Genomic DNA, 72,089 nt, shown 5'->3' with positions numbered 1-72,089 from the left:
TTGATCCATTCCTGTCACTGGCACTAGGCCCAGCCACACAAGTGGCACAGCACTTTTATCAACACAAATAGGGAAATGCTGCGTAGTAGGAACTTTGTGGCTTCCTGTGGATTCTGGAAGTTTCCATCACTGAAATGTTAGGAAAATGTGTGATTTCAGGCAAAGTTTGAGGTTTGCAGGGCATTGTGGATATAGAAAACACTCAGAGGTCAGGCCATCCTAGATTTCTCTATGTGTCTAGGTATAAAAACTGTACAGGTTTGATAGGTTTCCCTAGGTGTGGGCTGTGTTAGGGCCCAAAAACCACAGCTTCCCACTTAGCAAAAAATGGGTCAGCTTTGAGTAGAAGAATTTGATCCAAGTTGTGTTTTGGACCCTTTCTTGTCGCGGGCACTAGGCCTACCCACACATGTAAGGCACCATTTTTATCAGAAGACATAGGGGACTGCTGGGTGGAAGGAGGAAGGAAGTTTGTGGCTCCTTGCAGATTCCAGAACTTTTGTTCACAGAAATGTGAGGAAAATATGTTTTTAGTCAAAGATTGAGGTTTGCAAAGGATTATGGGTAAAACGACCCAGCAAGAGCCACACAAGTCACCCCATCCTGGGCTCCCTTAGTTGTCTAGTGTTCAGAAATGTATCCAGGGCACCCACTTGCTCTTTGCTGGGGGCCACGGGCGGGAACCTCTATGCACCCACAGCCCTGGCTGGCCCTAGCCTCCGGAGGGAGCCAGCATTGATCCCAACAACGAGCAACAACTTATAATGCTTTCCCTCCGGGTGGGAGCAATTGTTTCATCTGTTTCCCTACCTGCTTCACAGCGGACAGGGAAAAAGACGAAAAGTCTGCTTCCAACAGCGGGAGCATTTTTCCTTGCTCTCATTTGGTTGGAGCTTTAAATTGCTCCGAGCAAGTAAGAAGAAACAGCTATGTTCCGTGGATGGGCATCTTGAAACATAGGGAATGGCCCTGGGGGATGGCTTCGGTTGGGGGGTTAGGTGCACGCCCCCACCTTTTTGAAGTCCACAGCAAAGCCCCAGGGGGTGGCGGTCCCCAGGATTGATATAGGCCTTGGGAGGAGTGCCATGTGTGACCCTCTCCTCCACAATATAAAATCTACCCCCCTGGGGTGGGTAGATTTTATATTATGGGACCTGGCCTACCTGGGGGCCAATGAAAAAAAAAGAACGGGAGACTGCCTTGTTTTCATAATTTTTATTTTTTTAATATTCTCCATGAATTTGTGGCAATTTTATTTTTAAAAATTGGCCTGGTGATTTGATTGCCACCACATCAACCAGGATGTGGTGGCAGATATCTTAGGACTCAGCAAAAATAAGACATAGTGAGCTGGATAAGGATATCCTGACACCGTAGGCCTGGTGGTTTAAGTCACAATAGGACCCTGCCTTGGGCTGAACATGTTTGTTTTTTTATTTTGCCACAGATTCGCAGATCTGTGAATCGATAGCAAAGAAAAGTGTGCCCCCCATCACAGTCCCCCTCCCGAGGCTCAAATATATATATATATATATATATAGTGGGGCTATGGCAACTAATCCATGGGGTGAGCTTAGAATGTGATGGGCTGTGAGTTATATGCACGAATTGTGCCCAGGACCTGTCCAGCAGAGAATAACACATACTGCGATCAGAGATAAATCTAAACATTAATACAGGGGTCAGATTGTGCTTCACTTAGTAGGGAAAATTATATACATGTCAACTTGTACATTAAGCCATATCCAGAGAAAAAGAGAAGTCAAAATCAATAGGATAATGAAGGGGTGAAGAAAGAGATTGGGCAAAAAAAAGGAGAAGCAGGGAAGATAATTTGTTATTTATCAATGCTACGTAGATGGAACCATCACCAGCACAAACCCACGATCACCATTATATCCACCACAACTACCAAGATGACCATTACCATCAATACGACACACATGACCAACATGAGCAAGACCTCTAACATGATCAACATTGCAGATACAACAACCATCTTGCCAAGACCACACCACTGTCACTATAAATGTCACCACCTCCACCATAACAACCAAAACGACCACAAACACTAATATGACGTCAATGAACAGCACTATCACACCCAATATGAAGGATACCACAGCTACCTTCACCACCATGAACATTACCATCAATATGAACACCAGCACCCCTAACGGATCTGAATGAAGTTTGTTGTCACAATGTGGGGTCTTCATAGCCTTTTAATTTGGAAAGTAGGAGAACCATGACATTACTTTTGCCATACCTTTCCTGAACTGTAACAAAGGAGATGGAAGATGATTGGTTTACCCTTTCTTAACCCTGTGCGTGACAGCATTTGCAGAGTTGTGCAATGTGTCCACTAAAACACACAGTCCCCAGCCACCGCATCTGTTGCACAGCTGATTACTTTTGTGCGCAGGTTTTACACTTCTCCTATTGAATTTGACTCATCTCTTAAAATGTGTCTTACTCAGTAGGGATTTCTCAAATCAATTAATGCATTTCAATTATACTTGGAATTCTCTTTGTTGTCTCAGCCTTTCTGGCTCCTTGGGGCTCTTCTGAGACTTCTTTGTGACTGAGGATTTGTATGTAAATAAATGTAGCTGAATAAATCATCGCCTCCAACAAAGTAATGTATGCATGAATATGCAGATATTCTCTTTAACCTTCATGATTTATTCACCGTGAGAGACGTAGGCACTGTTTATCTTTATCCTTGCGTGACATTCGAGAAGACTGCGCCTCAAAAAGAAAGGGTCTTTTCTGAATTCAGCCTATGAAATAATCAAACGAATCACAAAGATGATAAAAGATGGGCAAAAAATTCAAAATGTATTGTTTGTTCAATGACATTCTGAAGCACCTTCCAGTTCCCTTCCATAGCCTTGCTGCCATAGTAATTTTCTGAGACAACCTGGCCCCAAATGTAGGTTGCACGGCACTGGTGAGGTGCTAACACCACAGCTGTAAACACTGGTACAGTGCGGAAATAGTCCAACACTACAGCGTAATAGATTAATTTGTCAAACCTTCTGGTCCTTGAAGGGGCCTGGCTGGTAACGGTTAACTAAACACCATATTCGACCTTCTATGCTCTTGAGGTGCAGCTGCAGATACTACAAGAGCCCCTAACAACGGGACATACGGCCAGATGTATCAAACTATTTTGCATTTGCAAATGGTGCTAATCACAAAAATCCACAGTTTGCGAATGCAATGTAGCCATGACAAATGTATGAAGCATTCGCAGTGCAATTTTAAAGAATCGCTAAAATAGTGATTCCCTTGAATTGCAACTCACTTTTGCAAATCGCAAATTGCAATTTGCAGATAAGGAATCGCTATTTAAATGTATGAACTATTCGCAAATTGCGAATGGTCCTAAAATGGGGATTTCGCATGTGCAATTTACCACCAACTCAAATCAGTTGGTAATCATGATTCGTACATCTTCAAACATAGTGGAATGTACACACAGCTTCTTACTGGAGTGTTTGGAGAAGGATACCTACTTGGTAATGGAGCAGAGAACAATGCAGCATATCGTACAGGTGAGGTCAAAGATGACAATGACTCAATTTTCACATCTGTAATTGTAGGAGACAGTGCATATGCAGTGTAGTCCTTCATCCTAACACCATACCTCAATCCAGCCAAAACCAAGTGAACAGCGTTACAATGCGGCACATAGGAGAATGCAAAGTGCCATTGAGAGGACCCTTGGCCTGCTGAAGAGTCGTTTCTGGTACCTTCACAAAATTGGGGGGGGGCGGATACAATACAGTCCAGAAACCTGCTGTAAGATTGTGGCCACATGTGCTTTCTTGCACAACATCGCAATAACAAGAGGCATATCACTGGAACCCACAGATACAGAGTCAGATGAGGAAGACGACCCTTTGCCACACCTCACCCAGCAGACCTAGCCAGAGCAGCAGACGGCAGGCAAAGACGTGCTCAGATTGCGTGTAACTCTTTCTGATGTAAGTAATGACAACACTACTTCTTGTTTCTTTTTTGCTACAGGTACCACATTTATGGCCTTAACTTCAGGTCAAATATGTACTATTTGTACTCAAATAAAATGTTATACTATTAACATCATATTAGTAATGTAATGTCACAAAATATGCAAGGCCCCACACATGTCCACATTACTTATTGCGTCCACACACTTCCCTAGAATGCTCAGTGGGCTCAGCGGCATCTCTTGTTGCCATTTCTGAGACAGTACTGTGTCTGGAACTGTGATGCCTAGGTTCCATCACAGGGGCTCTGATACTACAGAGGCTAGAGAGCTCCTCACTATCCCCACCACCCAGCTTGCTATTCACTGCACTCCAGGCTGTCGGCATAGTCTCCAATTCATTGGTAACCTCCACCAATCCCTGTTCAATGTCCCCACTTTAATGTGCCATTTCCACTTGCATGCTCGCTGCACGTCGTGACAGCAAAGCCGTTGCATTAGTGATGGGATTTACAGATCTGCTGAACCCATACAACCTACCCATCAATTTGTGATGGCGCCTACGGTGGGTGACATAGTCCTGCTGCATTACAGTGCAGAGTTCCTTAATTGCATTTGTCATCTCCCTTCGATTGACTGCTGTAACTTTCTGTCCTTCCTGTACTGTTCCATTCACCTGGCACATGTTGTGATTGATAGACACCAACTGCTTGTGCATTGATTTCATGTGCTTACATTGTAGGCGCTGCACCTTTAAAATGAATGCCGCCAGACCACCAAACAGAGATGGGCCTTCACCTTCCACTGAGTTCTGTCTGACATCTGCTATACTTCTCCTGAGGGGAGTATTCTGGTGCTGGTAAAGGGACTGGCATATGTGGGTGCGTCTACCATCATAAGGTGGTGTCTGCACATCTTCTTGCATGTCATCAGAGTCCTGACTAAACTCACGCAGTGGTTTCACTGTTGGCCTGCATCTGGGTGGTTCTGGTGTAATGGACTCTGGCTACTGCCGCCCGCCAGACTTGGAATGACCGCCTGAGTACTGTCCCAGAAGATACAGAGGACTCTGGCCTGAGCGACAGTGAAGATGAGTGATCTGTACTCAGAAGATTAAAAAGATCTAGATTGCCATGTCAGCGGTACTCATCCTTTGAATGAACATACTTTGTCACAAACAACAGTGAAAGGGGAACTTGTGACATAGAGGACAACAGTGAGATTCCAGTTTAGTGTCCGTGAAATTGAACTTGCAACAGAACTGTACTTTGAACTTGCTTTCTCACTGAAGGAACTGATTTGACTCCTATTGATATGATCATTTAAACTGAACATTGACCTCTAATTTCATTATCAACAACTAAATGGAATTTGGTTACAAAAATTATGAAGATCGCATGGAGAAAGAGCATAAAGGTGTCATTTAGAAGAAGACGAAATAGGGTTAGGGAAGACTCACAAAGGTCTTGCAAATAATTGCACAACACAGCCCATGAATTTTGTTTTGCCATTTGCACAAGCAGAAACATCCAGAGAAGACTATGGGGGTCATTACAACCCTGGCGGACGGTATTAAAGCGGCGGTAAGACCGCAAACAGGCCGGCGGTAAACAAATGGGAATTATGACCGTGGCGGAAACCGCCAACAAAGACAGCCACTTTAACACACAGACCGCCACGGCGGTACAAACAGCGCAGCGGTCACCGCCAACAGACAGGTGGGAGACAAAGTACCGCCCACAGTATCAAAACCTACCAATCTGCCACCTTTTCCGGAGCGGATTCACAGTGGATAAAAACACGCGGAAACAGTCAGTTCAAAGGGAAAACGCTCACCTCTACACACTCAACGAGGACACCATGGAGCCGGAACTCCAAATACTTCCTGCACCAGTCTTCCTGCTCCTGTACGACCATCATTAACGCCGGCGCCGAAGACAACAGTGAGTACTGCACCTACGACATAGGGGAGGGGAGGCAAAAGTCAGGGACACACAAACGCAACACCCCCACCCTCACCCACTACAACACACACACCAATGCATATCCAAACATTACAGTAGCAACCCCCAAACCCCCTGGAAGAATGCAAAGACAAAAGGAAATGAGTTCAACCATTGAAATATATCAAAATACAGGAAGCAAATATATACAGATATATATATATATATACAGATTCAACAAAATATACATCACGATTAGTAGTGCAGGTAATGCACCATTCATTGTCCGTGGACCACTGGGCCCAAAATGCATGGGCGAGGCCCACATCAGATACCTGATCAAAATGGAGAGAGCACTGCCGGGGCATCAGATAGAAATACAACAGGCACCTCAGGGGGAAGGGAAGGGGGGCACCTCAGCCGGATGAGTGCACCACTCCAGATCCACGACGGGGCTCCATGCCCATTGATGTATCCTGGGGAGTGCAAAGCCACAGTCTCTCAAGTGGATAACAGTCTCCACTGGTTCTGGAGGGGAACTGGTGCCCAGTGTGCTTCATCCTGTGAAGGACAGAGGTAGTGGATGCATGTCTCCACTGGTTCTGGAGGGGGACTGGTGCCCAGAGTGCATCATCCTGTGAAGGACAGACTGAGTGGATGCATGTCCCCACTGGTTCTGAAGGGGGACTGGTGCCCAGAGTGCATCGCTCTCCCCGTGATGGTCCCAGTTCCGTCACTGGCCCTTGCCCTGTTCAGCGGTGCTTGAGTTTGCAGTGTCTGACCTGTTCAGCGGTGCTTGCCATGGCGGTCTTTGCCCTGTTCAGCGGCCTTTGCCCTGTTCAGCGGTGCTAGAGTTTGCAGTGTCTGACCTGTTCAGCGGTGCTTGCCATGGCGGTCTTTGCCCTGTTCAGCGGTGCTTGCCATGGCGGTCTTTGCCCTGTTCAGCGGTCTTTGCCCTGTTCAGCTGTGCTTGAGTTTGCAGTGTCTGACCTGTTCAGCGGTGCTTGCAATGGCGGTCTTTGCCCTGTTCAGTGGTCTTTGCCCTGTTCAGTGGTCTTTGCCCTGTTCAGCGGTGCTTGCCATGGCGGTCTTTGCCCTGTTCAGCGGTCTTTGCCCTGTTCAGCGGTGCCTGCCATGGCAGTCCTTCATTGCCCAGCTGGGCTGGGGCTGGCGGTCCTTCATTGGTCAGCTGGGCTGTGGCTGGCGGTGGCCTCCTGGCCACTGATGATGGGGCTGCCCTCCTAGGCACTGACTCTGGCGGTGGCCTCCTGGCCACTGATGATGGGACTGCCCTCCTGGGCACTGATTCTGGTGGTTGGCCTCCTGGCCACTGACGATGGGACTGCCCTCCTGGGCACTGACTCTGGCGGTGGCCTCCTGGCCAGGGACGATGGGGCTGCCCTCCTGGGCACTGACTCTGGCGGTGGCCTCCTGGCCACTGACGATGGGACTGCCCTCCTGGGCACTGACTCTGGCGGTGGCCTCCTGGCCAATGACGATGGGGCTGGCGGTGGCCTCCTGGGCAGCGGGGATGATGGCGGTCTTCTCCGCCGTGCTGCTCTTCCCAGACTTTAGCGATTTCTTCTGCCCATTCCCCACCTTGGGAGGAGTCACAGCTGAGTGGACACTCCCCCCGGGACTCTTGTGAGCAGCTTTGCTGGCTGGAGTCTTCCCCACTCCCGCCGGGCACTGTCCAACTTCTGGTGCTTCACAGGGGGGGACTGGCTGTGCTGTGGCTCTGTGTCACACTGGCTGCCCTGGTGCCCGGTGCACTCCACATACCTCTAACAGGCACCACTGGTACCGGAGATTTTTTGGCTGAGGTGCTAGTACGGGACCTATGAATTGGAGGGGGGGTTGGAAAGAGGTCAAGCTTGGTCAGGAAAAGTTTTTTCGGTACACTGGGATGGGTAGCTGGAGAGGGTCTGGGAGTGGAGGAAGAGGAGGTGGTTGTAGGAGGTGTAACTTTTGTGGCTTTGGGTGCAGGTGCATGCGCTGGAGGCTGTCGTGAGGTGGATGTATGTTGGGTGGGTGTGTGCCTGTGTTTGTGTACTTTGGGAGGGGGCGTCACAGACACACTGGGAGAGGACACAGGGGACGTGTAAATGGTAGTGGGGGTGGTGAGTGCAGGTGAGCTGGGTGTGCTGGTGCGGGACCTAGTGGCTGTAGTGGTAGTGCATGCAGGTGAGAGTGTAGACGACACTGGGAGCGAGGAGGGAGACGGCGAGGAGGGGGACACAGTGGAGGCAGTGGATGTTGTTGTGTCTGTATGTGTGTGATGCTTGCTTGAGTGCCTGTGGGATGTGTGGTGCTTATGTTTGCCTGAGCTTCCCTTGTGTGTTGAGGTGTGTGCAGGCTGGTCTGATGGTGTGCTTGGGATAGGCAGGGGTACAAGGGATTGGGTCTGGGTGGAGGAAGTTGGAGGGGGGAGGCTAGAGACGGGGACAATGGCTGCCATCAGTGCTGAGGCCAGAGTTTGCAGGGTTCGATGAAGGGCAGCCTGACCAGAATGAATGCCCTCCAGGAATGCATTTGTGTGTTGCAATTCCCTTTCTACACCCTGGATGGCATTCAAAATGGTAGACTGCCCAACAGTGAGGGACCTGAGGAGGTAAATGGCCTACTCATTGAGGGCATCAGGGCTGACTGGGACAGGGGCTGAGGTGCCTGGGGCGAAGGAGATGCCCACACTCCTGGGTGAGCGGCCACGGGGCACACACTGAGGGGCTGCTGGGAGGGCGGTGCTGGTAGGGGGGGTGGCAGCTGTACCTGTAGATGCGGGGGCACAGAGGGGCCTGACACCGCAAGGGAGCTCCCATCAGAGGAGGAGTCGGTGCCGCTGGTCTCTGCTCCAGTCCCCGCCGTGGAGCTCCCCTCGCCCTCCGTCCCACTTGTTAATACTCACTCGGTAGTGTCGCCCTCCAGGGCCATGTGGGGTGGGATGCAGGTCCCTCCTGCTCCGGTGGCACAGCTCCTCCGCATGATGATGCTAATGCACACAAGAACAGGTAGAGACCACAAAAAGGGGGGGAAAGAAAGTAGAAAGACATGTTTAGTACATGCAATACCGCTACCGTTGGCAGACACTACAGACACAGCAGCCCTCTGCACAACGCCATGCACTTAGAGCTCCCTAATTCCTCTCAGGGACATGGGGTACATGGCCTATGCCCGATTGCTGCACACATGGAAGTCACAGGAGCCTGACTAGGTGTAGATGGGTCTTACTACTCTTGGGGTTGGGGTGCCACTTAGCCTGCCTCACAAAGGGTCCTTGCCTACAAGGCTCGCCCTAGCCTAGGGGAACCCACAGCCCACCTACCACACCCAGACACCTCCAATGCCCGCAGAGTCAGATGGATGTGACTGTACTCACCCCCTTGTGGCTGGCAGGATCTGGAACATCAGGGGGGGGTCATGGTGCGACGGGCACCCCTCCAACATTGGGAGGACATCCTCAGCTGGGCCTCCGCCGTCTTCTTGCTCCAGCGGCGAATGTCCTCCCATCTTTTAAGGGAGTGGGTGCTCCATCTGTGGTGGACCCCCAGGGCCCAGATGTCCTTGGCGATGGCACGCCAAATATCCTTCTTCTGGTGGGCGCTGACCTACAGGAATAGTACAGGGGAAAAGGTACAACATTAATCGTCTGGACCGTCAGTCATTGGCCCACATTCCCACCCTTGCCCTGACGCACATACACTCACCATCTGATCATGCATGCCTCATCCCCCCACCCATCTCCCATCCACACCACTCCAAACAGGCATTGCCCATACAGCATGCTCACCGTGTACTCACCTGTTTGTCTGGAGGACCGCAGAGTAGCGTGTACTGGGGGAGGACCCCATCCACTAGTTTATCCAACTCCTCCGATGTGAAGGCAGGGGCCCTTTCCCCAGACACATGAGCCATCGTTGCTTCCAGACTGAGGTCACAGCAGCACTTGCAGTGTAGGTCCTCTCCTGTTGAAGATCAGGTATCAAGTGAATGAACAGAGAGAAAATGGCGATCACGTCCACGGCGGTGCGTACCGTCACCGCCAGCGTACATCATCATTGGCTCCTGGGACCCATAGGGTCCAGTGTTAACCAATGCAGGATTGCACCGCGGTCTTCGACCGCCTACCGAGACGGTGTACAACGCCAGCGCAGTTCCCTTATATCCCCTTGTCCCACATTACGAGTCAGACAGCCGCCATTTCAGGGGGCCACCTGGCATTATTTTAAAATGTGTCACACACATCAAGTCCTTGCATACACACTAAGACAGGCACATAGCGGATTGACAAATGTGTGCAATAAAGTTGTTGTTTTAGTACCTCAGTGTTGGCTGACCCTCTGCTCGCTGTTCTCATCCATAGAGCATGTCCGCTGGGGCAGGTGATGAGATGGCGGCATCCTCCGGTGTACAGACCACTGGTGGACCTGTCGACAATGGAAGAGCGACATGTAATTGCCACCTACAGACTTGAGCGTGCCACAATCCAGGAACTGCGTGCCCAGTTGGAGCCAGACCTGATGTCAGCTATCGGCCATCCTACAGGAATCCCTCCTCTAGTGCAGGTCCTGTCAGTACTCCATTTCCTGGCAAGTGGGTCTTTTCAAACAACAGTGGCCATAGCATCAGGGATGTCCCAGCCTATGTTCTCAAATGTGTTGTCCAGAGTGTTGTCTGCCCTGCTGAAACACATGCGCAGCTACATCGTTTTTCTTCAGGTGGAGGATTTGCCTACAGTGAAAGGTGACTTCTATGCCCTGGGACATATCCCCAACATCATAGGTGCCATTGATGGGACACATGTGGCCTTGGTACCCCCCCGCAGGAGTGAACAGGTGTACAGAAACCGGAAGAGCTACAATTCAATGAATGTGCAGATGGTGTGTTTGGCCGACCAGTACATCTCCCATGTGAATGCCAAATTTCTTGGCTCAGTGCATGACGCTTACATTCTGAAGAATAGCAGCATCCCTTATGTGATGGGGCAACTCCAGAGGCACCGTGTGTGGCTATTAGGTGAGGACAAGGACCCTATACAGTGTGAATAGTTGTCTGGGTCTGGGGTTGTCCCTAATGATTAGTGTGTGTCTAACAGTTGTCCCTCGACATTTGCAGGTGAATCTGGCTACCCCAACCTGTCATGGCTACTGACCCCAGTGAGGAATACCAGGACAAGGGCAGAGGCACGCTAGAATGAGGCACATGGGCGAACTAGGAGGGTTATAGAGAGGACCTTCGGCCTCCTGAAGGCCAAGTTCCGGTGCCTCCATATGACTGGTGGTTCTCTATACTACTCACCAAAGAAGGTGTGCCAGATCAAAGTGGCCTGCTGTATGCTGCACAACTTGGCTTTGCAGCAACAGATGCCTTTTCTGCAGGGGGGATTGTCCAGAAGGTCTTGTGGCAGCTGTGGAGCCTGTGGACAGTTAAGAAGAAGAGGCAGAAGAAGAAGGACATAGACAACAGAAACACCGTGATCCAGCAATACTTCCAGTGAGACACGGGTAAGAAGACATCAATGCCTCCTACATGTAATAAAATTGTTCTACCTATCATCTGTCTGTCACATTCACCCAGTGTATGGACCCTAATTTGTCACTTTCCCTTTCGATTTCACAGATGTGGGTCCCACTGTGTGACCTTTGCTATGTTACCTCATGGACTAGAGCTATGTGACATAGGTATGTTGACAATACAATGGACATTGCTATTTCCCTCAGTTATTGCAAATACACATTTGTGAAAGCACAGACTGACTCCAGATTGTTTTGTGATTCAAGGGTGTTTATTTAAGTGCTAAATAGTGGAGGGGGTTGTAAAATGGGCAGGGGTGATGGTGGAGGAATGTCCATGGCAGAGTCCAGGTATTTGTCTCACAGGTGCATTGTCCAAAGGGGCATAGGAAGTGGAGCTAGGGCAGTTTAAGGATGGACAGGGTGACAAGGTGGGACAGAAGGATGACATTCAGGGTGGTCTCATTTCTTGGCGGGGGTCTTGGCATTGTTCTCTGTCTTTGTCCTGGATCTCAGGGACCGCTTGCGGGGTGGTTCTCCATCTGCAGGGGTGCTGGTGTCGTGGTCTTGTGGCGGTGCCTCCTGTCCACTAGCGCCGGCGGAGGTGGTGGGCAGTTCATCGTCCAGGCTAGTGTCAGGGGCCCCTTGTTGTGCCACAGTGTCCCTCCTGGTGTTCATGAGGTCCTTCAGCACACCTACAATGGTGGCCAGGCTGGAGTTGATGATCTTGAGTTCCTCCCTGAACCCCAAATACTGTTCCTCCTGCAGCCGCTGGGTCTCCTGAAACTTGGCCAGTACCGTTGCCATTGTCTCCTGGGAATGATGGTACGCTTCCATGATGTTGGAGAGGGCCTCGTGGAGAGTGGGTTCCCTGGGCCTGTCCTCCCCTTGTCACACAGCAGACCTCCCAGTTCCCCGGTTTTCCTGGGCCTCTGTCCCCTGAACGGTGTGCCCACTGCCACTGGCCCCCGGTTCCTGCTGTTCTTGGGGTGGTGGGTTAGCCTGGGTTCCCTGTAGTGGTGGACACACTGCTGCTTGACGTGTCCTGGGGACAGAGGTATGGGCCCGCTGGGTGGGTGCTGTGCTGGTGTTTCCTGAGGGGGGGGAGGCACTGTAGTGGCCTGTGACTGTGTGAGGGGAATCGACTGTCCCAAGATCCCAGATGGGCCAGGCTGGTCATCTAGATCCAGTTGGACAGAGCTGCTGTCATCACTGTGGGCCACTTCTGTGGGGGGAGTGGACATGTCTGGAACCTCCTCTCCGGTGACATTGGGTAGGGGTCCTGCAGGGTTGTAAAGGCATGATTATTGCATTTGTGTGAGCCATGGTGTGCAATGGGTGAGTGACCCTGTACCCCAGTGCTTTCATTCTTGTGTAGGGCCTTGTGTGATAATTTTTTAGGGGTCTGTGTGGGTATCTGTAGTGGACATGCATTGATGATGGGTGTCTATGCTTTGTTGTTGCATGCAGGGCTTGGTGTTGGGATGTGTGGTTTGTGATAGTGGGACATATGTGAGGAGTTGAGTGATGGGGATGAGGGCGAGGGTGGGGGTATGTGATAGCATGCAGGTAGGGTGGGGGATGAAGTAGTGAAAGATTTGACTTACCAGAGTCCATTCCTCCAGCTACTCTTGTGAGGCCCCAGGATGCAGTATAGCCAAGACCTGCTCCTCCCATGTTGTTATTTGTGGGGGAGGAGGTGGGGGTCCGCCGCCAGTCCTCTGAAACGCAATGTGGTGTCTTGAGACCACGGAACGCACCTTCCCCCGTAGGTCGTTCCATCTCTTTCTGATGTCATCTCCTGTTCTTGGGTGCTGTCCCACTGAGTTGACCCTGTCCACAATTCTGTACCGTAGCTCCATCTTCCTAGCTATGGTGGTGTGCTGCACCTGTGATCCGAATAGCTGTGGCTCTACCCGGATGATTTCCTCCACCATGACCCTGAGCTCCTCCTCAGAAAACGTGGGGTGTCTTTGCAGTGCCATGGGGTGGTGTGAGTGATGTGTGAGGTGGTGTGTTTTGTGATGTGTGGGATGATGTTTAGGGGTGTGTGTTGTTTTGTGCATGGATATGTATGAGTGATGGTGTTGTGTGCCTCTGTATGCTGGTGTGGTCTTTGCTTTGCTGTCTCTCTGCTTCTAACAAATTGTTTGTTGTTAGGGTTTGTGGGTAATGTGGGTGTGTGTTTTATATTGTATTGGGTGTGTGGGAGTGGTGTGTGTATGTGTATCAGGTGTGTGTATTTGGAATTGTCCAATGTGGTTGTGTTTTGTAAATGTGTGTGTATTTTGAGCGCAGCGGTGTGTACCGCCAACGGAATACCGCGGTTGAAAGACTGCAGCGTGGATTCATGGGTCGTGAAAGTGTGGGCGTATTCCTGTTGGCGTGACGGTGGAGGTTTTGTTATCACCAGTTTATCACTGACCTTTGGTGTGGCAGACTTGTGTGGGTGTCTAGATTTTGGCGGATTCTGAACTGTGCGTCGTAATAGCTGTGGTGGGATTACGCTGCTGCAGCGGTGTTTTGGCGGTCTTCTGCATGGTGGTAAGCGGGATTTACCACCAATGTTGTAATGAGGGCCATAATCATTTGATCTCCGATGTGCAGTACACTTTACAACTGCAATTTTCTCAGGTAATTGCAATGCATTTAATAAACTGCATTCTTTCACCATTTCAAATGAGTGATACTGAAGAGGTCATAAAACCTCTCTGGTGCCATAACTGCCCAAAGTTTTGTACAACACCAAATCCATATTGGCTATCTGTGAATATTGTCACTTTAAGCTGTACAGAAACACAGTATGCTCTTGAAAGGGCAACCAATTTGACTGCTTGGGCAGAAATGACTCTCTGAAGCCAAGAAGCTTTCGACTACTGCTGAGATGGTGCAGACTGTATAACCGGTTCTCAGAGTTCCCTCATTATCTCTTAAACAGGACCCATTGACAAACACAACTTGATTGTTCTCCTCTAAAGGAGTATCCTGAATATCAGGTCTGGGTTTGGTGCATAGTTCAGTTACATCAATGCAGACATGTTCCACTTTGTTAGCATCATTTGGATCATCTACATAAACAGGTAACAATGCGGCAGGATTTAAAGCTGATCGCCTTTTGGTAGACACATTGGGAGAACCAAGAATCAATAACTAATAACGGGTAAGACGGGCTTTCAGTCAAGTATTGGGTTTTGGTTTGGGTCTAAAGGACCTCAACTGAATGTGGAACATAGACAGTTACAGTGTGTCCCATCACAAGGCCTTCACACTGACCAAGATATACACTAGTGGTGGCCACATTCTTTAAACAAACGAGCAAAGCTGCAGTGACAGGATCCAATGTGGTGGGAAAATATGCCACAGGTCTAGTCGTTCCCCCATGCAACTGTGTCAAAAACAAAAGAGCACAATCATCACGTTCATGTCAAAAACTTGAATTATTTTGTCTGATATGTGGTAATCATGCATTTCCAAAGCCGGAGGTCTGCACAAACTCTCTCCCAACTCAATGAAAACTTTCATGCATTCTTCATCAAGCGGGCTGGATCAGTAATATGTTTGTGTGTTAATTTCTGCAGTGGTTTGGAAATTACTGAAAAATTTGGGCTCCATTGATGACAGTAGTTCTCCATGCCCAAAAACATTCTGACAATTCTCTGTGTAATTGGGGGATTCATCTGCATAATAGTCTCAACTCTCTCTCAGGACACTTTCCTTGCACCTTTCTCAGTCTGGTGACGTAAATACTTTACTTCCTTTTGCCAATACCTTAATTTGGTAGGGGAAACCTTTTGTCCGTTATTATCCAAGTGACTCTCACCCAAATGTATCTTGTCTACAGGCTTCATGTGTATTGGATGCAACCATCAACTCATCAATGTATTGTACTAAAGCATACTGAAATGGCATATTTAAGGGCCTTAAGATCTTTTTCAGGATCTGATTTAGGATGGACAGTAATTCTGAAAATCTCTGTTGAGTACAGCACCATGAATATCCACAGTGCCACATTCAAATGACTATCTTCAAGTAAGGTCAATGAAAAGAAAGCCTAGGGCAAATCAATAACAGAAAACCACTCTGCTTGACATGGAATCTGAAATAAAATTACTGCAGGATTTAACACCGCTGGCCAATCAACAATCTGCTTATATTCAACCCACAAATCTGCTGGGGTCACAATTTCAACTAAAGTCCCTCATTATGACTATGGCGGACGGAAATGGCCATTCGCAGAAGTTCCGCCGTCAGGTTACCACCAGTGTGGTCCCCTTCCTGCGACCCCAATGAAGAGTTTTCTGCTGGGTCAGCAGACAAAAACAGAGTTTCCACCCACTGACCCAGTGGGAAACAGCCCACAACATTGACGCTGGCTCATAATAGAGCCAGAGGCAATTTTGCAGTGCGTGGGGTGCATCAGCACCCGTCGTGCTTTTCACTATCTGCATAGCAGACAGTGAAAAGCACGATGGGCTGGCCATGGTGGCCCCTGCACTGCCCATGCCAAGTGCATGCCAACTGCACTGCCCAAGTGCATGGGCAGTGCATGGGCCCCCATGGGGCCCCCTTGCACCCACGCCTCCACCAGCCTTTACATGGCGAGGCTACCGCCATGTAATCAGCTGCATAGAAGGGACTTGTAATCCCCAGGGCAGCACTTGCAGTGCTGCCCTGGCGGATTGGGACCGCCACCACCCTCAACCCCTCCAGTGTAGCAGAAGTGGCAGAGCTGGCGGTCCGACCGTGGTGCAACTGCCACAGTCGTATTGTGGCTGTCAGACCTCCACATTGGTGGTGGTCCGACCGCCACCACGGCCCTGGCGGTCTGAATACTGCCAGGGTTGTAATGAGGGACAAAGGGCCTGATTACAACTTTGGAGGAGGTGTTAATCCGTCCCAAAAGTGACGGTAAAGTGACAGATATACCACCAGCCGTATTACGAGTCCATTATATCCTATGGAACTCGTAATACGGCTGGTGGTATATCCGTCACATTTGGGACGGATTAACACCTCCTCCAAAGTTGTAATCCGGCCCAAAGTGTTCAAATCTTCCCCCAAACACTTTGCAAGCTTAACAAACCTCAACGTTTGTTGGTACCATTCCACTGGCTTCTCCCTCAACTTCAGGTAATAAGTAAATGACAATATGATGGATGTGACGGATATCCCGTCCACGGTATAACGATCTCCATTGAATATAATGGGATAGTCGTCACATTTGTGATGGAGGAAATCCCTCCATCAAGGTCGTAATAAGGCACTATGTCACTTCTGCTCCATGGGACTTGAACAAAATTCCCTCCTGGAATTTCTCTCATTGGCATCATTTTTACAGCTCCCTCACCCTGCTGTACACCATTTTAGGGTTCAGTCAGCTTTTTGTTCTGGTGCCTGTTACCTTTTTGTGTTCATCTAACTTCTGCTCTATATCTCCCAAGGATTTCTTCTTGGATTTAGATCTAACACATCCATCACCTTCCTGTGTTATTGCTGAGAATAATTTCACTCTATATAATGTGTCAGCTCTCCAAATTCTCTGCTCCTCATTTCATCTAGCTTTTTGTGCTTTCCTCATTCTCCTTTCGAATTTCTGAGCCTCTTTCTGTCTCGCAACTAATTCCCAAATGGCAAGTGCTTCAAATTGTGCATGTCTAGGAAGGGGTTTTGATTCATACAACACCATAGTCAGATTATCCAATACCCTTAAATTTAAAGTTATGTAACAGGGAAAAGCTAAGTTACCTTCCTTCTCAGTGATTTTGCACCACTGTTTTCCCCACGCCTCAGGTGGAGTAGGCTCACCCTCTCTAACTGGAATAAAAACATCTCCTCTCAACACACTCTTTAAAGCTTCTGAAATCTTCATTTTTACACAAATTTAAATCACAGGCAAATTCTATGAATCCAGGAAGTATTTTTGAATCCCACAATCCTCTTCACAAGTTGTCCTCAGCCTACAGCAGCTCAGTCTTGTCTACCATTCCGTGTGCGGCTCTTCTCACTAACCTACCAATCCTAGCGCGGATCAAATAACATCACACTTTCTTCACTCTGCAGCTTCCATTCACTTCAGACCTATCTCATACACCTCTCACACATATACCCTAAATTCAAATATTGCGAGCACAAAACCTAAATCTGTCTATTCACTATGGGTAGTACTCAAACTCTTTGAAAGCTGTAGAGCTACACTTCAGACTGTGGCTTCCACACTTATGCAACTAACAGTTGGCCGCAAATCTCACACCGGTTGATATGGATTCTCCTTCTGTGCACTCAGGATTCACCTAGTACCAACCAACAACTCACCTACTCAAGCAATCTACTGGTATTGTTAATAGCGTTCAATCGACCAACACCTCACTGCAACTACATGGGCAATTTTGAGCACAATTTTGAGCACAAAGTGCAACATTCACTTTGAGTACGCAAACTCTCCAAACATCTCACACAGTACATTTCACTGATGGAAATTCATCAACCCCTACACTTCACCAAGAACAACTCACAATGTGGGCAAAATCCAATTCCCCTCCTCATAAGACATAAACATAACTCTGTTACCAAAACTGCCGGAGCGTGAGTGGAGAACTTCTTCCCGCCTCAGGTTCAGAAACCGTACACGCTCTGGTGGGATGAAGCAACTCATCCTACTCCCACTAGATGTTGATTGGATCTTTTGGATTCAGTGAGGGGGTTGCTAATCAGATTCATTCAACATAATTCAATAACATGAGACACACAAACAATTATAAACACCATGACCAATTTGGCTATGCAAACAAGATTCCAAATTGAATAAAGTTTCAAAGCTTTATTAGAACTAAGTTCTAAACATAATTAAAACCATAGGCTGAACAAAACGTCTAAAAATATTTAGCCTGCTTAACATCAATACTATCAAACACTCCAAAAGAATAACACAAATTAATAGAATTACAATATGCACATCAAATTAAGATTTCAAAGCCAATTATGGTGATATCAGTAAATCATCATAATTCATTTAATAACAATCAGTTTTCGGGCTGGGCCATCCTTAGACCTAACAGGAATCTGAACTTGCATGGGTGGGGGCAGACTAACTCATGCGAACAAAAACAATAAAGAGACAAAAATAATTTGGAAACATCATCTAACTAGGTTTACTCACTATAAAAATGCAGGGGCGTATTTATTTAAGCTGAAAATAAATCAAGAGAAACCACAATATAGATGATATAATTCTCCACATTGAACAGCAAACAGAAACGTTTTGTCGATCCAGAGGGCTCTCATCATTAGTGGACAGCAGAATCTAGGGCAGTGCAGAACATGAGCTGCACTTACGGCAGTAGTTCAGATTTTAATGCCCATGTTAGTACTGAACAGCATAAGTAAATAGGGCAATTAGAAAGGAAGGCTTTAATTTGTCAGAAGATATCTAAGGGTCATAGGGATTCAGGAGGAGAAAGAGTAGCATTACAGCATCGGGTCATCAGCAAGTCTCTACTGACCAAAATTTCAAAAGTTTCTCCCTAATTAGAAATGTCCACAGGTTTCTGATTGGTCCTCCATGTGAGATAATTTTGCGCAAATTAATCAATATCCAATGGAAAATCATTGACGAAATCAAGTTTGCCACTATTCTGGATTTTCTCAGACAGTGTGAGAAGTCATCTCGATGAATTCATACAGGTCTGCCAGAATATAACTGTTTGAAATAGTTTGAAACATAGGATCCCTCTCCCAGGCTTCTACAAAATGATTCTAACAGTTCTCATGTGAACTTAATAAAATGCCTTGTTCAACAGCTGGAACAAATACTGTTATATTTGTTATTAGTTAAAACATGTTCTCTTTCTCTGATACAATAGGGTATTCACCAACACATCAGCAACGTAGTAAATAATTCAGGTCAAAGGACGATTTAGCACTTTTCCTCAACTGCTGCAAAATGAATCTTCAGACCTAGTTTACCAAAGAAAGCCTAAATACATGGTATAGCAAATAATACACATACATCCTATTGTGCAGCTTGCAGTTTAAATCAAATATGCGAAGCAAATTATTTAATTGCATTCATTATTTGTGCATATCATTAAAAAAATAGCTGAAACGTGCATTTATTTTTCTGCACATATGTAACTCATGTTAATAAATTCATTTAAATCAATACGATTAATTCATGTTCATTTAATACTCATAATATATACTTTTCATCTTTGCTGTTTCTCTACAATAACAACTCTCAATATTAGTTCATGCCAGTAGTTCACTAAAATGTAAATCCACAACACCTTTCAAGGCAAACACGAGGTCGAAAACTAATGGAGGTCATAATGTCCATCATTTTTCAAACGTGCACATTTTTTACATTTCATGTTAATTTCTCTGTTAGGCTTTTAAGTGAAATTTGTAAGTCGCCACATCCTAACTACAATGCCACTAATGTATTAGTTAAACTTGATCTCTACCAGGAGCATGTAGGGGATGCTAGTCATGCATGTTTCCAGGAGTGCAGATGGGGAGCTACGTGTATTGGTGCTTTCATAAATGATAGCCACAGATGTGCTCCAATAATAGCAGTGTGAGCGGGAGAAGGTGTGAGTTGTATCTTTCTTTATAGAGGAGTTAGATTAAGATCACCTTCAGCTGTGTAAAGGGGTGCAGTGTAGTAGAGAGATTTAGTAATAAAGCACCCCCATGTTTATACTTTTTGACGCAAACCTGCGCTAGCCCAGGTTTGCATCAAGAAGTTTAACGCCGGCTCCCGCCATTCCAACGTGCCAGCCTGGCATCATATTTAAGGAATGACGGTAGCCAGCGCTGCAGTCTGGTTAGCATCAAAATAAATTACGCTAACCGGGCAGCGGAAGCATAGGCAAGACTCGGGGTTGTACGTCAAAGAATGGTGCAAGACAGGAGTCATGCCCCCCTGTCCAGTGGCCATGCCCAGGGGACTTATGTCCCCTGGGCATGGCCACTGGGCACAGTGGCATGTAGTGGGGCCCAAGTTAGGCCCCCCTATGCCACTTTAAAATTAAAAAAAATAAAATACTTACCAAAACTTACCTGGACTCACCTTAGATGGGTCCCCCCATCCATGGGTGTCCTCCAAGGGTGGTTGAGGGTGGCAGGGGGTGTCCCTGGGTTCAGGAAAGGGCACCTGTGGACTGCTTACATGGTCAGAGACCATGAAAATGAGCCCAAAGGTCCCCTAACGCCTGCCCTGACCCAGGCGTTAAAAAATGACTCAACAGGATTAGAGACATTTTTTAAGGCCCTCCTACTCCCATGCATCATTTTTGCACTGGAGTATAAATAAGGAGCAAATACCTTAGTCATTTTTTGCCTGGAACGCCTACCTTGCATCTCATTAACGCAAGGTAGGTTTCCACTGTGAAAATATGACTCTAACTCCATAATTTTGTATAAATACGGAGTTAGGTTTGCGCCGGATTTGTGGCAATACAAATGACGCAAATCCGGAGCAAACAGAGTATAAATATGCCCCCCCCAGTTTACAGACATTTTCTGTGGGTCCCTATGTGATACTAAGTGGTTCAAGTGGCCAATCAGCATTTGTGCTCAAAAAGTCATTTTTTGCTTGGTAGATGGTTTTGATCATAAGCACAAAAACACTGATAATGCATGCAAAAAGGGGTGTAACAGAACAGGAGCAGCACAAATGTTATAGGATCCCACTCAAGACTACTGAATTTGTAAGACCAGGTGTTCAGGGCTTCCTAGTAACAAATGAAACACAGTACAAACAATGCCCAAACAGAATATTGCATAATGGGCCCGATTTACTAACATTTTGTGTCATGGTTGCACCACTATTGTGGTGTATCAATTATACTACTGCTAGTAGGTATTTACAAAAGCCATTCATGGGGCGATTTAGCTGACTTGCCAGGTTTTGTGAAAAATTCATTCTGGGAGGCGTTTCATGAGTGGAACTTGGGCGTTCACAAGAATCCACCCATGGATTTCTCACAATCCCAGATTTAAGAAAGGTCTGTATCCCTGGAATTGCATGAAATTGATATGCCTCCCAGAGGGTGGTTTAAGACGAGAAAAATCTTTTTTTCCTTGCTAATTTCTCTTTCAATCTGCAACACATATAGAAAGAGCAAAATGCTTCAAAAAGCTTCAAGAGATTGTTTTTGTGCAGGAAAAAAACACAATTCTCCTTGTAACACAGGCACTTTTTCACCGTGGTGCAATTGTGCCTGCATTGGCTCTAGGCTGCCTGACGTGCACCACCACTATGAGAGAAATGCAGTACATATGGTGCATTTCTGCTCTCACTCTTTCATGCAATTTAACATGTATAATTTACGCAAAATTACTAACTTTATTCTGCTTAACCTTGATTGGTTGTCATCACATACAAATTTGTACTGGGGGTTTACCTTCCAGTACAAATCTGATGCAACACACCACGCGTACATCTTTGGCAGGTAATATTGTTAGCAGGGTGAACTTTGCTCCTAGAACGGAAACAGTTTCAGTTTACTTACTTCAAGGTTTGGTTTGGTCTTTTTTGCATATGACATTTTTAATTTTACAAAAATCTATTTCTTGTTTTTCACTGATGATTTTATCTGCTTTCTCTGTGGGTTCTTTCACCTCTTTAACCCCTTAACTGCTGGGCCTTTTTCACTCAGTGCTGAGCACTTTTTTGGCTATTTCGGGTAGTTTGCACTCAGGGCTCCAGAACTGTTTTCACATAAGATATCCACTCCAAAATTGTCTTCTTTTTTTCAATCATCCTGGGAATTCTAAAGCGACCCGGGTTTGTGGATACCCCTGGAGGGGACACTAAACATAAGCAAAATATAAGTGAATTTGGCGTTTTGGGAAAAATAGGAAAAAGAGCTCCAGATAAGAGTGTCTCTTTTTTCCTAATAATGGCATTAACAAACAATTTACTGTGCCGGCTATAAGGAACATGCAGAGCTGAATAAAAAAAACGTATTTCTTCCACAGTTTTAGCACTTTTCAAAGAGGTAGCTAATTTTCCCTATTTTTCTTGTTCTTAACCTTCTTCCAGTTTGTGGTGAAATCCAGTGTGAAACTAATGGGTGGTCCAGGAAAGATATAAATGTCTGAAAAGTAGATAAAATCCAAATTCAGCAAGGGTCATATGTGTAGTTCCCTCAAGGTTTTCTCAAGAAACTAACTCTTGAAACAAAGGAATGTTGAAAATGCCAGAGTGGAACATATACAGCACTTTGTTTTGCCCCAAAGACAAAATCCTAGGTGTCAGGTAGGTTTTCTACCCCACCCGGGGTCAAGTTTGGGACAACCTCCTCAACTGGGACATGCCTCCTATTTCCCCCCCAGGGGGGCAGAAAGATACTATTGACCCCTCCGGGAGAGGGGCATGGCTTAATGCTAGGGCAGTCTGCTGCATCCTTTTGTTTGTTTTGTCAGTATTGTGAAAACCCTGGTGTCTAATGGGCTTTTGATCCCTATCCACTCCCCTAGGGGCAGAAAGACTGATGCTACATTTAGATGGGGGTGGGGGCATGGCCATTCACATGGTGGGCGACCCCCACCCCATATATATTTTTGAAAATAAATGCTTTCTGTGATGTTTAGTGTAGAAGGGGAGTTAGATGTATCCAAAGCAATTTTTTGAGAACTGGCCTGCGGGGGCAGAAGGGGGTAATTACCCCATCTACCCCACAGGAGGGTAGAAAGACTGGGGCAATAAAATCCGTTGGGGGGAGCTAAAGACCTTGTCTAAAGAGCTGCTCCCCCTATCCCTGGTGGCTAGTGGGTAGACCTCTGCTTGAAGATCACTCTTCTGTGGCAATCCCCAAGCAGGGATCCACTGGGCAGAGGTATCATTGGAAAGGGGAGATTCTCCCCTTTTCAATGTTACCCCCCCCAAAGTAATCAGTGCTTGGGGGCTGAGATATGCCTCTGAGCACTGATTCAATAAAAGTAAAGGAGCCATTGGCTTTCCTGTTATGACATCAGCACTCCCTGCATGCTAACCATCATTGCAGGAAAAAAAACAGGCTACTCATGAAGCTCTTTCTTAGCAGCCCAATGTAGAAATATCAGCGCCAGAGGGTCCTTTAAGCACCTCCCCAGTGTAGGCCAGTAGCCGACTGCCGGACTTAAAAGGTTAAGACATTGAGCAATACATTCTACAGATTTAGCAATTTCTATAGCATCTTCAAAGGAGCATTTTGTACAAAAATTTCTCTTGGGTATGAGAATTATTTGTGCACCTGACCGATTGATCTCTTGTGAGTGTCTATGAGACTTCCAAAAACACATCATTTCAATAAACCCCTCAAAACTGCAATAAAGTAGTTTGCACTCTAATATGTGACTTGAACTCTATTAAAGAACTTGTGATACTTCAAAATAATATAAATGTTGTCACCAACTGTACATCAAGTTTCAGGATAGTTGCTTTGAACACATCTAACTCCCCTTCTTCTATATATTCTAGAGATTCAGTAGGCTCTGGTAATGTTTCATATATTTTTCTTCTATGTCCCGGTAAAATTAGTTCGGAGTCATAGGGCAAGTCCCTGGTTTTCTCAGGAGCTTAAGGAGTTAAAAGGCAATGTAGAAAACAAGAAAAGTTGTGGTGGAAAGAGTATAACGAGGAAGAGAAAGTAAAATATAAAAAGTGTATTCAAGTTTATAAACATCTTATTATGTCTGAGAAAAATATATTTTTTCTCATAAAATATCAGTGGCTGGAACTTCAATAAAGAGCATTTTAAAACAGTTGAGCTCTGATCCAGTCTAACACTTAATACCATCTCTAGCTTTGGTCAAGGGTTCTGTAACCAATTTGCATGCTTTTTCAAAAATAAAGTTGAGGAAGTTTATGGCAAGCTGAAGGATAGTAACATGAAGGTTGGCCTGTACCTCGGTGTGAGGGGGCGACTGGCGCCTTGTTCCCTAGAAAGTCTTCCTTTATTCACAGAAGACAGAGTTGCCGAACTTATTGGCTGGACTACATACAGAGCCCCATTTTATCCATGCCCCCCCAAAATCATGCATGAGATTAAGGAAGCAGATGTTACCTCCACTTACACTCTTATTTAACTCAATTTTGGAGGCTGGATCCTTTCCTTTGGAATGGAAGAAAGATTCCATTCTCCCATTGCTGAAAAAGCCTACATTGGATTTATAGATGTGAAGAGCTATTGTCCCATCTCTTGTCTTCACATGGTAGCAAAGGTGTTAGAAAAACATGTAGCTATGAATGTCACCCTGTCTAAATATGTGGAGGAGGACCAAGTGTTAGATCCAGCACAATTTGGTTTTAGGCCTAATCACAGAACAGACTCGGCTTTGGTGGTGGTTATTGACCAAGTGAGGAGTATACTAGACAGCGTAGGAAAAGCAACTTTGATTTTATTAGATCTGTCAGCAGATTTTGGCACAGTTGATCATGAGATTCTCATAGTGTGACTGGAAGAAATTGGAATAGGATCACTTGCTTTACAGCTGTTTCGCTCTTTTCTTTTACAGAGAGAAGAATTTGTAGCTATGGGAGAACTGAAATCAAGATCCTTTACTTTGCCATGTGGAGTCCCACAGGGCTCTTCCCTTAGCCCAGCCCTTTTTAAGATTTATGTGGCTCCTTTGACACAACTTAGCCATTCTTTTGGCTGTTCCCCCATTGCATATGCACCTCAGTGTTTCCATTGCTAACAATACAGAAGCGACAACCTCAAGGTTTCTTAATTGTATGGGGGCTATCGTACAATGGATGAGTCACAATAGTTTGATGATCAATTTGACAAAAATGGAGGTCCTCGTGTTTGGAAAGAATTCACCCTCATGGTACCCGGACTGGTGGCCTCAATTCCTGGGACCAACCCCCCTCGACTCCAGTATCTACAGTAAAAAATGTGGGAATCTTATTTGATGCGTCTATCTTTTAATGCACAAATAAACAAATCAGTATCTTCCTGTTTCTAATTGCTGCATAAGATTAGGAGAATCTTGGTTTATATTCCTTTTGAGTTGCAGAAAATAGTGTTTACTGCATTGATCTTGTCTGGACTGGACTACTGCAATTCCCTATATTTAGGAGCTCATCAGTATTTTTAAATAAATTGCAATGTCTTCCGAATGCAGCAGCCAGACATTTGAAAAAGATACCCAAATTCCACTCTGTCTTGGAAACTCTAAAAGAGTTACACTGGCTGAGGAAAAGGGTCAAGTTCAAGTCCCCTTGCCTTGTCGGCAAAGAATTATATGGAGCTGCTCCGGAATATTTTAAGGAAAATTTCACTTAGTATACCCCTTGAAGATCATTAAGATCCTCCAATGCCAGATCAATCAGGGTATGTAAATTTAGGAGATTGAGCTGGGGAGGCAGAAGATGTATGTTTTTGGAAGCTCATCTTTGGAACACCTTGCCTGTTCAGTTGAGAGGCCAGGCTAATCTTCAGGGCTTCAGAAAATTGCTCAAGACCTGCCTATTCTCCCGTCCAGCCAACGAGGTTTAATGTATGGTTGGTTAATCTAGTTCGTCTCTTTGGAATCACATAAGTCAGTGGAAGTTTTTTTTTAGTGCCAAGAGGTCTTTGGGCTTTCGAGCACTCTATAAATAACTATTAATATCAATATCAAACAATAGGCTTTTTTTCTTACTAGAGTGACATGTTCACTTCCAGTTGCAATCAAATAAGATGCAAACGACTTAAGCCACTTCTTCAAAGGTAGACAATGTTCACCCACTTCGTTAAAAATCAGTGGAGGTTGGCTGAAGCCTGCAGATGCCATGTTATGTGAGACTAGTATACTCAAACTTAGAAAATGAGGAACAAATACTGTCTAGAGTAGTATTTCAAGGATAAGTTAAACTGAAAGATTTCAATAACAAATATGATATAGTATCATAAGAGTAAGTGTTTTATACATAGAAACAAGAAGAAAAGAAATGAAGAAAATTATGGAGCATGGGAATGAGGAAATTGTTCACAGTGTCTTATAATATTGATGCAATGAGACTGCACCTAGAGATGTTTCTAATGGTGTGTGTGTCACTGTAGAAGCTGAAGTAAAATGTAATGTCCACCTTAAGCTGAGCATATCACCATGACATTCCAGTAACTGAAGGTGTGTGTGCCACTGCAGTAAATAAAACACTGTGTCTTCCTTAAGGTGAGCCTATCACTGTGACATGCAGATTATAGAAGATGTGAATGTCACCGCTGTAAGTAAAACACTAAAGTATGACGTGTTTACAGGAAATCTATAGAAATTTGACTATTATTACCATCTACCTGCTGCAGAAAATAAAATGGAGATATGTTCTAAAGTTGTTCCTTAATTCTGTCAAGTTTATATAGTGTAGGCTTTATTTCTCCCACAAGGCTTTCGAAGGTCAGGTAAAAGTCTCTGAGGAAAGCTCTTTAGGAGCCAACATTTGAAACCGACACAGTGGCATATACCACGGCAAAGGAATGAGAGGACAACAAAGAATATTCGTAAAGAAAGGGGGAGACATAGGGACTGATTTCGATCTTGGCAGGTGAGCTACTCCATCACAACGGTGATTGATATCCCATCTTCCGAAATGTAATTCGCAGTATATCCTATGGGATTTATATTTCGACAGATAGGATATCCGTCACCGCTGTGACAGAGTAACTCATCCGCCAAGATAGAAATCAGGCCCATAAGCTAAACCTTATAGAGCTATGATAAGTTATTATAAAATACAACAGCAGACTACCACATGATTGCAGATTAAATTCAATTCTAGGTCAAACAGTCAGTCACATGTCCTCGATATTGAATCACATCTTAAGCAAGTATGAACACAGAGGAAAATAAATGGCATAGCAATAAAAGTCTGAAATGCTTCCTATTGCCAACAAAACAGCTAACCTCTCCCATTCATCTGCCCTGCTGATCTTGCTCCTTGGTGGTAGATGCTTTGGCTTTATCTTTGCCCCAATCTCTCTTTTGATATGTTAGCAAAATTGGTACCAAATACGGTTCTATTCAGGCAAGCCAAAACCATTACTCAGATCAATTCCAAATGCCTATTTATCATTTAAGGAATTGAGGTCCAGGTGTACGAATTCATTTTCTGGTCGCAAACCCCACGATTCAGAAAATCACAGAGTTTCCAGCAATAAGATATGTTGTTTGACTGTACTAAACATGCAGCGATTTGTTTGTTCAGTGGTCTGGGCTAGGTACAATCTACTCCACATTTTGTAAGTTTATTCTGAGTAGGACCACTAAGCCAGCACCATTTACCAATTTCCCCAAGAATGGACTCTTCTCAGTCCTATAAACATTCAGCCTCCTCAGTGAAAGTTTTTCCCACACATACTAGCAGCAGTGGCGGCTTGTGCGAGGGAAAAGGGGTGGGGCAGCGCGGCGAGTGGCGGGAGTGGGTGGGGAGAAATAAAATAAAATATTTTTTTTTTAAAGAAAAAAAACGACCTTAATGCCAGTTCCCAGCCTGCCTTGCAGCCAATTCTGACGCTGCTCAAAGCAGCATCAGGATTGGCTGCGAGCGCCCAGCCAGGGCACTCCCAGGCAGACTGGGAGCCTGTGCAGGCTCTATCCAGCCCAGCCACACAGCGCGGGGCTCGAGAGAGCACACTGCGCATTTGTGTTTTGCCCGTCTGAGACGGCCAGCCAAACATACATGCGCAGTGAGGGGGGAGTGCTGTGCACTCCGCCCCGTCACGACCATGGCACTGCCCCTTTTAATAAAAAACGATAATAAACATGGTTTAATATCGTTTTGTATTAAAAGGATTGCAGCTACTGCTGCTGACGGGGATGGCGGCGATCCTCCGCCCTAACGGAGGAGCCGCTCCTGACCAGCACCATATATCTTGACGACTCTTCTCACCTTTACGTCATCACGGCTTCTTAGAACAGGTTTTTCCAGCAAATGGCCTATTCTTTTAAGGTATGTAAAAATATTACTGTGGATCCCAAACTAAAAGTATGGAGCTACCAGTCCTGGAGGAGAGTGACAGAAACAAGCGATCAGGACAGAACAATTAGAGACGACTGCGTTCCTTCTTCAGGCCCAAGCAGGATCTCTTGTGTGCTCTGTCCTCTAAACTATACCTAAAAATCATTCCCAAAGGTACTTGCCGAAGACTTGTGACAAGGAGAAAGCACCAGGTTTCCCAGACTTAAGCTTTGTCAATAATTTTTTTTCCACCAAATGTGTTCCTGCTGGGCACTGAGTAGCCCTTCTAAACTATTTGTGTCTTATTCCAGAGCCTTCTGATGTAGCTGAAGAAGACCACTAGTGAAATGAGTTGTTTCCAGAAAGAAATGCGCATATCATTGGAATGCACTGTAGCAGATCATAGCCAGGCTATATATTATATCACATAAATGATATCAATGGATAATGTAACTGAAATCTAACTTCAGTAACTGGCTTCTTAAAACAGGTTACCTGTAGGCTGTCAATTTAGCTTTGTTTATATTTTTCAATTAAATGAAATGCTTTGTTTCACATTTTAATTGTTAAATGATACACAACCGAAACAGAGTCAGAGAGGAGACTGCACCTCCCAAACTGCACACTAAACTTTATTACCAATTTCCATTCTGTTTCAGGACGCTGCAGTTGTATGTGAAACCTACATTGACGCAGCGGCCTTACAAAAGTTACCGCCATAAAATTAAAGAGGATAATGTGTCAGAGTTCATATGATTGGTCGACAGACCGCTGTCACAGCAGATGCCGCATATCCGATGTACAGATCAAGAAGTCATATTATTGGAAGACTGTAAGATTAACAAAATGCCCGTAATATCACATAACACAGCATCAGCTCACATAGCATGACATGAACAAACGTGACATGACATGACATAGCATTCTTATATCAGAAGACGAAAAATTAACTTTCAGACTGTTAATTTTTCTCAATAATGCCATTCAATTCATGTTGGTTTACAACTAATTGCATGTCAATTGGGTTCCATAATCTCCTCATAAATTTCACATTAAAATGTTTTTGAGTCTGCAGTGGAAGGCAGGCTTTTGCTTTCCATTGCAAAATCCTATTTACATCTGTTGAATTTTGCCTCGGGAAAATCGTGGATGATGAATTACTGTTATGCTCATGTTTGGAAACTGTACCTTGTCCTACCTTGGCCCTTTATACTAAACTCCACCTATCCCAACCCATTTAGGGCAGTGCTCAAGGACAGGGTTACAGAACCTCGGGATATTTCCAGGATGACCAAAGCAGGTTCTAAGGATGCAAACGAGTAGTACAGTAGGGCACCCACAGCAACAAACTTTCTAGCACAAATACAACTTGTAGTGCAACCAGTGGTGGGTGAAACACTCTTATGAAGGGCCAACATGCAGAATCCACTGCAGTGACGTTGCACCCCACCACCATTCTGGAAAAGCGAATTATTGTGGTTTTAGGAGGATGCAAAATTTGCAAAATAAATACTTTTCGTGCATCTTTTCATTTTACTCAAAGAAAAAAATGCTCAGGCCTACAGAGACAACCTGACTTCAGCTGACCTCTGTCGTCCACACACAGCGTAAACTACCATGCTTCCAGAAGAGAAGCTTCCATGAAGCCAAATGGGTAAATTAAAGAGGATATTTATTTTTCGAGTCTCCCTAGTATTTAGGAACTAATTTCCGCAGGAGGCCAGTCGTGTTCTCTTAGTTTCTTACTTTTTTTGAAGCTTTTGTTAAGTTGTCTTTTGCTATAAAGTTTATTCTTTAGACATCAACTCCCGCTAGTATTTTTTACTTGGCCTTTAAAGATTTTGGTTGGTATATTATTATATCTTTTGAAGCTCTTTTGATCTTTTGCATGGAACAGCAGTTTGCTCTTTTGTCCTCACTGATCGCTCTCAGGGGCTGAACCGCAAGCTGAAGACTGAAAGAAAACGCATTTACCAGCAGTTCTCAGAAAATAACAATATTGTGTTTTACAGAAAAGAAATCAGAGAAGTCAGACATTTATAACTATCGCTTGTCCTGCCTACAGGGGCCAGGCACACACATTTAAGGCCTATCATCTTGAATGTTATGTGTCTGATTGAGTAATACACCTGAAAAGAGGGTGTGTTATTGTCTCTCTTTTACCCCCAAATATCCTTTAGTTTCTGCTTCTACATGGGTATGTCATGCCATTATGTGTCTCTAATGTTGAATTGTGCATTGTTTGATTCAAATACTGGCCCATGGACGTAAGTTTACACCAGAGCAGTAGAACCGTGGAAGAGAGTATTTGCCTACATTTACGACACACACTTTAGTTGAGGTACAACAACGCTTTGCAACAATACACTATGAACCTCCAAAGAAAAATGTTGTTATTGGGTTGTTGTGTCCTATTGGTTTTTTGCTGTGCGGTTATTGAATTTTTTTCGATTGTTGAGTGGCTTAGCCGCAGTAATGCCTTAGGCATGGCTCTGTAATAGAAAGTTGAGTTTGCAATTTTTAGGTTGTAGTTCGCTGGTATCAAGGTTACTATGTGTAAGTCTAAAATGTTCCCTATTAAATGTAACCTTTTTACAAACAAGTGTCTGTCTTCAGGGGAACCGCCTGCCCCAAACATATGGTTTAAGGTTTAAGTATGGATACCCAGGTAAAACCTCCAGATCTTACTGGAGTTTCTGGCATATGACTCTTCTACAGGATCTTTGTTCACTTTGCAAGAATGCTGAAGCCATCATGATGTTTTCTTGGGCATTCCGGTTAAAAGGGTGGCAGTAACCAGTGTGTTGCTATGGTCTTCCAAGGCCTCCTTATCTTCTACCATGTTTTATACTACATTGGTTGGTAGCAGAGCTCATGCAAGTTATTATTTTTTTGTCTTTTTAAACTTGCAGCACCAATGAAAAATAACCTGCTCAGCGAAGACTTAAAAACCAAATTAAGTGAAACATGTGACAAAAGTACCTTGAAGGCTAATGTGAGATCTCCTTTTTTTAAAAATAATTTTTATTTTTCAGCAGGTGCAACTTTGCATTACATATATATATAAATCCAACTTTCCTCATTGCATACATGACTGTTACGACATATTAGCTTATAACGTACAATTACATTTTTCATATAGTTCAAAATTCTAAATTGAATTGCTTACTCTCCTTCCTCAACTGCCCCTACCCTCCCCCTGATCTTCCGCCGAATTACTCATTTTGGCCCAAATCGCATGATATCTTTTCATGGCTCCTATCCGCTGAGCACACGACTTTTCTTTAACCCTTGTAGATTCCATTTTCGCCTCCCATAGTGCGCAAGTCGGGGGGACTGGTGATTTCCATGCCTGCAGGATAAGTGATAAAGCTATCTCTGTACCTGCAAATACCATTTGTCTGGATGCATTACTGTAGAGAGATAATATTCTGCATCATGCCCCAAAGCGCAACCAAAGGGCTAGGATTAATCACATGACCTAACCAGGAGCTTAACCTCTGAAAAATCGGCTCCCAGTACCTTGCCAAAGATATGCAACTGAAACACATATGCATCCAATCCCCCTGGGAAGTTTGGCAACGTGGGCAGGAGCCTGATGCCTCAGGATGCATATCTCTTACTACAGCGGGAGAATAGTACAACAACCACCTGGAAAATAAAGTAATCTTATTAAAATTGGCCCCTCTAAGTGCTTTGTGCGACACCTCGTTGTGTTTTCTCCAATGCTGTATCTCTATCTTGCATCCTGTCATATTGGTTATTCACACCAAAAGTTGGGTGGTTATCTTAGTTGCCCCTGCATCTTGAAGTAGTTTATACCATTTCCCAATACCTAGTTGTTTATCATAGAAGGCCTGAGCTATGGGTTTATTTGCGTAGTTCGATAGTTGTCGCACTAGATGCAAAAGGTGTTGAATTTGACAGTATGAAAATGTTAAGTTTTCTGGAACATTGCTTGCGCCCATTACACACTGTGCCCATGTTTTCAAGCGATCCACTAAGTAAAAGTCCTCTAAGGTCTTAAACCCCAGCTCTTCCCATTGCAGTATAGTGCTTTGGCTTAATTCTACTCCTAAACATCCAATGTCCCTTACTCGAAGGAACGAAAATGCCTCATCAATTTGATATTTACGCTTTAATTGTAACATAATTGTTTGGATCATAACTGGTAATTTATACCTGACCCTTTTTGGTAGGCGAGGAAATTAAAAAAAATGCAAAAGACGGACATCATCTGATTGAGATAAAAATTACATTTTGGCTTTTGCGTTACCATCGACACACAATCAAATACAGCTGCTTTGTAATAAGCTACCGTATAGGGAAGAGCTAACCCTCTGTCTTCTACTGACAAAGATAACTTACCCAATTGGAGCCTGGGCTTCATGTGATTCCAGATAAATTGTCTAATTAGTGCGTCTAAGTTATCAAAAAACTTTTTCGGAACTCATAGAATCGTGCTTGAAAAGAGAAATAACAGTAGCGGAAGGATCGACATTTTAACCAAAGCAGTCCTTCCTATAATAGACATAGGAGTCTCCTGCCATTTAAGTAACAGTTCTTGTATTTTTTTCAGAACATTCATATGATTCAGTTGAAACAAATCTGCCGAACTCGGAGATACGTATATACCAAGATATCTAATGGGATGCGAGGCTGAGGATGCAACACGAATGCCTTGCGGCAGGACCGACATCCCTGTATTATATAACAAAGCCTCTGATATAGATTGATTAATTTTGTAGCCCCCTAGCTCGGAGAATGCCCTAATTTTTGCAAATGCTCTATCGATATTCTGATGTTCTGCACTAAGACATAGAATCATATCGTCCGCAAATAGTTTTACTTTGGGAGGTAGAGGGGCTAGAATATTTGAGTCCTGTCGAAGTGCTGCAGCTAGCGGCTCAATAAAAAGTGCGAACAAAACTGGAGAGAGAGGGCAACCCTGTCACGTGCCTCGCGTTATTTGTACTGATCCTACTGTCTGGGCATTGACTGAAATTATAGCTTGAGCCCCTGCATAGAGAGCCTGTATAATCTGAATAAATTTCCCAGGAAAACCAAACTTTGCAAGCACCATGAATAACACTTGCCATTGTACTAGGTCAAAAGCCTTTTCGGCGTTAAGCCTCATAATTACCGCCGGATGACAGCTATGCAATAATCTATAGTTTGTATTAAAAGATTTGTATTGGTGGATAATAGCCTACCCGGCAGAAATCCGCACTGATCCTCATGTACCAATGTTTGAGCAACCTGAGCTACACGAACTGCCAGAATCTTAATAAAAAGTTTGTAGTCCTGGTTTAGCAAACTAATTGGACGATATGAACCAGGATATTCCGGTGGTTTGTCTTTTTTTAATAAAACTAACCACAATTGCTCTTGAAAATTCGGAGGGAACCTCTATTCCTTCTAGCATAGCATTAAATAAATTTGTTAATATATAAGCAATTTGATCTTCTAGAATCTTGTACATTTCTGCCGGGAGGCCATCCTCACCTGAAGCTTTACCGTTGGAAGCTTCCCTTATTACTCTAATAACTTCTTGAGAGGTAATAGGAAATAGTAATAAAGACTGTGCCTCCGTATCTAGCCTAGGTACAAGTATTGTATCTAGATATTTTTGGATTTGTGAATCATTTACTTGTTTTTCCTCTGTATATAGCTTAACGTAGTGTGAGAGAAATACTTTTTCAATCTCGTTAGATTGCATGACCATCCTACCCTGCTCTTCATCGAAGATAGCTTTTACTAAGTTACTACTGGCATGCTTTTTGATCGACCAAGCAAGAAATCTACTGGCATGCTCGCTTTCTTCATATTGACGTTGATAACTAGTAGGCCTATTAAGTATTTCCTTAGAAAAAAAAAAAAATTCTTAGATTAGCCTGGGCTTTTGCCAACCCTTGTAGTGACTCCGGACTAGAGAGTAGTTGTTTTTTTCCTAATGCCTGTTCTAGCTCATTTTGCAGTTTAGAGCTCTTTTCGTGAGCTGTTCTACCTAGATGGGCTTTGAATGAGATAGCCTCCCCTCGTATGAAGGCCTTGACTGCCCCCCAAATGTCAAAAATAGGGGCGGATCCCTTATTTATCTTAAAAAAATCAGTTACTAATACTTTGAGGTTAGTTACCCAGTCTTCATCTGCCAAAAGCGACCTATCAAGGCGCCATTGTGAACGACGATGCTGATTAGCCGAATCCTTGAAATCATTCAAAGGAACTGAATGGGCTGAGAAAGAGTTTGCGAGTATTCCTGTTCTATGCCAATTTAATCTAAATGAGACCAAGATAAAATCAATTCTTGATGCCATATTATACCTTTTAGAATAACACGTGTACTCTTTAACATACAAATGGTCAGCTCGCCACGCATCTACTAAACCTAACTCTTGTATCAGTTTTGCCAAAAATTGAGAAGTTTTTGGTTTCTTCTATGCTTTATTCTTACGTGATGAGTCCCACAAGGTATTTGGCATAACATTAAAGTCCCCTCCTATTATAAAATACCCTTGAAGAAGGGAAAGATGCGTGTATAATGTCTGCATTGGCTTTATATCATCTTCTATCGGACCATAGTAGCTTATGAAATGGGCCTCCTTATCTGTTATTGTTGTGGAGACTATTATCCATCTCGCCTGTGGGTCACGAATAACCCTCTTTATTTTCCCTACGAATCTCCTGGAGAACAAGATTGCCACACCTCGTACTGCGGCATCTACTGAAGCATAAAAAGAATTGGCAATGTATGGCGGAAGTCTTGGTAACTTAGTATTAAGCTTTAAATGTGTCTCCTGTACAAGAAGCACTTGAACCTGTGCTGTTGCCAGCCAACTAAGCCAAAATTTCACATTGTTATTGGCCCCATTCAAATTACAGGAGGCTACTCTTAATTTAGATTCCATCCTTACGCAAAATGTTATTCCTTCCTGCTAAATCCCATTGCACTCGTACTTTTCTATTGTATTCTTTTCTCAGGCAAGCAATTAAGTTGGATGACTAGCACCTGCATTTTTAGTTCTAACTCCCATTTGAAACCCCATCTCCCCTGTGAAACTCTCCCCCTCCCTTCACCTCCCTACCCCGACAGATCCAACCCGTCATGAATCCATTGGACGCTGCACCACCCCCCTCCCTGTGCCCAAAAACCCAACATTAGGGTGCATTGACGTGGCACCTGATAGAGCCTTGGCCTTTAGAGAGCAGCAAGGCAGAGGATCCGCACTGACACTGGCATACAAAGCTAATCGTCCAATTGAAAAAATACCTTGAACGACTTTCCCCCTGCCCTTCCCCCCCTACCCCCCTCTATACATTTCACATTCCTTACACATCATGTCAATATCTGCTATCCTTGTGCCCTAGCTTATGAAAAAAAAACAGATGTACGTTCCTACTAAACCATGAAAAGCACACAATATTGATACATCAAAATATCCATACGTAATATGTAAAATATGGCCTGACGCACTCAACATAGAGACTTCTACTAACTATTTCCTTGTTTTTTTACATGCTGCAAAAAGTTCCTTGTTTCCTGGACATTTTGAAAGACTTTCGCTTGACCCTTATACAATACTTTCAGTTTCGTTAGTTGCACTATACCAGCCGGGGCCCCCGATCTTTTGAAATCATCAATTAGTCTGACGAACTCCCGACGCCGATGGGCTGCTGCCACTGACATGTCTGAAAACACACGAAATCTAGAACCATCGTCCAATTTAAATTCACGTGCTTTCCTGTCTTGAGAATGAATTTGCTCCTTTATTCTAAAATCGCCAAAATTAACCAGAATAGTACGTGGATACTTTGAGTTAACCGGACTCACAAAGGGTACCCTATGGACCCTCATGATGGATAAATCTCCTTCCGGATTTGACCTGTCCGGAAGAATGATTTTACCAATAAGTTCAGACACCACCTTAATTACAGAGGAGCCAGCTTCCATCTCCTCCGGAACCCCCACAAATCTAAGGTTGGAACATCGTGATCTGTTTTCTATCTCATCCAGCTTATTTTGTAAATTTTCTAGTTCGGATTGGACCCGAGATGTTGTCGTCTCAACTTGGTTATTAGTATCCTCTAAATCCGAAACCCTTTGTTCCATCTATGATACTCTAGTCGAAAGAAGAGTTAAATGAGTTGATTCAACTGTTCCTTTGTTTCCCTACGAGTTTCTTCCTGAGAGACTTTTATGGCTCGAAGTTCCACTAAGATCTGGCCAATCAACTCCTCCATTGTTGCGGTAATATTTGTGGTGCCTTCTGTATTCACCGTAATGAGGGGGTTCTGTAAAGAGCTGGGTGTCAAAAGCAAAGTGTTGGTTGCTAGGTTCTCTGAAGTATCCTTGCTCTACTTGACACTCCAGCAGCGGCTTCGGTGGGAGATGCTGTAATACTAGTTGCAGTCTCTTCTTCTGGCAGAATTGTACTCTCGGATCCTCCTTCTTTTAATGAGCCTCCTGTGGTCACTTTAGGTGGTTCTTTAGCATTACTGGAAAAAAGCGGATAGGCTTTCCCCTTATATTGAGAGGATGTCGTAGAGTGAGAAGGAGGGAGATTGTTTGAAAATACTAAGGTTGGCGATAAAGAGGGAGTCTCACCTGTCGAACAATCATGAAAATGCAGGTCGGCCAACCGCACTGCCGATTGTACAGAGTCTTCCCCTATGCGGAGATCGGGCATGACAGAGAGACCTGATAAGGAGGATGTAGAGTCCTGGCTCTTCGCAGAATCTCTAAGAGAGACTGATCCATCTTGTTGATGAGAGCTATGCCTATACCTGCCCAAGGCAGGAGTCAAAAGTTTCGATTTTGCTCCTTTTGTGTGTTTTGCCACTGTCCGTGCTTTAAGGCCACCGTCCCGGGTCATACGTTTCATCGTACTCTGTGAGGGGAAGGACTGTGACGGGGGTACATTGAGATGAGACTGAAGTGGAGTAAATACGACTGCAGGGAGTGGCAGCCAGATAGGTAACTTGAATGTCTTAAGTGCGGGGTAGCACTACTTGAGTGGCAGGGGCGGCAGGAGTGGTGGGAGCAGCAGGGGCTACCAGGGAAAACAGCCGCATCCACAAACCGCTTCCGTTGTACTCTCCAGACCCCTGTTAAATTTGAAGGGGCCTCTGACGACTGATGGCTGAAAACGAAAAAAAAAGTGCCCTCTGCCCACACTCTGGCCAACGGCTGTTTATTTCAGATTTGTTTTTCTTTTCTTTTTTTCTTTCCTCTTTTTTTGCAGTCTTTAGCAGTCTTTTTCACTCCTTCAGTCCATGCAAAATATCCATGCAAGTGTCTACAATAGATTCCTTATGCTGGCCATCACAACTTCTTATGCTGCCACCCCTATTCACCCAAACCACATGTCCACTCCAGTGCTCCACTTATCTGACTGACTGTTGCGATCCGTGTCATGCATCTCCCTCCTCTCCTCTCCTCTTTCTCTACTTGACCATGCCTCCTGCCTTCTTGCGTGTCCTCAAGATGTGTCAGCCAGTAGTTGTAAAAGGAGGCAATACTAGCAAGTTGGCTGGGAGATTCCGAACACACCCTTTGTTGTACCGCTCTCCTCCTGCAGCCTTTCGGTCTCCCAGCACCTATGCTGGGGACCGCCGTCTCGTGCCGACTCGTGGCTCACCCCTTCAATGAGGAATTTCATTCGGAGGCATCTCCCGCCCTCTTGAACAGAGGGGGGAGGGGAAGTACACCGACAGACGCTCAGTTCCAGCGCGGCGCGATCTTCCGTGCACGTCTGACCGCCATTGCTACTCCAGGCAGAAGCTCGTTAGTCACGAAGCATGACGGGAGCTCCACGTGCCGTGTTTGCCGACCAAAATGGATCACCCTAATGTGAGATCTCAATGTAATCTTCGTTCCACAAATCAACATTTGTTTAGTTCATTTATTGCCAGCTTCTCTTTGTAGCAGTGTACATTTATCAGTCATTTCTGAGCTTCCAGCGAGTGCCAGTAGTACAGCATTATATGCAGTGAGCAGCACAATCATTTGATAACCTTTAAAGTTGAAACTATTACTATTTGTCTATGTTAAAAACATCAATAAACCAAGCTTAAAAAGTAGGGGTGGATGAAACATGCAAAGTTTTACTCTGCGGAATTCTGCAGTTACATAAAAACTCAATGAGATTCCGTGGAGTTTGTGCCCACCCCTCCAATACAAGAATAATGATAGTGTATTTGAAAAAAATAAGTTATTTATTTAAATGTACTATCATTATTCCCGTATTGCATATCTCACTCTTACTAGTATGTGGTGAGCGAAACCCAACTTCCCTCCACCAGTAACACACATTTGTCTTCAGCCGGTTCCCATAGATATGACCCTGCGACATCCAGCCTTGTTCATTAGCATTGCAAACAATGGAAAATAACTGAAATAAAAGGTCTCAGGTTCGATATTCAGTATTTGTTGCTCCTGAGGAAGCTGATGGTTCATAAATCAAGCACACAATGCATTGCACTGCAGGCGCCCAAAGAATCAGTTGGACTCCAGCATCAGAAAAGCTTCAGATTATTCATTCACGCCAGCTTTGGTAGTAACAGTGGCCGCTGCACGCATTCAACAGTACTTTAGTAATTTACCTTGTGTATGGACATCAAGCGTTCTTAGATTAAGGGACTTTCTTAACATCACTGTGTAACAAAATAAATACTCTTCCAGTGCACTTTATTGAAGCAACATCAGAAGTAGGAACTTGGCACCCAGCATTCTTCCATTCCCACTCCGAGTCGACACCTAGGGTTATTGTATGTGAAAGCTTGGGAGGCACTAAAGGGATGACAAAATGCTGCTCGCTTTCATCATATCAAGCCCAGAAAATGAGATGACAAACTAATGCCATGATAGCAAACTATGACAGAGATGGCCCTCACCCACCAGTGTTTCATGTTACCTGCGATTTCATTTGATACCCATTGTACACAAGGCATATTAAATCACATTTTAAACACAGGTATTTTTATGAAAAGTGGCATCATCAAGACAACACTTATCCAATCGCAAGCTTTCATGCTAAAGGTTTTTGGGGATATGTTAGTGGAAATGGTACAACTTAACAGAACAAAGGCTGCAAATAGCAAAATACATTGATTTGCTGAATGAAAGCACACAAGTGGAAACGCCATGCCCCGTCTCAACTTGATCCGGTTCATGCATCCATCTATGTGGTTTTTTTCTTTGCATTCTGGTGCCTGTGGTTCAGTGTATTCTATTATAGCTTCATATGAAATGTAAAGAAAACATGGACTAGAAGAACTCTATGGCAATACAGGAGGCAAGCATTGGGCAAAAATATCTTTATTTGTCAAATTCAAACAGCAACTTTAAAGAATCTCAAGTAGAACACTAATGACCAAACATTTGATTAGAACTCCACAGTCCAATATAAGCCTCCTATCAGCCATCTTCCTCCTCTTTTGTTTGCTGCTTCTGGGCAGATAAGTATATGTTCATATTTGAAATTATTTTCAAATGATTAGTGTGTTGATTTAAGAGATCATGTTTCTGTATGATATGGGTATTTCTAAATCTAATCCATGGATTTGTATTTATAGGTGATTGTTCCTTTATTAATTTCTAGGGTTAGATGAATTCCTTTTAGTTTTTTTCTCCAGTTTTTTGTGTTTTTTAAAGAATATCTAAGCATTTTAATTCATTTTGGATTACTCTTTACTTGTTTGAGAGGTAAGTAAAATATTGAAAACAGACAGTATTTTTCATGATTTACCTTCATGAGAATCAGCTGTTGAGAAGCGGTTCACATGCTTGTCATGGTGCGCAGCAGTAAGGGCTTTTTTGCCCTTGTGAGCTTCAAGTAAGCTTTGGAGCATTGGCTATCTTTATTTGGGCCTGCATCCCATCCAAGGCTTGTTTCTATAGGAGTTTAGGCTTAGTAGACATCCACTGGGAAACGGTTGTTTATCCCATGTGCGCAGTTAAATAGACATTCGTTTTTCAATTTACAAGTTATTTGGGCAAAGTGACGAGAAATTGAAATATTTTTTTAAATAAAGAGCATTTACCTCATGGAAAAATGTGTATCAGTTTATGTTGTTAAGGGAACGGGCAATGCTGGTGCATGTTTCTAGAGGAATTTGAGGGTGAGCAACGTTCCTAGGCAGTGCTTGCAATTACTTGTCAATCGTAATTTTTTTCGATTCAGGTTACCTGTGGAGGCTTGTAGTGTTGTTTTTCTTACATGAAAATTATTCCAGTTAATTAGAATTTGTAAAAAATAATAGTTGAGGTTGAGTAAAAGTTTTATTTTCTGTCATCCATAACGCTCTGATACCCTCACTGGTCATGTTCGTGCTAAATAAAACTTTAAAAATAAATAAATAACTATACTGATTATTTTTAGTCAGTTGTATAGTTTATTATTAATATATACTGTTTAAGGATTTGGATTAGGTTGTGTTAAAGTAAGATATAATAATATGGCAGAACAGCTACAAGGGGAGTCTAGGCTGGAGGTTAATGTAAAGAGTTTAATAACTCAGGAATTAAAGGAATCGATTCAGGAATCAGTGAGGCAGGCATTTAAGGAGAGGAAGAGAGGTTCCACTGATAAAGAAGAATATTTTTCCATATCAGGAGGTGAGGACAGAGTTAATAGAGGTCCTGGGGGTAAATGCATGGAAAAGAGAAAACATAGTAGATTCACATTATGGGAGTTGAGTCCCAAGCAGCTCACATAGAGTTGGTGACCGAAGTGGCATTTAAAATGGGCAGGTTCATCCTTTGTACTATGAAGATGTAAATTAATACATCTTGGATTTGGATGATAGAGCGTCCTTAGATGAGGAGTTTGAAGAAAAGTTTTAAGAGAAGAAACCAGATAAGAACTCTATTGTGGACCCCATGAGTCATAAATTATTTGCTCCAAAAGAAATTAGACATCCCCGTGGATCTGATCCATGGCTGCTAGCTCACGTGGCTGATTATATTAAAAAAATGGATCAGAAGGCCTTTAGAAAAGGATGAATGCAGTCTTATCAGAGCGGAATGTACTCACTCACTTTACCTTAAAATTTGGATCCTGAAATGATACCTATCTCTATAAACTAGGTAGAGATCCACGTAAGGGTTTGGAACACTCACCTAAGCAATATGAGAATAAATTATTGGTTATTTTAGAACCTTTGGCAAGTATTTTTGATATGGTAGAGGAAGCATTTGTTAAAGGCTCTGACTTAGCTATACATTTACTAAGAGGTTGCCGCCAGTGAGAAAATTGTTTTTAGGGAATGCTTATGCTGGTTTAATTGTTGAGTGTAGAAAGGCTGTTCTGGTTTGGGTTATTCCGAAACTGGGTGAGTTGGCCAGGAAGAACCAAGTGAAGAGGCAAAGGGTTTGCTTTTTGGGGAAGGAATGGTCAAAGCATTAGGAAAATATGTGCTGACCTTCACTGCCCTAGATAAGGTACATTATTTGATGAGTAAGGTGTTTCTTGGAACTAATAGTTTATATGGCTGGGCTGGGAGGAGAGGACAACCTCTTAGCCGAGGTTTTTGTAAGTCTAAGAATGCAGGTAGAGGAGCATATAGAGGGGTCCAAACATCATACAGTGGAGGTTTTTACCTTCAAGGAAGAAGATCATCTAGAGCAAAATCGTCAATAGGTAGAGATCAATCTTCCTCAGGTTCAGGTGAGTACGAACAATAGTTCTGGTTTTCCACACTATAAGTTGGGAGAAAGTTTGAGATTCCATTAGAGAGGTGGAAACTGATTACATATGATGCATGCATGTTATCCACGATTACAGGGTATCGAATTGAGTTCAGTTCCGACCCCTTTCTGTCTTGAGAGCCAAGAGAGCTTTACTTCAATCTGCAATTACAAGAAGTAGTGAGTGGCGAAATATATTTCATATTGGAGAAATGAGCAATAAAGGAAGTGTGTACAGAAGAAGTAGGGTTTGTAAGCACATTATTTATGGTTGAGAAAAAGGGCAAGGTATGGCGTCTGGTGATAAACTTTAGAGAATTACATTATTTTGTAACTTACAGACACTTCAAAAAAGAGGGAGTACATCTTTTCAGATTTGAAGGATTCGTAGAAAAGGTGCATATGAAAGATGCCTATTTCACCGTTCTGATTGCAGAAGAAAGTAAAAAAATGTTATGGCTCAGATAGGAAAGACAACTATTTCGATTTCTATGCCTTCTATTTAGACTGTCCTCAGCCCCTTGATGCTTTACAAAGGTCATGTGTGGGGTTGCAGGGTGTTTAAGAGAAAGAGGAGTTCATCTGATCATTTACTTAGATGGCATTTTGATAAAGAATCTCTGTGCGTCTGTTCTGACGAACCCCAGGGTTTGTTTTAAATCAGGAGAAGTCAGTTCTGGAAACTAAACAAAATCTAGAGTTTGGGGTTTTGATGTAGACACAGTGAAGGGGAAGTTGCTGTTGCCAGAAAAGGAAAGTTGTAAAGATAAAGAAAGAAGAGAAAATGGTCTTGAAGAAAGATTTGGTCACGTTGAGAGACATAGCCAGGGTGATAAGATTCTTATCACCTTTAATTCAAGTAGTGTTCCCAGATCCTCCACATTACAGAGCCTTGCAATGTCTGAAACCCTTAGGCTCTCCAAAGGATTATGGTACGGAGATATAGTAAAGATATCAGTGGAGGCACGGAAGGAGTTAGAATGGTCATTGCAAAATCTAGAAGCTTGGAATTGTCAAGCTATATTTGGAATACAACCAGATTTTGTATTGGGGTGGATGCAAGCAGTTTAGGCTGGGAAGCCATGTGTTCAGCACAGAAAACAGGTGGTGTACAGAGTTTGAGCAAACGGAAGGAGCATATAAATTGTTTGGAGATGAAGGCAGCAATGTTTGCATTGCAAGGTTTCAGATCACAGTTCCAGGGGTCTTCAGTTTTGTTAAAGATGGACAATATTACTGCTCTAACAGACATAAACAAGTTCAGAGGCAGCAGGCCCAAAAGGTTCACAGATTTAGTGAAAGAAATATTGGAGTTTTGCCTGGAACACAAGATTTGATTGAGGGCCCAGTATTTACCCAGAAAGAAGAACTAGATTGCATATTGACATTCCAGGAATCTAGTGGATTAGAGTGACTGGAAGTCAAAGGAAGGATATTTCACAATAATTTAAGAGTGTATGGGCCCGTTACAGGTAGATCTGTTTGCACCCAGATTGATGCATGAGTTAGACTTAGAGAACTATTGCAGTTGAAGACCTGATCCAGGAGCACTGCAAGTGGATGCCTTACCCCAGGATTGGTAAAAAAGTAAGGATTATGCTTTCCCTCCCTTTTCTATGATACAGAGAGTATTCATTCAAGTGAGGAGGCAGAGATGTAGTTGGTTTTACTAACTCTGTTTTGGATGACTCAAGCTTGGTTCCTGGTGGTAATAGACATGGTGATAGAGGTTCCATATGCAATAAGATGTTGCAAAGGGTTGTTCAAAGGTTTATATGGAGTAGAACATCCATCGGTAGAAGCAAATGTGCTCAACCTTCCAGTATGGAGAATATCAGGAAATCAGGTACTTTCACAGAACTTTTGGGACCACCTTCAGAGTTGCACCATGGGTATTGAACACCATGGACAAGCAAACAATATAAAAGCGCATGGAGTGCATGGTTACGTTGGTGAGTGGCAAGAGATTTTGATACAGTGGAAGCGGATGAAGTGATGGTTGCAAAGTTTTGGCAGATTTGTTTCACATCTGCCAAAATTTCTGAATTGTTACAGGTCTGCAGTTGCTGTGGGTCATTCCTTAGTGAATGGAGTTTCAATTGGCAGAAGTCTGTTAATTTGTAGAGTACTGAAAGGATTCATTTGAAAAGACCTCCTCTGGTGAGATATGATTCAGTCTGGGATGTCAACTGAATTTTTAAGTTGTTTCAGGAAGGCCTGTCAATATGTATCTTGGTTCGAAGAAGCTGACTTGGAAGTTAGCTACCTTGTTTTGATTAATTTATTTTACAAGAGTTTTTTATGTGAAGGCTTTAGAGGCAAGCAGACACTATTATCAACCTGAAGGCGTCCTTTTTTCAGATTTAAGAAAGAACAAAGACTGTGTCGGAATCTGTCTTTTATTGTAGGTTTGATGACAATCCAAAATTATGTGTTGTGCATTGGTTGACAGAGTTCGAATTAAGAGTGAGTGAGAATAGAAGTCATGGAACAGATCAGCTATTGCTCTATTATGTAAAACCTTATTGTGGTGTCACATCAGCTAGGATAGCAAGATGGGTGAAGTTGGTTATGAAAGAGGCTGGTGTGAATTTGTCTAATTTTAAACCTCAATCAATTAGAGGTGCGATGGTTAGCAAAACACACATGTTTTGGGGGAGAGTGGAAGAAATCTTGAACGTGGTAGATTAGAGTAATGCGGAGATATTCAGGAAATTTTATTTCAGAGAGATGGAGCATGTTTCAAACAAACTACTACAAACTTTGAACATGCAAAATCCTATCCTTATGTCTTGGCAGAAAATGTTGTGTCACGGAGGTTTCACTGCATAGAGAATCTAATTTTATTAAAGACAAGGAGGCTAGCATTATAAGTGCCACCCATTCAGGTGTGGAGGGATATGGATAGGGATGATATTTAGATAAAACTTTGATAATGATCGTTAATATTTCTTTGTAAATTTTAAGTCAATGAAGGGAATGGAGTAGTGATGTGTTTTACGTTTCCTACAGAAAATTTAAGCTCAAGATTGGAGTAAAGGATGATGAAGAGGATTTAAAGGACGCATCAGAACAAAAGAGGAGGAAAATAGCTGACAGGAGGCTTATATTGGACTGTTAAATTCTATTCTATTGTTTGGTCATTCGTGTTCTATTTGAGATTCTTTAGAGGTGCTGGTTCGAAGTGGCAAATAAAGGTTTTATGCATAATTCTAGCCTCCTTGTCATTAATAAAATCCTGATTCACTATGCAGTGAACCCTATGGGAATCAACATTCTACACAAGAACCCAAAATAGTGTCTTAGAGCATTCCTCTTTTACTCATAAATGGGTGCGACAATGGTGTCTTGCTGTTTTGGTGCAGTGCAGAAGTTTGTACCTAGACGAGATGGATTTCTTCATCCAATCATAGGGAAAGCAGCACAAGTACATTTTTTATCAATGCAACACACAGTTCAGCCAGCTAAAGAGCACACATTCACTCACAACCAAAATTGATCACAGCATGCAAAACTACACACGTTTGAAGCAGGAGGAAGTAGACTAACACTGATTAAAGAAAAATAAACAGGATTGTTGCACCCACTGAAAAGCTACCAGAAGAGAGTTGCAAAACAGCTAAAGCAAACCAGATCCATGCAGAGCCACCGGAAATGATCGTCCCAAACCCTAAGGTAAAGTTTCTTCTTGAACTGCACACCAGGTTGGTCTCTTTTCATCCTTACACACTACTATCTGCCTGTTCACTAATATAAGCTGGAGAGGAAAAGGGTCATAATTACAGGCATAGTGGCATATACAGAAATCGCTTATCTGAAGGAGGAGTCCCGGGACCACTGATTACGCTGCCCTAAGATGGTGCATAATGACCAGGTGATATTTTACAGGAAACACTGAACACTGAGATGAACTGGCAGTTGCACTGTCTTCACCATGCTCCAGGACCGCCCACCCCTCCTTGCTGGAAAGATGGTCTTACCACACCCTGCCCCCAATGTTAGTGGTAGAGTCTTACCTGGCGCCCTCCCAACACTCCCGGTGTGTATTGAAATTGACCTTCACCATGCTATTGAAGACTATCCTGCCCTCCTGCAGGGAGGGTGAGGTGTGACGGATAGGGAAGAGCCCCTGCCTTGGCACTTGTAGGGCAGCAGGCGGCAAAACCACAGGAGAAAAAACAAAACAGTACTCGCATCTGCTGGGGGCAGGAGCAGCACATGGCCACAGAAAGTGCTGGGAAGTGTAGTGTGAACGCAGCAGCCAGTGACCTGGAACAAGCTACTAGCTTGTACACGGATGTAATTTAATAGTCCCAGTAAAGACAAGAGTGCTAGTCTGGCTGAAACTTGCAACATCAGAGCTGGTGGCAAAAGCATAAGTATGTATGTGTTTACATGTCTAGCTAAAGGAATATGTACTTTAAATTATGTGAATGATGGGAGAATGGAAAAAACGGAGGAGGGTGAGGTTCAACAGTTCTGTGTGACCATCTATCTAGGGGTGGGTGCTGATAAACTCCGCCATGCGGCGGTTTGTGGAGTTTTTTTCACAACTCCAAATGGAGCCAAATGGCAAGACTCCACAAACCACCGGCAGAGTGGAGTTTACTGCCCATCCCTCAAAAAGAGAGGATGTCAACACACCACCTTGATACAAGGAAATGGTACACTCAGTTCTCCACCCACTACTAAATTATGCTCAATCTTTCTTATAATGGTGTGGAATTAGACTTTTTACTACCCATAAGCCCATCCTTGTTGTCAGTATTTCCTGCAACAGGGATGAATTACAGTGTCAAACCCAATTTTAATATCAATAAAAATCAAAAAAAGTTTACTTACTTTAAATAGGGTTGTTGAAATTTGCTTAAGTTGCTTTTAAGTAATTAGGTGACTTTATGGCAAACTTAAGCGTAAATACGTGTCATTATGTAAAATGTAAATCCATCTTTTTGTGCTGTATCTTAGTGTGAAATAAATAATTGCATCAATTTTTGGCACAAGGATGCATTCAAACAACAGCCACTCACGTATTCCTATGTGTTTGCGGTAATTTTTTACTGCAAATTGGTTGTTGGCAGTAACTTGTTACCACAGATGCCATCTAGTTATGGAAAGTGCCCTCATGGTGTAATTTGGAGAATGTCACATAACCAGTCTAATGAGAATTATTGGAGGTTAAGCAAATAAAACTGGCATAATTTCACTTTTGCACACACCTAAATTTACAGACAATACTTATTATTAATCATTTAAAGTCAGAGAACTTGGGCATGGATATGCTGATCTTTTTGAAATCCATCCGGTGCATAAGACAATACGTCTTTAGCTTTCGTCCAAGATGAAATCTTATTTAATAAGACACTCTTAAGTATTTCAGACATAGAGGGGTTTATTTACTAACTTTTAGTGTCATATTTGCATCACAACAGTGACGTAAATCGACACTAAATCTATTTTGACTTATTTACTTTCCAGAGCTAGACTTATCATTCAAAAGTAGTGCAAAGAAGCGCATAGCCTGCCAGAAGACCGTACCGCGGTCAAAAGACCGCAGCGGTCATTCTGGGTTTCCCACTGGGCTGGCGGGCGACCGCCAAAAGGCCGCCTGCCAGCCCAGTGGGAAACACCCCTCCACGAGGAAGCCGGCTCCGAATGGAGCCGGCGGAGTGGAAGGTGTGCGACGGGAGCAGTAGCACCCGTCGCGAATTTCAGTGTCTGCTAAGCAGACACTGAAATTCAAAGTGGGGCCCTCTTACGGGGGCTTCTGCAGTGCCCATGCCATTGGCATGGGCACTGCAGGGGCCCCCAGGGGCCCCACGACACCCCATACCGCCATCCTGTTCCTGGCGGCCGAAACCGCCAGGAACAGGATGGCGGTATGGGGGTCGGAATCCCCATGGCGGCGCAGCAAGCTGCGCCGCCATGGAGGATTCCCATGGGCAGCGGAAAGTCGGCGGTACACTGCCGACTTTCCGTTTCTGGCCGCGGCTGTACCGCCGCGGTCAGAATGCCCAAAGGAGCACCGCCAGCCTGTTGGCGGTGCTCCCGCGGACCCCGACCCTGGCGGTTTTTACCGCCAGGGTCGGAATCACCCCCTTAGTGCCAAGGGGGCATACCATGTGTTGTGCATGGGCTTTCCTATGCAACCACCCAAGGTTTCTGATGCTAAACCCTATTTACTTATTAAAGTAGACAAGATTTAGCGTTAGAAAATAATTTCTTCTTTCTTTTCCGACTTTGCATGTGTGCTGCACTGTACAGCACACATGCAAGGTGGGAAAAGTTTCTATTTTATTCGAAGAATAGTATTTTATGCTGGAAGGGTATCCTTCCAATACAAACATATGTTAAACTCACACACACCCTTGCGCTATGGTGAAAAGGTGTGAGAGTAGCGCATGGCAGCAGATTTCTGCACCGGCGCTAGGGAGAGGGGAGGAGAGCGCATTTTTCTGTAAATATAGTGCTATCCTGCTCTCTCCTTCTCACACAACAGAGATTTTTTGGCTGCTGCGCTGCATGGAATCTGGTAAATCTGGGCCAATATCTGTTAAACAAATTGAGCCATAGTTCCCCGACTCAGTCTTTGACCCTTATTCATGAAACAGAGCAATTATAACATGTCTCCAAGTATCAGAAACTTGCTGAGACTCTATGAAAGGGGAATAACATTTATAATTTTCTGCAGTACAATTATGCAGAATTACAGGAAAATTATGCATGCGTACATGGAGTTTTGCCTTTTAGGTCTATTTTCTTAGCGCAAACTGCATCCTTGTGTCAAGAATCGACCCAAGGATAAATTGTGGACCAAGAAAATGGTACTAAATGCAGCAGAAAGCCAAAAGCAGCCTCTCACGCTTGCTAGGTTAATTTTTCCTGTGCTCCTGTGGTGCCATTTCTCCCGTAAATTACTCTTAATTATTTGAGCAGGCATAATTACATAATGTTTGATAATTCTTTGTCAAAACAATATTGCAGAATTACTGAAATTACTCTAATTACCCTAGCATGATTAAAACTACCAGGCCTATCCTATAACTTCATTAAATATACTAATTAGAATAGCAACATTTATGGCTGGTTCACATAGAGGAAAGTCGAATGGCACAAAATAAGCTCCAGGAGCTCCAATTTTGTTTGGGTTCCATAGAGATGTTTCAACATCTGTCATAATTTTTGGTTCTAACACAAATACAACATAGACACATCATTTCTTGACAGATATTGTTAGAAATGGGGTCTTTGGGTGACAGTCAGGTTACCCCCTGTTCAAGCAAGGACCCTCACTCTAGTCAGGGTAAAAGAGAATCACCCTCAGCTAACCCCTGCTTACCCCCTTGGTAGCTTGGCAGAGCAGTAGGCTTAACTTCAGAGTGCTAGGTGCAAAGTATTTGTACCAACACACACAGTAACTTAATGAAAACACTACAAAATGACACAACACCAGTTTAGAAAAATAGGAAATATTTATCTAAACAAAACAAGACCAAAACGACAAAAATCCAACATACACAAGTCAAGTTATAAATTTTTAAAGATTAAACGTGACGGAGTCGTTCCCAACAAGCCGACACCAGCGGCGCTGGACACGGAGTCGTGTAGACCCCCAAGTACAGTATCTTTGGTGAAGAGTGAAAACAAGCCGATGCGCAAAGTCAGGGATCGCGGCGTCTGTGCGAAACGTTGAATCCGCGCATTTCGAGCGTCGTCGGTCACGACGTGGTGCAGCGACTTCCACGGAGTCGCGGACTTCAGCGGGGCTGCAGCAGCGCCGGGCCTGCGAAGAGCGTTGCGTTCCAGCGAAGGTTACGCGTCGGGTGCAGGCGGCGTCACCGGATTCAGCAGCGGCGTCGGTCTGGAGTCGTCCGAAGTCGATTTCCTTGGATTTCCACCAGCTTTCCTTTCAAGGGCCAGGGACTGGATAGGGCACCACTTGTCAGAGCAGGAGTCTCTCCAGAGACTCCAGATGCTGGCAGAGAGAAGTCTTTGCTGTCCCTGAGACTTCAAACAACAGGAGGCAAGCTCTAACTCAAGCCCTTGGAGATTTCTTCACAAGATGGAAGGCACACAAAGTCCAGTCTTTGCCCTCTTACTCTGGCAGAAGCAGCACTGCAGGAAAGCTCCACAAAGCACAGTCACAGGCAGGGCAGCACTTCTTCCGCAGCTATCAGCTCTTCTCCAGGCAGAGGTTCCTCTTGGTTCCAGAAGTGTTTCTCAAGTCTGTAGATTTGGGTGCCCTTCTTATACCCATTTTAGTCTTTGAAGTCACCTTTCTTCAAAGGGGACTCACACCTACTTGTAAAATCCTGCCTTGCCCAGGCAAGGCCTCAGACACACACCAGGGGGTTGGAGTCTGCATTGTCATAGGCAGGCACAGTCCTTTCAGATGAGAGTGACCACTCAACCCCTCCCTCCTAGCAGAGATGGCTAATCAGGAAATGCAGGTTACACCCCAGCTCCCTTTGTGTCACTGTCTAGTGTGAGGTGAAAAGCAACCCAACTGTCAAACTGACCCAGACAGGGAATCCACAAACAAGGCAGAGTCACAGAATGGTTTAAGCAACGAAATGCTCACTTTCTAAAAGTGGCATTTTCAAACGCACAATCTTAAAATCAACTTTACTAAAAGATGTATTTTTAAATTGTGAGTTCAGGGACCCCAAACTCCACATGTCCATCTACTCTCTAGGGGAATCTACACTTTAATCATATTTAAAGGTAGCCCCCATATTATCCTGTGAGAGAGACAGGCCTTGCAACAGTGAAAAACGAAATTGGCAGTATTTCACCGTCAGGACATATAAACCACATTACTATATGTCCTACCTTATCCATATACTGCACCCTGCCCTTGGGGCTACCTATGGCCTACCTTAGAGGTGCCTTACATGTAAGAAAAGGGAAGGTTTCGGCCTGGCAAGTGGGTACTCTTGCCAAGTCGAATTTACAGTGTAAAAATACACTTACAGACACTGCAGTGGCAGGTCTGAGGCATGATTACAGGGTTACTTGTGTGGGTGGCACAAACAGTGCTGCAAGCCCACTAGTAACATTTGATTTACAGGCCCTGGGCACCTCTAGTGCACTTTACTAGGGACTTAACAGTAAAACAAATATGCCAATCATGGAGAACCAGTTACATACACGTTTCAAACAGGAGCACTTGCACTTTAGCACTGGTTAGCAGTGGTAAAGTGCCAGGAGTAATTAAAACAGCAAAATCAGAGTCCAGCACACATCAATAACCTGGGGAACAGAGGCAAAAAGTTAAGGGAGACCACGCCAAGGATGAAAAGTCTAACAGATATATTTATGGGAATATATAATTTTCTACCTCTCCTCATAATATAGGATGGGGACATGTTTTAACCAAACATACACAGCACCATAGGATTGAATTCTATTTCTCAGCTGCATATTTTATATTTTAGCATTGATCCACTTATAAAATATAGCATATGATTTTTTGTTATCTCAGATTTTATAAAATGTCTGCTTACAATTGATTAAGCTCGGAGTACCTGTTCCAAAATGGGGTAAACCTTCAGTGAAGAATTTTGGCAAAAACTCATATAAATCAAGTGATGGCCAGTGTACGTGTCTATAATTATTAGTTGGTACGATAACCATGTCAAATGACTGGCATGCTTTTATCTGAGGCCAACCTTAGAAGTCAGAAATAGCTTTCAATAGGTACTGGCTCACCTCCATTCTATCTACTACAACAAAATCAAAAACCTTTGGCAATAAATAAACCCAAACATCAATATAACACTCTCAAGTTCTGTCATCACAATGCCTACTATTCTAACAAAAAGGACAAGGAAAACTGCAGAATTATCTCTAAACCTAGAGTAGATTCTACTGAATCATCAGGAACAAAACATTCCTGTTTTCTTTGTCCTTTTTGTGAGAATGGTTCTGAGGTCGGGAGGAGGGACAAGGGATTTATTTTTTCCTCTCGCCCCTTCTTTTTGTGTTCTTATTACAGTTCCTGCTACCGGAGCAGCCGAGGTGAAAGGCAAGTCATGTCACGAACCATAATCCAAGCAGCTGTTTACAGCAATGAACAGGGAACGTTGATTTCCATTCTTCTGTTCTCATTTTTAGATTACAAAGGTCAAGCATCAAGAGCACGTTTATTTTTTGCACTCATTAGATAGGGAATAGCTAGAATCTTTCTGCATGTTTCTACACATTCAGAGCTACTGCACATTTATTTTTTAAAGGCCATATGACCATATATTATATGACATAAAGTTCCCCCTGGTGTACATAATAAGGATATTTCAAGTTACCTCGGAGTTCCTTAACCTTATAAAGGAACTCAGCCCTTGGCCTTGTTCCTCTGTATGGTTATGGAACTCTGGTGGATTTCCATTTCCTTATAATGTATGGTAGGGAGTGCTCTATACCTTATATAATCTGCATCCTGTGATGCACCTACGCTGATTATAAGGAAAAAAGAAATCAGAGCTCAACTATTAGAAGATATTACAGTCAGGTTCTGACCTCACAATGCCTGCTGCCAGCAGCAGAGGTGAAAGGCAGGTCAAGTCACGGAGCAAGCAACAAAAACAGAATGTTGCTTTTCTTTTTTCTGCTCTGTTGAAGTAAATTACAGTGACAGGCAGAGAGAATGTCTTTATTTTTGCACACCTTTGTTAGAAAAAAGCTAGAATCTTTCTGCATGTTTGTACACATTCTGAGCTACTGCAGCTTTTTTGTTTTAAAAAAATGTCTCTTAATGAACTGTTTCTAGCATCTGTCTGAAACAAATATTTAAAATGACCATTTAGCAAGGCTGGACTGGCCGGACAGGACATTGGGCTTTTCCCCGGGAGGCTAGACAGGTGAGAGGCAGCTTATGTTACTGAGGGACCGGTTTTGTAGCAGTGCCGCAGTTTGAAGGCACTGCAGAGTTGCATGCATATCCAACAGTTTTCAGGCAACAATAAAAGTGGCAAGATGATTCTAGTGATTAATGTACCTGCTGGAGAGAGATCAGGGTTTTGCCTATTGGCAATTTTGACTCATCTAAGGTAGCGCAGAAGGTTAAAATACCTGCTGCAAAGAATATGTACTATGAAGATCACAGAATACTATTTTATGTGCATAGCTCAGTGGGCTATTGCTTTTGTCACAGAGTGCCTTTTGTTACTATGCAGTTCATAAGTTACAATCATAATCTAGCACAGTGAGCTATTAACTGCCCCTCAAAGAGTGGCATGCAAAATGCATGATACACGTCAGAAAGTTATGTTTTTTCCCCTTCTTTGATTATCCTAATTTTGCTAAAAAGGATTTGTTTGGGTAGAAATTGTTATTAGTAAAGTCAACCCTAAACACAGTGCTACATTCTGAATCTTGCGTTTATGATCCCCCAGACCATGCACTTATAAAAAATGCCTACCAGTATGGATGACATGTGAAACCTACACCTTATAGTCCCCTTTGTCAACATTTTCCATACACTGATTTACAAATGTATGATTCATTGTCTCTGTATATGTGTGTGTGAAGTAAAGTGCTCCAATGCCCTGTCCTGGTAAGAGAGACACTATAAAACAAATGAAGTACATCTGAGAGAGGGGCTATGGAGATATGAGAGGTACTGTTAGAGGTTGATGGTGAGGGAATCACTGAAGAGCCCCTATAAAGACTGCCATATCCTGGTGCACTGTAAGGTCATCATTTACTATGCTTTAAAAATGAACACAATTGAATATATAATGAAAAATGTATTGAAAAATGCTCCATTTTTGCCATTTTCACCAAATGTTTATTGGGGGTTCCAAACCCCATTGTAATGGTGAGGCTTGCTCGCTATGCACCCTATGTGGGATGGTCTTACAACATTTGCCAGGGCTGCTTTGGGTTGCCAGTCCTGCCCTGCCATTTATTAAATTAATACAGTGACACTATTTCATATAACTGTTGCACTGCTTTTAGGGTCCATGCCTTGGGAAATACTGCATCTGCACCTCACATCTACTTCATTAACCACACCGACAGTGGCAAAGATGCAATGGAAACATGGGTTATTTTTAGTAGATCTACTTATGGCACTAAGGTTAGAATAGTTTGCAACTTTCTTAATACCTCAGAGTTTTAATTCTTCTCCTAAATCAGCGATGTAATCATTAACCAAACGGAGCCTCATTCAGCGTCCCCTTGAAATGATTAAATAAATCTACATTATGTTCCTGTTTCTTGTATCCATCACTTTCACAGTAGAGGTCAAAAAACATACCAACCCATATTAGCATACCACCTGCAAGGCGCCCTACATGTACATATCACAAGTAGGGACAACCTATCTCTAAATCCTTAATATTTCCAAAAACAAAAGATACAGCAATGTGTTTGCTTCATCTTGCTTTCTCGTTTTGAAGAATACATTCTGATTTGTAGTGATGCTTCGAAAATGGGCTTTTGCTAAGTGCCCCTCTTTGTAAAGAGAAACATTGCCGGTGTTCACAACCATCTATAAAGCTGCACTTCTGTTCGTCGTAAGCAATGAATTTTCTGTTTATGCATCGCACTTCCCGCTTGTGTAACTTTAAGATATTGTTAAAAGGCATCCATTAATTATTCAAGCTGAATTTACCGTTTTAGCATTGCCTGGACCTGGGAAGATGTACTTGCCTGTAGCATTCTAAATGGAATGCACTAAAACTAAACAATATTTCATATCTTTTACCGGAGAATGCAGATCGGCAGAGAAAGCACTTGCCAGCACATGGGGACTGAGGAAAAGTTAGACGACGTCACTGCCCTCTGGCTCATTTATTGACAGTTTGAACTGAGAGAATTAGATTAGACTAATGTACTCCCAGGATATTGCAAGTAAAGTGAAATTGCTTGGCCAGATAAAGGCACGAGGCCCGAAGGCCGAGTGCATTTAAAAGGAAATGAAACTACATAGACACTTGCAATATCTATTTACTGCACACAGTTGGAGGTATATTATTCCATATATTATTAGTGGGCCAAGAGGTGGCTGGTCTGCGGTGCTCTGCATCACCTCACTCTACTTGCTCGCTGTGTGCACACTCTGCTTTCTGTGCACAGCCTTTAACTTCCCTCCCAGGTTCTGCCTCTTCGTGCTCCAGGTAGCCATTTTGGTTTGCCCTGTCGTGTGACACCCCTGACCAAAGATAGAGAGGCCATGTGCCTATTTTTAAAGTCTCGCGAGAGCACGTGACTGCACTAGAGGCAGGTGTCACCGGAGGCACAATGAGATATATTTATGAAAAAGTGGTGCGTCATTCAAGATGCGCCCCATTGCATCCCTCTAATGACATCATGAGTGCGGTGTATTTACAATATGGCACACCTTGGTGGTCATGTCCACATTAGCGTCATAATTTATGGAGCTGATGTGGAGATTTTCTGGATTAGTACCATAAATTATGACGCTAATGCAGCAAAGCACATTGTTTTCAATGGGAGTGTCATCCTAATGCCTGCTTTAGGCAGGTGTCTATAACGATGCTTAAAATGGCACAGTGATATCTAGTGCCATTTTTCTGGGCCTACCTATGTGGGAACGCCCCCCCTTGCATATATTATGCCTGGCACAGGCATAATGTGGCGCTACGGTTTACAAAGTGTGCATCACTTTGTAAATATGGCATGAGGGAAATGCCACCTTAACGCCATATTTGCATTAAAAAATGAAGCAAATGTTGCGCAAGGTGGTGGTGGGACATCATAAATATGCCCTAAAGTATGTTAGCTTTTAAATCATTCATACTTTACAGCTGCTGGCATTTTCAGTAAGTATGTTCAACATACTTCTACAACTTTATTTATTTTACAACTCTATTTACAATGACGTCATTTTAAGTATTGATGCGTGTTATACAAATAGACTGGTTTTTTGGCTAGTGCGACATCTTACATTTACTGCTGTTGTTGTCTCAGGCTCCATGTGTGTGACACAGAGCTTGTTGTTCTTAAATGGTCATAGTGTTTACTTCAGAGTGACTGGTGTGCAGTGCTGCTGTCCTCCATTTCCATGAGTAGAGGGGATCCTAGTCTTCTTCTCCAGGTGGTCTGCTGTCATGCCCCCTCTTTAGGCATTGCTGACTCTCTTCCAGCTTCCCACCTTATTGCTGCAGGACCCAGAGGCAAGCTTATTTCCCCTGTTAAGTAAAGCGGTTGTCCAGGTGTCTGTCCATGTGCTGTCACTCCTTTCTGTGTGTGTGTTTGATCCCACCTGGGTGCAGTCAGGTAATCAGAGAGGTGGAAGATGCCTTCAGGCATCAGCAATTGCTTTCTTCTACCAGCCATCCACATTTCACCAGCTGCACATCATGCTTCTTCATTAGGGACTGCACAACAACCTCTGACTCCCAGCAGACATTCCTTTCCATCCCAAGACCATGACCCAGGTGTATGACCATTTACTTTAACAAATGTTTGACAGTCACAAAAGGAAATATGCTAATGTGTCACAGACACATTTAGCGATTCCCAATGGGGTCACAGTTGACCTGCCTCATTAATAATCGTGAGGCAGGTCACAATTTGTGACTCATTGGGAATGGGCAATAACACTGGGATGGTGGCCTGCTGGGGACAGCCGACCACCATGTTTGTGCTTGCTTTTAAATAAATCAACTTTATTTTAAATGCAGCCCGTTTTCCTCAAAGGAAAATGGGATGCATTTCAAAAAAGACAAATGAAACATTTCCCTTTCATTTTTTAATGGGAGGCAGTGGTCCCTGATACCATTGCCTGCTCTTAAAAAACATCTTTGCTATCATTCACAAAATGGAGACACCTTCCCGTTTATGACTGGATTCCCACCCATTTGAAGTAGGCTGTAAACTGCAATTGTTTTGCGACCGCATTCCAGATTCAAAGCAATCATACATCCTCCTTTGACTCGCTATTAGGAAGGGATGCCCTTGGCATGCCCCTTTCTGATAGTGACTCGCAAACCCTATTTTACGAGTCAGTAATAAGTTACCAACTCGCAAAATAGGGTTTGTACATGCCAGAGCCCACTTTAGCGGTCACAAACAGGCCAAAAACGGTCGTACATTTGGCCCCAAATGTCCATCCACTCTGTGCAACCACAACTCCCAGAGAAGGAAGTGGACAGGAAAAGAATAAAACTCATTCTATTTAGGAGCTATGCGGTTCTTCTACTTTTTCAACTGGTTGAATAGTTGGGGTGCAATAGATTTTGCATTTGCAGTGTTCTGAAGTACTACAGCACTTTAAATACTTCATTCTCATTCTATACACCTTTACACCCAGGTTCCCTCTTGTTATCTAGTATAACCCTGTTTTCATGCTTTAGTTATTCATGATGTGACACGCAGCATTAGATAAAGCGTCATAAAAAATAAATAAATAAAGCTTGCCACTGTTTGCTTCTGGAGTTACACTGTTGGCGGAAACAGGAATGTTTGCAGTTAGCATGACTTGAATAGTGCAGGGAAGGTAACAGTGAAACCCGGACTACACGCTACTGCTTGAGTGTGAAAATATCATTTTTGTTTGGCCATGGTCTACCAAGTGGATGGGTGTGTGTGTGGGCATGGATAGCCCATGTTGTGATGACTGGTTCGGTCCTCATAGCGTGGGTAAACACTGTCAGTTCCAGACAAACACTATTCTCATGAGGACCAGTGAGTTAGGATGACGTGTGTTTCGGTAGTTTCGAGTGAGTGTATCAAAAAACTGAAAGTGCAGTTATATTTGCCTGTCTGCTTTTTCACCTTCCCTACTATCAAAGCATGCGTGGAGTTAGAATAGTAAATGCACACTTTATTATGGTCAATGACCAGTTCTCATAATTATAGGTATGTCATATGTGGATATGTGCGTGTAAGCTCTGGAGAGACAGCCTTGCCCTTGGTGACAGTGAGGCCACAAGAAACTTAGCATCCCTCCCCAACAGAATAAAAGGCCAATGAGTCAGGGTCACAGGGTAGCCAGTTAGTACAAGAACATTCCAACTTTGGCCCTTTGAGGCCACTTAGAGCATGAGACAGCTCAAGGGAGGAAACATTAGGTGCTGGCATATTCTGGAGCCTTCCTAATGTCTCACTCCTGGAACTGTAGTACTGCAGTCCTGACCACAACAGGGTATTAGCAGAGGTAAGAGTGCCCTCCATTAGGCCAACGCTAGCTGTTGGAACTGGGGTCTCTAGTTGGCAGTCAGTTTACACCCTGTCCAAGTAGGGATCCTCACTCTACTCAGGGTTAGGGAGTCACACACCTAAGATAAACCCTGCTCATCCGCTTGGTAGCTTGCCTCAAGCAGTCAGACTTATCTCAGTGTAAATGTGTAAAGTATTTGTACACACATACACACAGTAACACAGTGAAAACACCTGTGAAGGAAAATAGCCAATTTTTATCTAAGTTACACAAGACCAAAACAACAAAAATCCACCATACACAAGAAAAGATATCAACAGGTGTCACTCCTCCCACCACTCTAGCCCAGGAAGACCCATCAGGATATGCAGGACAGTCCCCAGCTCCCTTGTTGTGCCTGTCTAGAGTAAATTCATAAACGGCCCAACTGTCAGTCTGAACCAGATTTGCATTCATCAAACAGGCAGAGGCACATAATGGTTAAGCAAGAAAGTGCCCACTTTCTAAAAGTGGAATTTTCAAACTTACAATCTAAAGATAGCTTTACCAAAAGATGTATTTTTAAATTGTGAGTTCAAAGACACCAAACTCCACATCTCTAGCTGCTCCCAATGAGATATTGTACTTAAGAGATATTTCAAGGCAATCCCCACCTTACCCTATGGGAAAGGTAGGCCTTGCAGTAGTGAAAAACAAATTTAGCAATATTTCCCTTTCAGGGCATGTAAAGCACACCAGTACATGTCCTACCTTTTAAATACACTGCATCCTGCCCATGGGGCTGCCATGGGCATACCTTAGGGGTGACTTATATGTAGTAAAAGGGACGGTTTGGGCCTGGCAAGTGGGTGCACATGCCAGGTTGAACTGACAGGTCAAAACAGTACACACTGACACTTCAGTGGCAGTTCTGAGACATGTTACAGGGCTACTCATGCGGGTGGCACAATCAGTGCTGCAGGGCCACTAGTGGCATTTGATTTACAGTCCCTGGGAACACATAGTGCACTTTACTAGGCACTTACAAGTAAGTTAGATGAGAGCTTTGGTTTGAGTTTGGTGGAGCAAGTATTGCCAATCTTTCAGTTTAGACCCGAAGCCAGTGATATTAATGATGAAGTCTGCCTGCCAGGCTATGATCAACTGTCCCTTATTTCATAAAGGTAATATGGTAGCCTCTATTAGCACAAGTGTGCCCAACAATGATGTAATGCTTGTCCTAACATGAAAAGTTTTTTTCAGAATATTGTCATAGCTGTTGTCTTAGGCCTCAGATGGTTAAATGATTTAACTTATCAATTTCACTCATACATTTACCCAATCATCCATCCACCCAGGTTTACACTAATGTATTCAAATGTTCATGTTTTCCTTGTACTTTCCAATAGGGAGATTTTGCAGCTGGGGTGGAGATCACCGCAGTGTTAAGTATAGGGGAAACCTAAAGATGTTTATGTAACTTGAAAGTAAATATAAAAAAGTTAAATATTAATGTTAATTAATTTTATATATTTACTTTATAGATAGTCCAAAACAATTAAATATCACTATTACATTATTTGTGAAATAAAACTTTAATGGAAATATTACTTTAAATTACAATTATTTTTATGAAGTTTAAATGAAAAACTAAAGAACATCTAAAGAAAAACAGTTTTATTGTGTAATAATAATTATTGAAAGTGATGTGTTAAATTAATTAAAAGTAATTTAATTATATTTTAATACACAATGAACATTACATTATTTGTTTAATTTAAAAAAAGGTTATTAAAGTATTTTATAATTAAATAATGAATATGTTCTATGTTTATATTAATTTATATTTATTTATGTTTTAACTATTTTGAATAATTTAATTTAATTTACCATCATTACCTTAGTTTCTATGAGGTTTAATTTCAGTCCCTACCTCCCTTTTTGTCTATGGGAGAGTGCTGCAGTACCAGTGGCTGGTCATGTGTAGTTCGATACTTCCTTTTTTAAATTTTTAGTAGTAACTTGCACTCTGACTTGGTGAATACTAAAAAGCAGAAAACTTACTCAAAAGTGTAAACTCACTCTAAAATTAAGTTTTCTTTTGGAATCAGGCCCTCAGATTCTAGCCCACGCATACGAGGGAGGTATTAATGAAGTAAATAAATAAATGACTATTATTTGATTTATTACCCTGTCAGGAAGTCCTGATATCGCATTGAATTCTCGGACTTGTGCTTTTGCTTTTAATAGTTTTGGTCCAATTTACATAGCCCTTTACGAACCTTAGTGTCAAGTAGGTGTACATACTATAATTATACTTTATATGCATGTAAGTTTGTTATAGTAATATTCCACGTGTGAATTTGGACACCTAAATATGTTTAGTCACATTTAAAATGATGTAAATAAGCGTAATTGTGAGTAAATGTGGATACAGGGAGGGCTGAGATAATTTAGGCCGAGGACCCTTGCAAAAGCTGGGCACTCTCACTCACAAGTTTATCTATTTATAACCCTTCTGTTGATTAATTTCCCTCACTAAAAATGGTCACACATTTACTCCAGAAAAGGACAGGGGCAAGTCCATGTTTATGGCAAAGGGGAAAGAACACTACTAAAATTGATGGGGTTGCAAGCTAAAAAACTTCCACAAAGATTATGGGCCTGATTCTAACTTTGGAGGACGGTGTTAAACCGTCCCAAAAGTGGCGGATATACCACCTACCGTATTACGATACGGTAGGTGGTATATCCGCCACTTTTGGGACGGTTTAACACCGTCCTCCAAAGTTAGAATCAGGCCCTATATCTTCCCCTTGGAAATGAAAAGGGATATTCAATGCAAATTAACCCATGATTACATGTCATCCGGTGAACTATATTTCTGCACCTGCAAATCTTTATCCATGTGAGTGTTCCAACAGGGGCAGCTTCCCAGGAGTATCCCTAGAATTGTTTGTGAATTCTAAAAAAGATGGTAATCTGGACAAAATGTAGGTGCAAGCTTCCAGGATAGAATTCTCCAATATCCCAAAATCTGGACAAGAGAAACTCAACCGAGAAGCCCTAGAATCTTGCTTCACAGCCAGGATTTCCCATTCATCAGCACAGTACGACTACAATACAGCAACTACTCCCTTTAAAAGATCCTTAAATGCAATCATGGATGATGCTGACCTCTTCAGAAAAAGAAGGTTCAAGGAGGGAAGAAAACACTTGTGGCCAGGGCCACTGGATTTATGCGGCAGAGGACGACCAAGTTATGTGGTAGTGTTAAAAAAAATATCCAACAAGAAACACTAAATTATGTGCATAATTAGCATATTTTGTAATTGTGTTACTTCTTTTGTCATTTGACATTTGTCTGGTGAAAAAAGTTTCACCTCTTTAGTACCAGTTTTATTCCGAGGAACAGAAATAAGCAACAGAAAATTGACAAGTCAACCTCTGTGGGGGGCCTTCCACTGTGCAGCAACATATCCCTGTTTTTAGTAACCTGCCATTCTTTTGAGTCAGAAACAATTCGTTGTTAAAATCTTCAGATTATGCATCAGATGAAAGATTATGTGTCAAATGTTTTATTTTCATAATTATGGGGAGAATGCCACAGCGACAAAATCGCATACTTCTAGTGGCACGAAGGACCTCATTGAAGACACCTCAGACTGCGCCAATGGTCATGGAAACCAAAATCCTCCAGGGACAGCATAGAATTAATTTACCTTGCAAGAGAATCCTATAAAAAGCATGATTCGAAGCAAAGTCCATAAGATTTCATTATTTATATTTCCAATTCTTCCACAACACTTTCTTCTTAAATGTAATCATTCTTTATACACAATTTTTACTGAAAATAAAAGCAAACCAAATGTGTTTTTTTAATAGAACAATCACCGTCTCAGCTTCCAGGGAAAATAAAGCCCAGACGCTTCTGAAGAATGAGACAGCTGCAGTAAGACAGCAAACCCGTCTTTCACGACTGCTGTCGCTTTTTCAAGGCTGAAACCCAATTTGAAGCCATAACCCATCTTTATAACTTTAAGTCCACTGCCTCCAACATTCCAAATATACTACACATCAAAATGCTTAAATAATGGCTATAGGCACATTAAAAATCTCAGCATTGGCTTGCCACAAATAAAAAATAAAAATAAAAAGACGCTCTCCCAATCATAATGTCAGAGTGAAACAGACACGAAATCCTGCTTTTAGACGGGAAAAGTATTCCTGTATCAACATGACCACGATGCAACAACACGCCAAGATTTCAAATGTTTTTCTTCAAATCTTGGAGTGCTGTTTCAGCACGGTAAATCGGCTGCACTGGTGCCCAGGTGCTGCCTAGTGCCAACGCAGACACCCTTGCGCCATGGTGAAAGGGTGCCTGCATTACAAAGCAGGACTGTTTTTGTGAAGCCTTCCTTCAAAAAAACAATTCTTAGAGATGTGTGCTTCAGAATGCAGTACATCTAGAAAGAGGAAATAATGAGGGGAAATAGTTCTCCTCGATGCACCTCTGTTGAGAAGGCGTACAATTTTGATGCAATCCCAGGTTTACTTTAGGTTTGCATCAAAATCTATGGTTGGATGCCTGGGAATGACCATGCTCAACCCATGGAATGTCTTCCCAACGCAGATTAACTCTAGGCAGTGATTTGCAGTACTTTGCATTACTCTGGATTTATTAAACCATCAAAGCCACGCAAGGAGGCTCTACGTGACTTAGTAAATCTCACTTAAGCACTTGTGTAGCCTTGTGTCACCTTGTGATGGCCACACCATGGCTTAGTAATCTGGCTCTCAGTTGATACAGAAAGGTTTTAGGGTTAGTGTAAGGAGAGAGGTGAGAGAAACCTGATCTCAGAGGTCTGCACTGGAGGGTAAACCCTATACTCTGTCCTCAACATCTAGTATAGCCCCTGTACACATTGGTGAACTCCCAGATGTTCCTGTACCTGCCAGTATTTGCTATCACCTTTTGGCCTTTTCTTATATCCTCTTGCCAGATACTGTCATTCTTTGGTTAGGAAACATATACATACCAGGAGGGTGAACTTGTGTGTAACTATTTATTGCCTCACTCGTTCTGCAGACCGCTGGTCCTGCCTGCTCCCCCTTGTCATCTCTGCCACATTCCTATGTTGCCCCTTACTTCCAAGCAGTTGCCAATAAGTCACCGTTCATCTGCTGAAACCCATGCAATTCGGCCATGCCTTCCCTAAAGCTTAGTCAATAAAAAATGACTAATCACACCATTGACCCAACCTCTGAATTTTTATACAAGTAGCTTTTACCATCTTGGATCACGCAACAAAAAATAAATTAAAAACCATGGTGCCCATGTCATTCGGTATGTGTGGTGAAGCATACATACACGTACATCAATCATCACGTGAATGTCGTGGCCGCATAATGCCAGGTGTATCCTCTGATGAGCGCACACATCATCACGTGTTTTTCTTGTTCTTTTGTTCACCGATATTTCAGAGGATCCACAAAAGCCATTTTCCTTATAAACCAATGGCAAAGCCAATAGGTCAAAAAAGTGAGACATCTTAGTTGTGCCAATGCTTGTTTATCTTTGAATGCGCTTACTTTTTAAACCATCTAACCATTGCCTGATTCTCACATTTAGCCTTAAAAAGCACACCTACTGGCTTTGTCGATGCTCGTTATCGCTGTTGTGGTTACGCCAGTTACAGTTTATGTAGCTTTGCATGGAAGTCCGAATGAGCTGCCTGGAGTCCTCTACGCTCTTGTCAACTTACATAATCAGCAGATGGAATCTTCTGAGCGGTCCAAGAGGGTTGCATGATTTTTTACAGAGAGTTTGGGGCACTTCTGTGATATCTGACTGATTGTTATCCTCCATGTGAGTGAGGAAACAGACTAGGGTGAGGTGCAGCTGGCAGGGTCACTGTTTTCGAGGTCTTTTGTGGAGTTATACTCACCTTATTCAGCGCCCCGTGCAGATGTTCAACATTTTTCTGTTTGTTTATGGTATGCAAAATGAGCCAAGAAGAGTAGCTTTCACAAAAATGTTTCATAGTTGCAGGACGAGTAGAAAATGTTGCAGAGCTCGAATGATGCTCATTTATCTTAGTGCAATGTTCCCTTTGTTCGTCCCCTCTCTTAGCAACCTATGTTCTGCAGACGTCATCCATCTGACCTGCTGCCATTATTCTCCTGGGAACACTGGCTCCTTTCCTACTTTCCTCCAGCTGCAAATGTTTTCAAATAACAGGAACACAAACTAGAGCAGCTCTACAGATTGCCAGATGCTCCGGTGATCTCTACGAGTTCGTATTCACCACGTCCATGTCTCCATGCTGCTGAGAAGGTGGTGTGCATGTGCAAAAGGAATCAAGCATTGGCAAAGCCACTAGATCTCTCCAATGACAGAGCTATTTTCTTTGTCGATGTGTGTTAACCATGAATACAGCAGCAAGGCAGCTGTGCAGCATGGCTAAAAGCTAGGGAAAAAAGCGCTATGACACACAGCGCTGCCCTCGTCATTGTATTTTTTTTTTCTGATGAGAGGGGGTTTATGGGGAAAAAGGCGAGCAACAACTTAGAGCGTCAAGGCCTGGGAAAACCATCGATGGGGGAAGGAGTTCAGGGGGACAGAAAAAAGTGCCAGATGTAACATAGAACTTTTGTTATGGTGGGATGGGGCGGGGAAGGAGCAAATAACAATGAAGAAGGGGAGGCGGGAAGAGGGAACAGGTAAAGCAACAATGTTGGACAGAGACTGGGACAGGACAAGCAATGACAATGGGGCAACAACATGGGAGGATGGAGGGGGACTGGCAAGCAATAGAATGAAGCAGGACATGAGGGAAGATGGAAGAAGGCCTGCAAGCACACGCAATTTAACAGAGTGCTGCAAGTACACGAAAAAAGTAGCCCGGGCAAGAAAGCATGAGTAGTGAGAGGACACTCACAAAGGAAGTAGTACTTGCCCATGCTCCAGGTGTGGGAGAAAAACATGAAGATGAAGTGAAACCAGCATGTGCTGTCCAAACAGGAGCCAGCATATAAGAGTGAAGATGAAGCCAAGCAATGGACGGGCTCAAAGTCCCCTTTAACCTAACAAGATGTCTCACAAGCGACAGAACATGTGCTCTATAAAGTAAGACCTAAAACACATTTGGGAATAACTCTGCACAGCCCCACAGCTCACAACCTGCCATCATCTCCAGCCTGCTGGTGATTGTATGGAGATGATGACATTATGATATCATTATATACTCATGGCAGGCCTGGGAGAGAGTTTCCAAACTCTGCTGAAATAGACAGTGCTTCTGTTGAAGAGAGATGCAGAGGTTAAAGAAATAACTTGTCAGTAGAAGATGGGCAGGAATAGGCTCAAATCAGAAAATTATTTTTCAAACCTGGTCTCTTTTAGGTGTTCAGGCTGCATTAAACACTGTAAAACTACTTTTATTGCAGGCTATCACTTGTTCTTTACAGGTCTCAGTGATCTTTTGTAACCAGTTTTACTGTTCTCCCCCAGCTCTTTGTTTGCATGTTGTCCCTCCCTGAATTACAAGCAAACTCTGCCGCTTTCTCACCTCTTTTCACCCTGTACCTTCAATCATCAATTGCTGCCTGTCTCTGCACTCAGTGCCAACCATTCCTTACTAGCTCTTTTTCTGTTTGGCTCCTCGTTTAGGACTTGGCTACAGACAGGTTTAGCTGTTTATTGTTTCCAATACATGTAGAGGGGGTGCTGGGTCTTCTCCTTACTCATGATTGTATGGCTTTGTCTAGTTCAGTTTGTCTATTCTTGGTGTAATTGCTTTCCTCTCTATGCTTATGTTTTTAGCTTCTAAGAGCATTTTGGTCTCACAGTAATCTAAATGCTTGGCTTATATCCTTCCTCTGCTGATGTTGTATGGATTGTAAAAGAATGAGTGTCAGTGCCCAAAACTCTACTAGGAAGCCTGTGGCAGGAGCAACGACATGTTGGTGCACCAAATACCAAGGCTTCATAGTCTTAAATTAACCTAACACCTCTTTAATTCACTGCCAGACACTCCCTGGCCCTTTTTCTCACTCTTTCAGGTTCCCACTTTCTCCCTTTGTGACACTTTGTCCGTCTTTCTCTTCCTCCGACTTTCTGCTTTGTGCCATTCTTCATGCCATGGGGCAGTGAGTCAGCCTACTTAAGCCAATGGTTAACTTCACTTTGAGAGACTGCATTTTGCTATCTCAAAGGAGCACATCTTCACACAGCTAGTTTCCTTCAGTGCCAGTGTTTTGTTTACAGTTTTTTATCACTATAGTTTGCCTTTCCATCTTGATCAGAAACATTTTGAGGTGTTTGATCTGGTTATTAAAGTACACAGGGGGACGTTGACTTGCACCAATGTAATTTTATGTGGGGATTTCAATTCTGTTTTCAATCTTCACACCCTAGATCGAGACTATAGGACTGACAGTGCTTTAGATTATATGCACAAGCACTCAAATCTCAGATCAAATCTCAAATCTTATTTAGAGAGAAATCTGATAAGTACTCGTGAACTATACCTTGAACATATTCCTGATGTTCTCACATTCTGTGGCTAGAGTTGCTTACCTATCATCAATTATATTTTTCTATCAAGAACACTTATCACCTTTGCCTGACACTGTGAAACCATCGATTTGTGTATTGAAGATCACAACCTTCTCACACGTTTCATTGATCAAACCAGTCTCACAGCCCGTCTTTTATCTTTGCTCTAGTTACCATACGAGTACTAAAGATAATGAACTGCACTTGGCGTGGTTTCTACATAACTCTTCACCTCTCCTTGAAAACTACTCAGGCATAATTTTGAGGTTTTTGTCATCTGCCTCAAAGTGGAGGGGAAGTGTTGTGCTGTTATCAAATCTTTTTTTGAGATTTGAGTGGCAGTGAGAAATTTACTTTGAAAGTCTGTCCCCAGCTCTGATGCCCAGAAACCAAAATGGTTTGACTCGGCTCAGTGGCATAACAGAACTAGAGGGCACCCCCCTGCAAAGTACTTGGAAGGGACCCCTGCCCAGATCGGAGCCTGCCGCCATGCACAGTGTCCTGGGCTCAGGGTGGGCTCCCTGGAGCTCGGGGCCCCGTTCCACCATGGGGCAGCCGGGGCTAATGTTACACCACTGACTCAGCTCGTTCCTTGGGTAACCATAACCAGAGACTTGTTTTTGGCACCAAACTGTGGGAAAGAGAATTAGTGAGGAGTTGTGGAACCTAATGCAGACACATCATCAAACATAGTTAGCAGGAGATCAGGACCGGGACATCGATGCTATAATGAATGCAAACACGAGGAAAGATATCAAATCTATCTGGACATTGGTCATTTAGAAAGAAATAGCAACAGGAATCTCATGTCACTCAATACACTCATTATCGCAGCTGACTAGGTTGCTCACTTCTTCAATGTCTATAGTTTCGGTTGCTGTGAAATTCCGACCTCAAGATAGCTGTCTGCCAAAGACTCTAGCTCAAGTCTAAAGATTGGCCTGAATTAAGTAATGTCAGCCCTACGGAATTGTCCATCTAGCAAGGCCCGGGGTCCTAATGGAGGTCCGATAGACCTATTTTCACAGTAATTTTGACATATGGGCACCCCTGTTAACTAAAATGTTTAATCAACAGAACTTCGCATATTTACCACCTTCCTGGTTGACTTCCTTGTCAGGGCCTGTTTTTAAGACAGGGACTGACTGGACCCTTGATGCAATCAACAAATTTTCCTCATCAGTTCCACAGCAAAAGTTCTGCAAAGAGTGATTTTCAATTGGATCATAACTTGGGCCAACAATTGCAATAGCCTAAGTTTTTGTCAGTATGGGTTCAGGGAGGGTCATGGTAAGCTGGAGCAGTGCCTAAAACTTATCATCTGCAAATATGTTTTTTGCAGGCACTGCCTGCTGTACCTGGCCTTCATGGACCTGTCCAGTGCATTCAATCACGTGAACAAGTCCAACTTACGGCCTATGTTGATTAAAATAGGCATGGATTGGGTCCTGGTCAACTTCCTATGTTTGCTTTCATTGGAAGTTAACTGCCAGGGTTTGTTAGGTCTAAATGGAGAGTGTACAGAACCTTTTGGCCTTTTAGAGTGGTTCGTCAGGGATGTACTTCAGTGCCAATTCCATTCGTACTCCATATTAACAACTTGAGACATTATTTGACTTCCTCTGGACAGCGCTATCACACATTAGTAATCTACATGTCCCTGCACTAATTTACCCCAATGACGCATTGTTATTGGCATTAACACCAAGGAGCCTGTTGTTCTTACTTCAAGGCTTTTCAAAATTTATGAGAGACATCAATTATGCCAAATCGCATATTATGGTTTTCAGCCCTAAGAAACAAAGATTGAGTCTAATTTGTATTCACTCTAATAAGCTAACCACAATGAACAGCTTTTCATAACGGGGGATCCAGTTTGATTCATCTGGCCTCTGGAATAATAATGTATCTACATGGCATCTAAAATTTACAATTAGTGCTCTTTTAATGCTCTTTTCAATCGGATTCCCATGGTTGGAGTCAAGTCGATTAGGGCCTTCCTTAAAATATACAAAATACAGTGCATCCCAGTAGCTACTTAAGGCACAGGTGTCTGGGCCTACACAAATATGGATTGTGTCCAAACTGAAGAAAATCATTTTTGTCACTGACTTTTATGCCAGCCACCCTGCTGCTCTCATTTTGTATGTCACAAGGAATGCTGGCTTATATATTGAGGACCTTGTCAAGCTTTTACCCTTGGTGTTTGGCTGTCCATATGGAATAATCCCTGGGCAACCTTGAACTCATGAACTGCCTTAGTTGTGATCAAGGGCTGAACATCCCATGGTTGTCTTATGTTAAGAACTTCTTTGCCCTACTAGGCAGGTCATCTCTTTTTTCCAACCCTAATAGCTTGATCAAGTCTGACAAATCCTGGCTAAAGCACCATTTTTTTGGACCCCAGGCATGCAAAGACAGAATCAAGGGACAATGCTAAACCTAGATAGAGGATATATTCTGCTACAGACCACTGTCGGTATTGAACCCTATTTGTTGAACACTGCCAGTAGTGGCAGAGGTAATTATTGCAGAGTTTCAGAACTGGTTCTATACATAGTCCCTCATTACGACCCTGGCGGTCGACAGTAATTTGGGGAAAGGTACTGCCAACAGGCTGGCCGTACCTTTTCCCAAATTATGACAATGTACCACTCTGCCCGCCAGGGTGGAAACGGCCGCTGGACTGGAGACTTCGGTCTCCGGCCAGGTGGCCGTCATAATCCCACCCTCAGGATTATGACCCCGCCCTCTGCCATGGTTTTCATGGGAAGTGTACCTCCATGAAAACAATGGTGGTAGGCACTATCAGTGCCAGGGACTTCCTTCCCAGAGTCCTTACCCTCCCTCACCTGCCCCCTGCACATTTACACACTGTAAGGAAATGCCTCCTTGGCATGGTTACCCCCTGACTTTTTGCCTTTGCCGATGCTATGTTTTGAATTGAAAGTGTGCTGAGGTCTGCTAACCAGGCCCCAGCAACAGTGTTCTTTCCCTAACCTGTACTTTTGATTCCACAATTGGCACCCCCTGGCATCCAGGTAAGTCCCTTGTAACTGGTACCCCTGGTAACAAGGGCCCTGATGCCAGGGAAGGTCTCTAAGGGCTGCAGCATATCTTATGCCACCCTGGGGACCCCTCACTCAGCACAGACACACTGCTTGCCAGCTTGTGTGTGCTGGTGAGAACAAAACGAGTAAGTCGACATGGCACTCCCCTCAGGGTGCCATGCCAACCTCACTCTGCCTATGCAGTATAGATAAGTCACCCCTCTAGTAGGCCTTACAGCCCTAAGGCAGGGTGCACTATACCATAGGTGAGGGCACCAGTGCATGAGCACTGTGCCCCTACAGTGTCTAAGCCAAACCTTAGACATTGTAAGTGCAGGGTAGCCATAAGAGTATATGGTCTGGGAGTCTGTCAAACACGGACTCCACAGCACCATAATGGCTACACTGAAAACTGGGAAGTTTGGTATCAAACTTCTCAGCACAATAAATGCACACTGATGCCAGTGTACATTTTATTGTAAAATACACCCCAGAGGGCACCTTAGAGGTGCCCCCTGAAACCTTAACCGACTATCTGTGTAGGCTGGCTGGTTCCAGCAGCCTGCCACAACTGAGACATGTTGCTGGCTCCATGGGGAGAGTGCCTTTGTCACTCTGAGGCCAGTAACAAAGCCTGCACTGGGTGGAGATGCTAACACCTCCCCCAGGCAGGAGCTGTAACACCTGGCGGTGAGCCTCAAAGGCTTACCCCCTTTGTTACAGCACCGCAGGGCACTCCAGCTAGTGGAGTTGCCCGCCCCCTCCGGTCACGGCCCCACTTTTGGCGGCAAGGCCGGAGGAGATAATGAGAATAACAAGGAGGAGTCACTGGCCAGTCAGGACAGCCCCTAAGGTGTCCTGAGCTGAAGTGACTCTAACTTTTAGCAATCCTCCATCTTGCAGATGGAGGATTCCCCCAATAGGGATAGGAATGTGACCCCCTCCCCTTGGGAGGAGGCACAAAGAGGGTGTACCCACCCTCAGGGCTAGTAGCCATTGGCTACTAACCCCCCAGACCTAAACACGCCCTTAAATTTAGTATTTAAGGGCTTCCCTGAACCTAAGAAGTTAGATTCCTGAAACTACAAGAAGAAGAAGACTGCTGAGCTGAAAAACCCCTGCAGAGGAAGAACAGAAGACACCAACTGCTTTGGCCCCAGACTTACCGGCCTGTCTCCTGCCTTCCAAAGAAACCTGCTCCAGCGACGCTTTCCAAGGGACCAGCGACCTCTGAATCCTCTGAGGACTGCCCTGCTTCAAGAAAGACAAGAAACTCCAGAGGACAGCGGCACTGCTCCAAAAGAACTGCAACTTTGTTTCAAGGAGCAGATTTAAAGACCCCTGCAACTCCCCGCAAGAAGCGTGAGACTTGCAACACTGCACCCGGCGACCCCGACTCGACTGGTGGAGAACCAACACCTCAGGGAGGACCCTCCGGCGACTCCGAGACCGTGAGTAACCAAAGTTGTCCCCCCTGAGTCTCCACAGCGACGCCTGCAGAGGGAATCCCGAGGCTCCCCCTGACTGCGACTGCCTGAACTCCATTTCCCGACGGCTGGAAAAGACCCTGCACCCGCAGCCCCCAGCACCTAAAGGAACGGAACTCCTGTGCAGGAGTGACCCCCAGGAGGCCCTCTCCCTTGCCCAGGTGGTGGCTACCCCGAGGAGCCCCCCCCCTTGCCTGCCTGCACCGCTGAAGAGATCCATTGGTCTCTCATTGAAAACCATTGAAAACCCGACGCGTGTTTGCACACTGCACCCGGCCGCCCCCCGCGTTGCTGAGGGTGTACTTTTTGTGCTGACTTGTGTCCCCCCCCGGTGCCCTACAAAACCCCCCTGGTCTGCCCTCCGAAGACGCGGGTACTTACCTGCTGGCAGACCGGAACCGGGGCACCCCCTTCTCTCCATTGAAGCCTATGTGTTTTGGGCACCTCTTTGACCTCTGCACCTGACCGGCCCTGAGCTGCTGGTGTGGTAACTTTGGGGTTGTTCTGAACCCCCAACGGTGGGCTACCTTGGACCCAAACCTGAGACTTGTAAGTGATTTACTTACCTGACAAAACTAACAAAAACTTACCTCCCCCAGGAACTGTGAAAATTGCTCTGTCCACTTTTAAAACAGCTATTTGTGTTTTATATGAAAAGTATATATGCTACTGTAATTATTCAAAGTTCCTAAAGTACTTACCTGCAATACCTTTCAAATGAGATATTACATGTAGAATTTGAACCTGTGGTTCTTAAAATAAACTAAGAAAATATATTTTTCTATAACAAAACCTATTGGCCTGGATTTGTCTCTGAGTGTGTGTTCCTCATTTATTG

This window comes from Pleurodeles waltl, chromosome 6 (assembly GCF_031143425.1).
Source record: "Pleurodeles waltl isolate 20211129_DDA chromosome 6, aPleWal1.hap1.20221129, whole genome shotgun sequence".
Classification (NCBI taxonomy): domain Eukaryota; kingdom Metazoa; phylum Chordata; class Amphibia; order Caudata; family Salamandridae; genus Pleurodeles; species Pleurodeles waltl.
Note: the sequence above shows the minus strand (reverse complement) of the source record.